This window comes from Lupinus angustifolius, chromosome LG05 (genome assembly GCF_001865875.1).
Source record: "Lupinus angustifolius cultivar Tanjil chromosome LG05, LupAngTanjil_v1.0, whole genome shotgun sequence".
Lineage (NCBI taxonomy): Eukaryota > Viridiplantae > Streptophyta > Magnoliopsida > Fabales > Fabaceae > Lupinus > Lupinus angustifolius.
The window spans coordinates 12,463,022-12,535,110 of NC_032013.1; the positions used below are offsets into that span (position 1 = coordinate 12,463,022).

Genomic DNA, 72,089 nt, shown 5'->3' on the forward strand with positions numbered 1-72,089 from the left:
CGAATGCTGGAATGTCACATTGTCGAAACCGGTCTTTAACTTCTCCACCACTCCGGCCTACCCCTCACCTATTGGCCTCACACCATGACCACCGCAGCTTACCTCATAAATTGTCTCCCCACTCCAATTCTAGGGTACCAGTCACCCTATTACAAATTAATCAACATTAGCCCGGATTATCATAAGTTAAAGTATTTTGGATGTTTGTGTTTTTCCTAGATTAAACCATATGCTAACCATAAACTTGCACCAAATCTGCTATGTGTATTTTTGTAGGTTACTCGGCTGATCAACATGCATATTTGTGTCTCGGTCCCATAACAGGAAAGATCTACACCTCTCGTCATGTGAAGTTCGTTGAATCTGAATTCCCGTTTAGTTCCCTAGTAACTCATACTAGTCCACCTGCAGAGCAACAAACAGGTCCCTTTCAAATTTCCATATTACCACCCATAAACCAACCCACGGTGAGTATCACTCTGACCCCACTGAAAGACTTATCTGCTGCCCATACATCGTCCACTCCTCAAATCACCCATTCCCCAAATCAGGCCCAATCATCCAACGACCCCTTAAGCACAACTCCATCGACTCCTCCCCCTCATCCCAACCACCTGTTCACCCAGACCGAACACAACAACCTAATGGTGGTGGGATCATCACCCAGTCCAAAAACAACATTGTCAATCCACTCAAAAAGCTTAACCTCCATCTCCAACCCTCCTCTCCCATTGCACCCAGCACCATCACCAAAGCTCTTCGCGACCTTGATTGGCGCTCCGCATTGCAAGCCAAGTTTGATGCCTTACACTGAAACAACACTTGGGATCTTGTTACTCATTCCTCTCATCAAAATTTAGTTGGCTGCAAATGGGTTTTTTGGATCAAAAGGCATCCGGATGGATCGATTGATCATTACAAGGCTCGGTTAGTCTCCAAAGGGTTTCATCAACGGCCTGGTTGGGACTACACAGAAACATTCTGCCTCGTTGTTAAACCAATGACCATTCGCATTGTCCTAACACTTGTAGTTCGTCAAGGATGGTCTATACATCAGCTTGATGTCAACAATGTGTTTCTTCAAGGGACACTCAATGAAGAAGTCTTTATGGTACAACCACCTGGTTTTGTCAACAAATTTTTCCTGATTATGTTTGTCGCCTCAGAAAAGCACTCTATAGACTCAAACAGACACCACACGTATGGTATACGGAGCTTCAAATTTTTCTACTCTCCCTGGGCTTTGTCAATTCAATTGCCGGTGCATCTCTCTTCATCTATCAACAACCAGGTATTACTCTTTACCTCTTAGTGTATGATGATGATATCATTGTCACTGGGAGTTCCTCTGCAAAGCTCTCAACACTCATTGCCACTCTTGCTGCCCGGTTTTCATTGAAAGACCTTGGATGTCTCAGTTATTTCTTGGGTGTCGAAGTAATTCCTTCCGTTGTAGGCCTGTTTCTTTCACAAAGGAAATACATCATTGATTTGCTACATAAATCCGGCATGATTGATACAAGACCTGCATCCACTCCCTTGTCAGTCAGCGTTCCATTACTCAAAGATTCTGGTAACCTCCTTCCTTCTCCCACTGAGTACCGCACACTTGTTGGCAGTCTTCAATACTTAAGTCTTACACTCTCGGACATCGCCTTCAGCACCAACAAACTTGCTCAGTTCATGCAAAACCCAAGAACGGTGCATTGGTCTGTACTCAAGTGAGTGCTTCGATATCTAGTAGGCTCCTGTGACAAAGGAATCTTCATCTCTATGATTGCTTCGTTGACTTTTCATGCCTACTTCGATGCAGATTGGGAAGGTGACAAAGATGATTACCTCTCCACCACTGGCTACTTGTTGTACCTTAGCAGCACACCAATATCTTGGAGCTCTCGCAAACAACATTATATTGCTTGCTCATCAACCAAAGTAAAGTACAAAGCTTTGGCTGACACGGCTAGTGAGCTCCTATGGGTCCTTTCCCTGTTCACAAAACTTGGTCACATGCCAACAGCCAATCCGGTAATCTATTGTGATAATTTGGGTGCCACAAGTCTTAGTGCCAATCTTGTTTTCCACTCTCGGATGAAACACATAGTCTTAGCATATCATTTTTTCCGACAACATGTTCAACATGGCAACTTTCGAGTGTCTTTTGTGTCTACTGATGACCAGCTTGTTGATATTCTCACAAAGCCTCTGCTTCACTCGCGGTTCGAGTCACTACTGTCCAAGTTGCATCTCCTTCTAGATTATACAACTTGTGGGAGGATATCAATAACATTAATTAGTATTTAAACTCTTTGTTTATTTCACTGTGCAAATATGTTGTTTACCTACTCTCCAGCCTTAAGTCTTGCACTTGATTAGAGAAGAATCAATTTATGATTCAATCCCAAAATAGGTTGTTAGTTTGTATTTATATATATATATATATATATATTGCTGTAAACTATTGATAAATACAATTACATATTCAAAACCTTCTTCTACACTTTTATAGACAAAACAATATGTAGAAAAAATCTAAATATATTGATTTGTGTATGTTAAATGCCAATTTGATCTATATTTTACACTTATTTCATGGCACTTTTACAACTTAATCAACTTAAATAATTGAAAATATACTAATATATGATTAAGACCTCATTTGATTGGCTATATATTACCCTTAACTGGTTTTGTAGGCTTAATCCGGACAAAAGAGTAGAAAATTCTAAGTTTTTGGGTAAAACTCAGCCAAGCTCAGCACAAAGATCACGCTCGGCGAAATTGACAGTATCTAATAGTTGCGTGCAGCGCCAGTTCCACACTCAGCGGAAGAAAAGCCACGCTCAACAAACATCTTGTGTTGTGCATCTATATTAAAATAATTGAAGTCAAACTCAGTGTCCAAATTACGCTCAGTGTGCCTCATCACTCTGAGCATAGTGGATGGTACACTCAGCACCGGAAGTCACGCTCAACGCAACTTAGTGCATCCAAGAGTTGCACCTAGTCAGTTGGATCTCATGCTCAGCGCGTAGGCAGTACGCTAAGCATAGAAACCAACACCAGAAGAGTATTTAAAGGCATCAAGACCTCACCAAAACACACACTCTTACTTGTTTCGATTTGTAATTTACTTTTGCTAAGTTTTAGAGAACTTAGCTCACTTAGTTTATTGAAACTAAGTGTAAGCATCATAGATGATAATCGATACTTCATTTTGTGGTTCTACCGCCCCATGAGTATATTATCCATATTATGCTTACATTGTGTGAATATGAGTACCTAAATACTCCATATTTGAGGTTGAATGTAGCATGATCTTAATGCGTACAGTTTAATTCAAAACTAATTCATGAAGTTCGATTCCATTTTAGTTTTGTATTTACTTATTGATTGCTTTTAGTTTGATCAACTTTTAGCACGATACTTGAATAATTGCTTAAGTTACTTTCTGCATTATTCTGAACCTGCATAACTCAGCAAGTAGTATAATTGCTAGACATAGACTTGTATTATTTGTCATTTTATGCACTTCACTTTTTGATATCTGGACATAGAACTAATATTGTGATTTTATAACTCTCAAACTAGATAGCATATGTTATTAGACATAGAGATATATTGAAGGTTCATAAAACTGAATTTTATCATTGTAGTTACTAGACATGGAACTATTTTTGGTAAAGTGTTAGTATAGGTCAAGACATTGGCGACTAGCACATTTAAGGTGTTGCATTTTTCTCAACCTGCATGCATGAATCACTAGACATATGGGCATGATTTTGCAAGTCATATTTCTTATTCTTATGTATCAAAGTTGCTAGACATAGGGCTTTTTTGCATAAGTTGTTAATTGACTAATACATTAGCAGTTACCAATATTGAGGTGTATATATGGATTAATCATTCTAAATGGTATGAAATAAAGAATCAAGTGTATGCTAAGAGTGAGTGTAAAGTTTAACCTTGACTTCATTTATCGTTATAATCGAAGTGTTTGTGTCAAACAAACAAACAACCCAATTCAAATAGTTGAGCTTAAAATAGTAAATAATATTTGAAAGGCTATAATTTTGGCAATTCCCTATAGAGATGATAGAAACTTATTTTTATACTTGTTTGTGACATCAAATGCAGTATTTTTACTCCTATTTTCTGGTTAGTAGTGTATCACAAGAATAATAAAAAATTAAAGAAAAACATTTTTAAAAAAGAATAATACAAATATATTTCTCAAAAAATCATAAGTTCTCTAGAAAATAATTAAAACTGAAAATAAAATAAAAACAAATGTATTTTGTTATTGTGCAAAACATTTGCACCCTACGATAAAAAAGGAAAGACTTTGAGGGAATAAATCAAAAATAATAAAAAAGATAAAAAAAAATTAAATGTAGTTGCATAAGTTAGAACTAGTGGGAAAAGAGATACCTTCTTTAATTGGAATTAGAAAAGAAAAAAACTGAAATAGAATGTTAATGTTATATTTATCTTTGATGTTGGAATGACAAACTCATTTGAGGAGAAAAGAGGAGAAAGTGAGCTTGAAGAGAGAATAGGAGAAAAGTAAGGGTTATGTGGTTTTTTTTTAAAAATGATTATTTTCTATGTATTTTCCCTCTTATTTGAGAAGAAAATACTTTAGTATGGGACCCGCATTTTTTTCTTCTCCTCTTCTTTTCCCTTGTCAAACTAAACAAGGGAAAGTCATTTTTTCCCATCCCTATCATTCCTCCCATTTTCACTAGAAATGAACACAACCTTGAAATTGATTATGAATGATTCCAAAGGTTTCTATACGAGGGACTTATATATGCCATGACTTTACCAGGGTTGCTAAAGAAAAGAACAAATCCTAGAGAAGTATAGTTAAATTGTTGAAATATATTTTAGTATTTTGGGGTAATAGTGTATTGGGTTAGTAATTAGTTTAAATTTACTTACATTTTGTATAACAAATAATCATTGTAAATTCAAATTTCATGATTAAAACATATGTAAAATAGATTAGTTAATTAGGTAAAGTTAAGTCTTTTTTATTTTCTTTATAATAGGTTGATTACTTTCATTTTAATCTAATTTCTTTCAGTATCATGCAATTCACTCAAATCATTCATTCAAACAATAATACATAATTATTTTTTTGCTCTTTCATTTTTAATACAAATGGAAGTATATCTCATTTGTAAATATGATATTTAAACGAAGTTGGGACTCTCATTTATGAAATGAGACGGAATGTAATTCCTATATACTTATGAGATAATGAGTGCTAAGTTTAAATGCATAATCTACTGAAAAGATTGTTGTTGTCCACCTATATAGAATAAATGAAAAATATTCAGAGAAAATTTATTTATTGATATAAAAAAAACAATACTTCTTAATATATTTGATTGATATTGTATATCGGAAATCTACACTCTGATATAACAAATATTATATTAAAAAGAAAACTATTTTTTTTTTTATATGGGAAGTTTTTATGAGAAAATGAAATGAAGGACAAACTAAACTTTATTCCGAGTTTGAACTTATGTGCTTATACATGTAGCTCTTTCCTGAAAACAAAGTAATGTGTGATATCAGAGTTTTTTATATTATCATTGTATTATCTACTATTCATTTTTAATCATTGTTAATTTTTAAATAAAATTAATATAAATAAATATTGGATGATATATTGATCGTGTAAAATTTGTATAGATATTACACTCAAAAAAATTATATATATACTTCACTCAAGAGGCATAAAAGAAGAGCCCAGACAGATTGAGCCCACGGGCCATGGGCTTGTATGGTTCTAATGACATTTAGTCTTTTTGCCATGGGTTGTCATACCAGTATAACAAGTCCCACAAGGCCCAGTCAGAAAAATAAGTTCTCATTCATAGGAAAAAAATTTCAACAAAAAACAAAATTCACCATCTATATTTCCAAACTCACCGAAAAGAAAAATGTTGACTCATGTAATTATCGAATTTTGAATCTTTTCGATTGTATTATCACAAGTTTCATGGGTTTAGAAGTTTACACTTAGATGAAGGGACTTATTAGACTATTTTTCCTTTTATAAAACTTTGGAAAGAAAATTGAGTTGATTAATTATCTCTATATATAATAAATAATTACGTAGTATATCTAATTTTTAAACATTATTTATTGATGTTGTAAATTACATAACTAAATATTTTATTTTTAATAATAATGATTAATATTTTTTAAGTGACATATAAAAGTTTAATAAAATAATTTTTGTTTATAAAATTCAATGAAATCACTAACATTCTAGATGTTATTGTCACTAATGTATCTAAAGAAAGCAAAACTATTTTTGACAATCATTTTTATATTTCTAATCATCTCACTTCTACACATTTGCATGTTTTCTTTCTAATTTTATTATTACTCACTTTGATCTATCATCTTTTTCATGGGTATCAGTTTAGTCCCTAAAAAAATTTAAGTGACATTTTTGTTCCCAACAAATTCAAGGTCGAGTCACGTTAGTCCTTCCATCATCTCAGTTTCGTTAACTATAACAGATATGTCTGCATGGCATTTAAGTATTGACATAACATCTGTTGGATAGTCCTGTACAAGTTGTCATGTCATCAAGTGGAATTTTTTTAATATTTTTCCCCCTAACAAAACGACGTCGTTTAAAAATAAAATCCTAAAATAATATGTTCAAATAAAACATGCAAATCCTCCGGCCTTGAATTTTTAATAAAATATTTTCTTTATAATATTTTTAGATTTTTTAAAAATAAAATCCTCCATACAAATCCTCATCTCCTCTATAATCTCATCCAAATCCTAAAATAATATGTTCAAATAAAAAAAGTAATAATTTTTTGTTTTTAAAAAAAAAAGTGTTATAAAATTTTTAATAAAATATTTTTTTAAATATTTTTAGATTTTTTAAAAGTAAAATCTTCTCCTCATCTACTCCATAATCTCATCTAAATCCTCCACCTTATCAACATTTTTACCTCATTCATTCCCGCATTATATTTATTTATTCTCCTTTTTGCAAACTGAAATGGAATAATTACAAGCAGTAAATAAATAAGTGTTGCTTTGATTTTAATATCTTCCAATTAGCAGTTGCTTGGGTTTTGAATGTTTAACAAATAAATCAATAAGTGTTGGTGGAGTTCTCACATGAGAATGAGATCATGAAGCTACAAAATTAATCGACATGGAATGATTTGAATTTTAAAACCAACCACGTCAACAGTTGCAGACACCAGACAGATTAAGATTTTGTATAAATCATGGCAACTTTATTACTTTTTTTATTTTTTATTTTAAAAAACGACGTCGTTTTGTAAGAGAAAAATAAAAACAACTTATACTTAATGACATGGCAATTTCTACACGTAGATATCACACATCAACACTTAACGTGTCACGCAAACAAATCTGTTATAGTTAACGGAGTCGAGATGACAGAAGGACTAACGTGACTCGACATTGAATTTGTTGGGACAATTTTTCAGAAACTAAATTAGTACCCACAAAAAAGATGATGAACCAAATGGGTAATTACTCTATTTATTATTTGTCACTTTGTTGGTAACATTTAGTAATTATATTTATTTTTTCCTTTTCACTCCATTTTTATTGAGAATACATAATTACTATATATCTGTGAGTTCAGAAGCAACGAACATAATGTTAATTAAGTTAACTAATTTCACATAAAAATAAATATAAACAAAGAAGTTCACTATATTATATTTATTTACAGCTAGACTATTATTCTTTTAATTCATTCATGATGGAATGACAAATTTAAAATTTTATATGGTTTTCTTTCTTTTCTTGATTTTCTTTAGAAGCTAGGGTGAAAATGTTTTTTTTTGTAGGACCCGTGAATTTTTTTCAAAGCAACATGATGAATTATTATATTTTAAAGATAATCTATCCAAATAAAGAAAATACAACACATCAAATTACATTCTTCTACCATTTTATCCCTTTCATGAATTAATATAAAATAATACTACTTTTTCTAAGGGAAACAAACTACTAAAATATTATTTATAAAGATTATGGGAGAATAAGAAAATATTTAGGGTTCATAAGCTTCTCATAATTATTATATAATTCTATGGGTGCTCATTATAACCATAAGACACTTTAATTGTAGCTTATTTTTCTTCCAAAAGAGGGAAATCATATTCCTATTGACAATTAATTTTAAAATTTTAGTACATGAATTTTGAGTTTTGTCCATATTTACATGGAAATAAAACCATTTTAAGAATTGAGCACTTAATTCATCATTTTTCTTAGAATTGTATAAAAATGACAATCATTTTTTTCCAATTTAAGGCTATATCTATACTACTTAATAAAGGGAAAATACAAAATAATTATTCAATATGATGTAATTTGTGATTCCCTATTTTACTCTCATATCTTCTTTTTTCTACAAAAAAAATATAACATTATTTTCTATAACATTATCTTCTTATAACATTATCATCTTATAACATTATCTTCTTATAAATTATTTTCTTATAATATTATCTACAAAAAAATCATATAACATCATCTTCTCCAATTCTATATTTAATTAATTTTCTTACATCTTTGGTCTCTAATAAGTTTATATATAACATTTCTTATATTAAATTATTTTTTAAAGAATAAAACACAAAAATAATACATATCAAAAAATAAGAATGTGGGTCGATAGGCACGAAGTGTCGATGGACACGCTAGTAATGTTAAAAATATAATAATTATTAAATATATAAATTGGTCATTTAATTAGAATGAGATCTACTTATTTAGAGAGTAAGTTTTTTAAACTTACTCCACATCCTAGCCATCAATTCTATGGACATCTAATGATTTAGATCTACTCACTAGTTGAAAACAAAACATTGGATTTCCCTAGAATTGATGGTTATGATGAATAGTAAGTTTATAAAACTTACTCTTGGAATAAAATCCATCATCTTTAATTATTAACTAGCAGTGTACCCGTGCACTTGCACGGGTCGCTTCTTTGTTTATGAATAATGCAAATATAATATACATATATTTTATAATATCAATAAATCATGTATTGAAACATTATATTTCTCATTCATATAGATGCAATATTAACATTGATTTTTGAGTGTATATGTAGAATATTAACAATTATAAATGCGTTTGTATAAGCATTTATTTGTTGAAAGTGTGATTATAGAAAATATTTGATTCTTAAATAACTCAATAAATAAAATTCAAATTGTATTGGATAATATCTCACCTCTATATTCTCTATATAAAATTATAAATATAAGAAATTATTTTTGCATCATATTTTTTGTGATTACGTTTATAAGTATCATATAAAGTCATAAATATTTTTAAGCATATCTCTTAAATGCTTATGTTTTATTTTAGATTAATGTTCATTGTGTATAAATATTTGAATATATTTTTAGCATTCAAATATTGTATAATTAAATGTTATTTATTTGATTAAAATCTTAAATATGTGTTTTAATTAAAATCTTTTTTGTTTGTTTTTGACAAGTGCTTTTAAATCTAGGAAGTTTTTTTTGCTAACAACTAGCAGTGTACCCGCACTTGCACGGGTCGCTTCTTTGTTTATGCATAATGCAAATATAATATACATATATTTTATAATATCAATAAATCATGTATTGAAACATTATATTTCTCATTCATATAGGTGCAATATTAACATTGATTTTTGAGTGTATATGTAGAATATTAACAATTATAAATGCCGTGTGACATGAAGGAAAAATGTAAGGAGAAATTGACATGTGGTGTATAAGGGAGTTTTTCTCTATTATGTTGTTAATAGAGAAAAATTAAAATTCAAAGAATCCGAACTGTAATATTAAAATTCAGTGCGAAAAATGTCAAAAAAACTTTGATGAGGTGAAAAAGTACAATTATTCTTAGATTAATGGTAAACATTAAATTATATAGATAGATTAATGTAAAGAAATAATTTGAATGTGAAAAATGAGTTCAATTTCATCTAATGTTCAATGACTATTACTTTTTAACATAACAAAACATAGATGTTGTAAACACTCAATTTTAGTGAGGTAGCGACATGAACCAATCACTAATTAATATTAAATTATTATTAACATATATAATATATAAAAATATGAAGAAAAATATGTGAGGAGGATGTGACATGTGGCATGGAGGAAAAAATGTAAGGAGAAAGTGACATGTGGCATGAGGGAAGGAGAAAGTGACATATGACATGAGAGAGTTTTTTTTATTATATTGTTAATAGATTATAAACATTTTCATTTTTCAATCCAATAATAATTATCTAAAGTTAAACATATTCATAATTGTTAAATATAAATTACTCAAATAATTATAAATTTCTTATTCTCAAAGATTATATAGTCATTAAGTCTCTTTAAGAAATTGGGCATCAATTAAATCCCTCAAAGAAATTGCCATCAACTATACCCAAAGATGAAATGATCACCATATAGTACCATGTTGAAAGAAAGTTTAACGAAAGAAATAATATGATGGTCATTTTTGTTGGAAACAAATGAACAATTGAATATTATAGAGAATTGAGAAAAACATAAGAAATTTGTTGATGAGATTCGACAAATTCATACTTATATCTCTATGAGCATTCACACTTAAGCGGCTACCACTATATATTAAAGAATCTAGATTTGTCTTTATGATTGTTGTTGTACCTTATTAAATTTACATTACAACATATAAACTTCTACCTCAATGTCCTTTAAATCATTTCAAGTCCATAATTTATGTTGTTGCTCTCTAGCTGAAATGTCTGTTACACTACAATATGAATATGAGTAATTTGAACAACAATTTATCTTTAAAAGAATTAATAAGTTTTCAATTTTTTTTTGAATAATTAACCTGATGATCCAATCTTTTGAAGAGCCAAATTAAAGTTTTACTCTGATTTTTTTTTCTCATAAAAGGTTTTAGGAGCATGTCAAAGTGGAGAATGGTGAAACATGTGAGGCCACACCAACCAAAAAAATATACTATTGACAATATAAAAATTTATACATAATCAATATAATATTTAATATTAATTTGTATTACTTATATTCAATAACCAATAATAATAATATATATGGTAGATGATAGGATATCCGTGTAAAAAAATGTATATAGTATCAATACATTCATATTTTTTTTTCTGAAAAAGAAAATGGATGATGATAGGACTTGATATGTATTCGAGAGGGTACCTAGGAAAAACAAGTGATCATCTACAATAAAAAACAACACATTCACACGGTTACATCTTTTATCTTTTCTTCTTGGGATTTGTTGGCCTCAAGAAGAACCCTTGTAGATAGTTCAACTTTGGAAAAGAAAAAGAGGAAAATGTTATATTAGCCGATTATTCCTTCTATCCACAAGAAAGTGTTATATGTCTTACGATGATACTTTATTTATTAATAATTAATTTATAAATATTATATATCACTTTTTTATAGGTAGAATAATTAGTAGGAGAATATAACATTACTACAAAAAAAAAAAAAAAAAAGGAATGAAACTTGATTCCTAATTTCAACCACACACTTAAAGGGTAAATAAAATAGGGGCAATGCTTGTGAACTTCATATGATTGCTTTATTCCATGAAACTTATCAATGTTGCCAGGTTTGGCGCCGTACAATGTTTTGCCAGCTGTTCCACATTTCACAAAACAATGGGAAAGCCATGACTTTAGTTAGTGTTATAGTCATGTCAAACTAAGTTTCGGAATACAACATATCTTTAATGCTATATAGTATAATTTTTCAAGTTATCAATTAAAATTAGATGTTCCATTCTTCAGACATTTTCTTGATGTGTGGTTGTCACTCTCAACAAATGTTGCTTCCATAAATTGAATTCTTAACTTTTTGATCATCCTAGGAATCTAGCAAAACTTTACAACGCTAGATCAACGTTTTATTAGTATATGATCTTTATGTTATTAATGTTTCTAAAACCTAAATAATCAAAATCAGCCAACAAGATGTTGGTCTAATAGTGTAAGCCCCCGCTAAATCCATGGGATGACCAAGAGATTAAAAGTTCGATTTCTAGGAGTGACGCTTATTAAGATTGACAATCATGCACCCCGAAAGAGATTAGTTACTTATGCAAAAAAAGTAAGGGGACATCATTGATAATACAAAAAAAATAAACAAAATCACGTAAAAAATAAATTTTTATTACTTTTCAATAAAAACCCAATAGCTAATATGTATAATATACTCTTAAAACTGTGTCCTTTTACCTAGCATTTAAATTTTGAACATTTTTAACCAATTTTTTTTTTTTGAACATTTGACCATTGAATACAATAGTATAATTATATGGTCTTTATTTTACTTATGAAAAACAAAAAGAATAACAAAAATTGTGGTGGCTAGGCATGATTTCTTAAAGAAAAAAATAGGAAGCAAAATGCAAGTGGAGAACCACAATTTAACATTAAAAAATGGGAAAGAGAATAGGGTGGAAATCGTGCTTCTTAGCCGTGTCAAAATATATTCGGTAAGAATTTTTACATTATTAATATATTATCTATCATTTATTTTTAATTATCATCGATTCTTTATAAAAAATCTAAATAAATAATGGATGATACACTAACTGTATATATATCTTTACATTGTCAATGCATAAATATCACACTCATAAAACAAAGTTATATTACATATAAAATGTGGCTACCAGTTAGAAGTTTGTTTTAAAAATAGAAATAGAAATATTGGGCTAAAGAAATCGTGCATAACAATGCAGAAAATTAAAATAAAAATAGGAATCATCGTTCTCATATATGTGTTACACCAAGAACATAAATAACTCCTTTCACTATACATGTGTTCTTTTAGTGAATAAGTTTGGTCGGACTGGAAATCTGAGTGGTGCTTCTTTAGTATCCAGGTTGGAGCTCTTCAGGAGTCTGGATCGAGTTGACTTGAATTTGCCGGTGGAGATACTTGAAAAGGTTCTCCGACGATCAAGTTAGTAAGACTGCAGAGGTAATGTTCGGGAGCAATAAATGAGATAGAGAAATAGAGATAGCAAATATAAATGATAATGATAATCAATGTGTGTTACTTCCTGATGGGGGAGACCCATATTTATTAGAGATGGCAAAATGGGTCGCCCGGCCCGTTTAGCCCGCGCCCACAAATACCTGCAAAAATTTAAGCGGGCATGGGCATGCTCGTATTGGTTAACGGACAAAATTCAATGTCTTGCCCTTTTAAAACGGGCTAGCGGGCGGCCCGCAGACATTGTTGAATAATTAAAAAAAATAAAAAATTAATATAATAAATGAAATGAAATTAAATAAAGTAGTTGAAGATAAAAAAAATTAACAATTTTTTATTATATTTTATATGAAGTTTAACAAATCACATTATATTACAATTTTTTAGGGATTAAAAATCACATTACATCATAACTTATTTAAAATTTTCTTATTTTTTCCTTAAATTATGTTTATGGACCGCCCACGGGCCGCCCGCATGCCCAACAGAAATACCCGCAAACTTGGCAAGCAAAATGACAAATTTTGTATGCCCTGCCCGTAAAAAAATTCGGGCTATGCGAGTGCGCCCGCTGGCAATGCATGTTTTGTCATCTCTAATATTTATAGTGGTTGAGATGGATGACGTGGCTCTGGAGAGTACCGTTAGCATGGCCCACCATTCTGACCCATCGGAGGTTGCCTTTCTCATGTCAGGCGGCTTTGGCAGGGTCATACCCTGTGCATAGTTATAAAGCTCATTTTATCGAAAAACTATAATTTACTACGCTATATTCACAACTATAAGCTTTCAACTACCTTCACAATTATAAGCTAGTTTTCCCGAACAAGTCATGATAAAAAATTTATTTGATGATTAACTTGGTGACAAATCTAACATTTAAGTTATTAACATGATGACAAATTTAATATTTGAGGGATTAATATGGTGACAATTATTTAGATAGGACTAAGTTGATGACAATTTAATCTTTGAATGATTAACATGGTGAAAATTTTCTATATATAACTAAGTTGACAGCAATTTTAATCTTTGATTGACTAACATGGTGAGAAATATTTATGGAAGACTAAGTTAGTGACAAATTGAATGACTAATATGATCACGAATTTCTATGAAGAAATAACTTGGTGAAACATGTAATATTCAAGGGACTAGTTTAATATCAATTTTTTTTTGAAAGAAGAGTGAAATATCTATATCATTAATGTAAAGATTTATATAATTAATATATATTCACTATTCATTTATATTACTTTTTTAAAAAGTCAATATCGATAAAACATGAATAATATAATTTTAATGTATAATATATTGTCAAAACATACATTTTTTCTTAATAATAAACAAAGTTAATAACTTCAATTTTTAGGTACCAAATTAACTATTCTCTCTTTACAAATTCAAACTTTAGTGCATGTCTGAAAATTTTATTGGTTTTTTTGTTTAATAAACCCATGAATTAGGTATGAAAAAATTGTTCATAATCCAACCAAATTCAAGAAAATTAAATCTGTGTAAATCTATCTATTAAGGCTAATGAAGTTAAATAGGTAGAATCCAACGGATAGCTTTAATAATGAATAGATTTGAATTCATTCATTATATCTAATGGATATACATGAATACATCCATTTGGAAAGATGTCGTCCCATTCATCCAATAAACAAACATTAAAAATTTTATATTATTTGTTTTTCAATTTCGTTTAATATTTAGGAAAATTAATTTCATCCAAATCCATCCATGATTCTCACTCTAAACTTTGAATATTTTATTAAATTGAGATCAATTATAGGATATATGTGTATAATTAACATTAAAAGTTTATTGTTAAGTACATAATATATATATATATATATAACATAGAACCTTAAACGTCACATGCTCATAGAATATTGAAAAAAATTAATTTTTTAAAAGTTAAAAAAAACACTTCAAAAAAAATTAAAAACACTTTTTAAAACATGATTTTTAAAAGTATTTTTTTAAAATGATTTTAAAAGTGATTTTTTAAAAATGTGAATATTTTTTTGAGATAATAGTTTTTAAAAGAATAATTTTCTTCAATTGTATTTTTAGTTACAATAAAAAAATAATATGGACTCAATATACATTCGTTCATAAAAATGTAATTATGAATGGATTAGAGTACATCCATTAATTTAGATATAGATGAATTAGATACCTTAAAATATTGTCTTAAATGAATTAATGGATTACTTTTCATCTATTCATTAGGATTCAAATTTAGGAGCACATATTCTATCCAAAAATGTGTATTACTTTATTTATTCTATATTTTACATTCGTAATCAAATATAAAATTAATATATTTAATTCATAATTTACTTTTCTAATCGATAAGAAACAATGATATATCCATTTGGTAACCATGTGATTACTTAAAAAAAAAAGAAACAAAATATGGATGAAGCTCAACTCCAATTTGACCTTTTCTGCTGCTAGCCTTTGAATTTTGACCTCTCAATTAAAGCAACATATAATGAGGACATAATACGAAGTAGATTTCAATTTGAGCTCGAGTTTTCATCAACCAGAAATTTAACATCCACACAAAAATAAAAATACTAAATAAACTAATAAAGCATCATGTAATCATTTTGGCAACAATTTAATGTACCAAACCTAAATAATTTTTCAATAATGTTTATTTAGTAATATCTTATTGAACTTCTGAATATACCAAAATATCAATGACTTAATTTTTTAGAGCTTAACAAAGAGTAATTACATATAAAATATGATTAATTCGTTACCAATGGGAGGGAATACCTTTTGGTATACCAAAAATCTAAATTAATTAAAATAATTTATTAATAATTGAATTTTAAAAAAAAAGTAATCCAAAGGAATAGTATATAATATAATGACCATGTATAAATATTTGCACTGACACTGCATAAATATTTTATACAAAATTATGCATATTTTTTAAGGATTTAATACGTATACATTGTCAGCAAATCCTTACTTATTCATATGTTAGTTATCATTGACTACTTCCAAACAAAATATTACAAATAAATAGTGGATGATGTACTGATAGTGTAAAAAACTTTACACTGTCAGTGCATAAATTTTAAACTCATTTTTAATTCAAATATAAAATTTCAAATTAATTATTGTAGAAAAAATTCTAAATTTAGAAAAAGACTATACTCAGAATATTCTTATATGCCGCATGTGGTGGAAGGTGAAGTGGATTTCAGAGTCATAGGAAGTTGCCACCAAAATCCAAATACATTTAATTTCCCTTCGAATATTCCTTCTTTATTCCAGCTTCTAGTTTTCATGGCCTAAACCTTCTCTACCCCCTCATCTTTTTTACCATTATAAGTTCATCACATCTAATGGTTGATTTTAACTTAGATTGTAATATTCCTTTCGATTACATTTTTTAAAAGATAGTCAATGATGATTGAATATTAATGATGAATGATTCAATTATAGTGTATAAAACTCATACATTATCAACTTCTTAATTTTTTTATTTTATGGCATCCTTTTCCATTACCACATATGCTATGTAATATTCCTTTGGAATCAAAGATTCCTTTTTTTATTTTTCAAACAAACATTTTCTTATGTTATTGGCTTCATCCTATAAATACCAATTTTCTATGTGGCTAATCGATCCAAACCAAGAAGTGATTTTGAGAGTATTAAGAGAACACCCATTTTAGATTTCACCCCATTTCACTTTTTGTATCAATCTAACAGAAATGTCAGGAATAGTAGTGGTTTTTGATTTTGACAAGACTATTGTAGAATGTGACAGTGATAACTGGGTCATTGATGAATTGGGTTTCACTGATTTGTTCAATCAGCTTCTTCCAACCATGCCTTGGAATTCTCTCATGGTAACTTTTCTATGCTAATTTTATTTTCATCATTCTTAAAAAAAATATGTTTTTTGTTGCTATATGCATTGTTTTGATGGTGGAAATTAATAAATGTTTCTTTTTTTATTTTGGGTTTTGGTGTTATAGGATAGGATGATGATGGAACTTCATTCACATGGTATCACCATTGAAGAAATTGAAAAGGTTCTACATAGGATTCCTATTCATCCAAGAATAATACCTGCACTAAAATCAGCTCATGCTCTAGGGTATGTCTATATTTTTTACTTTTCCATAAAAAAAAAACCATTCTATGGAAATCTAATAAATTATGTAAAAAAACCATTATATTTTTATAGAATGAATAATTAATATGTGTCCTCGAGTAAAATCCTATATATATAAATTGAGTATGAAATTTATGGTAATATTTATAATTCTCAGGTGTGATATGAGGATTGTAAGTGATGCAAATATGTTCTTCATTGAGACAATTTTGAAGCACTTAGGAATAAAGGAATACTTTTCAGAGATTAACACTAACCCAGGTTATGTTAATGAAGAAGGAAGGTTAAGAATTTTGCCTTACCATGACTTTAACAAATCTCCACATGGCTGCACTTTGTGCCCTCCAAACATGTGCAAGGTATATATATCTATATTTTCATCTATTCCTCTAGCTTTCTTTATTAAAAATAAAAAAATTTCACTTGAAATAAAAACTTTGCTTTTGATTTTTCAAAATATAGAGAAAAAATTGCCTGAATTAATTTTAAATATTGCTTTTAAGTTTATCTTAAATGGCTCTAGCGTATGAAGAAGTATTAATGTTATAGTATATGAAATTTTAATGAAGGATAATTATGACCTAGGCCCACAATTAGATCAAATTAACAATAGACTAAAGTTATGGAATACAATTATCCTTTTGGAATCGGGAAGGGTCCACTTACTCCAATCTGAACCATCATATTTTTATGAAATGAATGATTAAGATATGAAATAAGTTTTTAAACTTACTCCCTAAAATGTTTAATGGTTAATTATAATTGGAATTTTTCACAACAGGGTCTAATAATGGATAGAATCCAAGATTCAATGTCCAATGAAGATGAGAAGAGGTTGATATATCTTGGTGATGGTGCTGGTGACTATTGCCCAAGTTTAAGGCTTAAAGAGAGAGACTTTATGATGCCAAGGAAGAATTTTCCAGTTTGGGATTTGATATGTAAAAACCCTTTGCTGCTTAAGGCTGAAATTCATGGATGGAGTGATGGTGAAGAACAGGAACAAGTTTTATTGCATTTGATCAACAAAATTGAAATGGATAAAAATTCTCAGTTCATTTCATCAGATTGCAAGTTACAGATTCTATCTGTTTCTGATGCTTTGCCTAAAGTTCTCTCAGTTAGGCCATAACTTCTGAGTTTGTAGTAACTTCTCAAATGTATCATAATAACTCAGGACTTTTTTTCTTTTTTGATTATTGACCTTAAGCAATCTTTCTTAAAGATTCTGATGTAATTGGTCTAAGATGAATATATATACTTCAATCAAATACAATTATATATCAGTTTGCTTAGTAAAATGTACATTCTCTATAAATAAATGAAATTACTATATACAAATTGAAGTCTCATATTGAGCAAAGATGGATGAGTTAAAAAACATACAAGTGCATGAACCCATAAATCTAATGCCTTAAGATTTTGGGTCAAGATGTGGTGTCAAGCTCACTTATATGCTTCTTTCACTTGGTCCATGCAGAAATGTTGTAACCCGTGGATGAAGATCTCCCAACACAAATATCAAATTAATTTTTTATACCAATGTGTTAGTCTATTGATGTAAGATCTCAAAAAGTTGAGGATTCGATTCTTGGGAGCCAAAATTGTTAGAGGAACAATCACACATTCCTAAAAGATTATTACCTATCCATAGGGTGAATGGATACCTGATAGAATTTTTTTAATCTTTTATGATATCATTTTTATTATTACATTATTTAACCAAAGAGATAGATGTCTTTATTCCACACGGAATGGACAGAAATGACTCATTATTTGATTCATAAAGAACATGAGTGAGTGGCTATTAGACAATGAATGAAACATGATTACATTAGAGTTAAAAGTTTATATACAATCTATGTATTATTTATTTATTTATATGTCATGGATGGACTTTAAGAAACTTTGCATACATACTTTTCACATGAAATATCATGTGATTGCTATCCTCATACCAAACACATGATCACGGAAAGTAGAAGCAATATAAGGCATACATCAATCCCTATCCCGTGATGCTGCCAATTCTTGTTTTATCTTACAAGTCACAAGGGATTTTAAAAGTGAATTAAATATTTTTGGTTCTCAAAATTTCAGTGAGACTTGATTTTGGTCCACAATTATATTTCCATGGTTTTGGTTCATATATGTTCAAAAGCATTTTGGTTTTAGAGTTTTGTGTTAGACCCAACCATGATGAGAGCATCTCCAACTGTAAGATATTACCATTATGATTGGGGCATGAGAATAGTGGAAAGTCATAAGTGAAACACCACATCTTAAACCAAAACTTTTAGTTAATGATTTCATTGTTGGAATTTTTGACAATTTATGGGTCACAAATATAATTCTATAATTGTGTTATGGCCATTATGTAATTAGCCAAAATATAAAATGATCTTAAGTAATTAATTTGGTGGCTAAGGGCATATGTGTCATGAAATAATAATAAGTGTAGATACCTTCAGGCAATTTCTGATTTGATGAAGGGACTGAATCAGAATTATTGCAACTAAAGTAGTAACCACTACGGGGTTACTTTTATGGGTTATGGTCCCCATTTGTAGAGCAACAGGTTTTCAAGTGTAAAGGTGGAGGAGAATAAGGTAGGATGAGAATAGTGTTATCCAGGATAGGATAACACTATCCACTCATCCATAAGGGCTTATAAGGCATAAGGATAAGCCTCCTCCAACTAACCTCAAAGCAACACTTTTCAGAAACTAAGGTATTCTCTCATTCCCCTCTAGAGAGAACTAAAGGAAAACCATCCGGCGCTCTATCATCTGGAAGATCATCGCACCCTCATACCTTCAAGATCCCGGAAATGGCTCAACAAGGTATGTTCTTCTTCTTCACCATGAACTCATTTGGGGTTTCTTCGGTCTGGACCATGGATGTTCCATTTGGGTGTATGTATGGGCATACACATTCGGTTGTGGGAACAAAGCCATGGTCATAAGGACTTCCGCATTCACTCTATGGATTTCGGATGGAGAAGGAATTTCTCCAACAAGTGGTATCAGAGCCACCCCAAATTGATTCATGGGTGAAATTAGGTTTTCATGTTCTTCCCCAAATCTGGTTTGATTTAGGGTTTTGGTGTTTTGTTTCTGTTATGAATCGATTATGAAAATACTTAGGCTTTTTCAATATGAAACAAAATGATTTAAAATGATTGATTGTTGTTTTCTGCTGTTTGTTGTTGAAAAATTTGGCTGATTCGCTCGAGCGAGATTCGGCTCGCCTGAGCGAAAAAAAAAAAAGAAAAAAAAAATTTTTTTTTTAAAATTAATTTTGGGACTTCAGTATCTTTGTGCATTGGTTTAATTGTTGTTTGGTTGTCCATTAAGGTTGTCTGTTATTTCAAGTGAGCCAAATGAAGTGAAATGTCGCCAAAGTGACCTCTTTCATGGATATAACTCATGAGGAATAATGGATGGAAGTGTGTATGGTCATTCATGCGGGTATTAGCTGGCCCAAAGGAAAGTTAATATTTGGCCGAAGATCATACACACCTGTGATGATAAACATGTCATAATTCTAAAGTTTTATACGTGTGACTGATGAATCAATCCAAAGAGGGATTCGTCAGTTGACATGTCTTATTATGAATGTTTGATCATTACAACAAGAGTATCACTTGCAGTTGATATCACTGTCCAAAGACTTGATATTGATGGTGCACTAGGTATCTTGATTTGGACATACCATTGTTTTGAGCACAATGATAATTTTGGGTTGTGAGCATATTTTAATATTTTGTCTTTTGTTTCAATCAGCTACATCAATTGCTTCTATATCTGCAAATTTGAATTCGGTTCCGGTCCTTAATGGTGAAAATTTTAAGGATTGGAAAGAGAACATGGAAATTGTTCTTGGCTGCATGGATCTGGACTATGCATTAAGGGTAGAGCAACCCCCTTCTCCTTTGGAATCCAGTGCCTCTGAAGAGAGGAAGGATTATGAGAAGTGGGATCGCTCTAATCGCATGAGTCTGATGATCATTAAGCGTGGCATTCCAGAAGTCTTTAGGGGTACTATCTCGGATGAGATAAATAGTGCCAAAGATTTCCTTGCTGAGATTGAAAAGCGCTTTGCAAAGAGCGATAAGGCGGAAACAAGTACTCTGTTACAGAACTTGATTTCCATGAGGTATCAAGGCAAGGGAAACATAAGGGAATACATTATGGGAATGTCCAACATCGTTTCAAAACTTAAGGCCCTTAAGCTTGACATGTCGGAAGACTTGCTCATTCATTTGGTCTTACTGTCTCTTCCTGCACAATTCAGTCAGTTTAAGATTTCTTATAACTGTCAAAGGGAGAAATGGACTCTTAATGAGCTCATTTCATTTTGTGTGCAAGAAGAGGAAAGATTGAAGCGAGAGAGGACTGAAAGTGCCCATTATGTTACTACCTCTAAAGACAAGGGCAAAAGGAAAATCACTTCAGAGCCCAAGAATGAAGCTGCTAAGGGTTCAGTGCAAAAGAAACAGAAGCAGGATGATGTCTGTTTCTTTTGCAAAGCAACTGGACATCAAAAGAAGAAATGTGTAAAGTATCACGCCTGGCGTGCTAAGAAAGGTACATTTCTTGCTTTGGTTTGTTCTGAGGTCAATTTAACTTCAGTACCTGGAAACACCTGGTGGTTAGACTCCGGTTCAACTTCTAACATCAGTGTTTCAATGCAGGGTTGCCTGAGCTACCGAAAGCCTAATCATGTTGAAAGATACATATATGTTGGCGATGGGAAATCGGTAGAAGTGGAAGCTATAGGGCATTTTAGGTTGTTATTATGTACTGGTTTCTATTTGGATTTGAAAGACACTTTTGTTGTACCGTCTTTTAGACGGAATTTGATTTCTGTTTCATATTTGGACAAATTTGGTTATTGTTGTTCATTTGGAAACAATTCGGTTCAATTGTCTTTAAATTCAAATGTTATTGGAACTGGTTCACTTATGTTGAATGACAACCTTTATATGCTGAATATCATAACTGATTATAGCGAAACCCTGAATGTGGAATCACGTGGTACTAAGCGTAAGATTGAAAATAATAATTCAGGTGCATTATGGCACAAGCGCCTAGGTCACATTTCTCAAAAGAGAATTGAGCGTCTTGTGTCAGATGGGATTTTGGATTCCATTGACTTCACAAACCTTAATGTTTGTGTTAAATGCATAAAAGGAAAACAAACCAAACAATCGAAATATGGTGCATATAGAGCTTCGGACGTCTTAGAATTGATACATACGGATATCTGTGGGCCATTCCCTACGGCTTCCTGGAATGGTCAACGATATTTCATATCATTCATAGACGATTATTCTCGTTATGCATACATTTTTCTAATTCATGAAAAGTCCCAATCGGTGGACGTGTTCAAAACTTTTAAGGCTGAGGTTGAAAATCAACTCGGCAAAAGGATTAAGTGCGTCAGATCTGACCGTGGTGGTGAATACTACGGTAGATATGACGGTTCAGGTGAACAACGTCCAGGGCCTTTTGCCAAATACCTAGAGGAATGTGGTATAGTCCCACAGTACACCATGCCAGGATCGCCTAGCATGAATGGTGTGTCTGAAAGACGAAACCGGACTCTTAAGGACATGGTAAGGAGTATGATTTGTCACTCTACCTTACCAGAGTCACTCTGGGGAGAGGCACTTAAGACAGCAGCTTATATTCTTAATAGGGTACCAACTAAGGCAACTGCTAAAACACCTTATGAGCATTGGACTGGGCGAAAGCCAAGTCTGAAGCATTTTCATGTGTGGGGATGTCCAACTGAGGCAAGGCCTTATAGGCCTTATGACACTCTACCTTACCAGAGTCACTCTGGGGAGAGGCACTTAAGACAGCAGCTTATATTCTTAATAGGGTACCAACTAAGGCAACTGCTAAAACACCTTATGAGCATTGGACTGGGCGAAAGCCAAGTCTGAAGCATTTTCATGTGTGGGGATGTCCAGCTGAGGCAAGGCCTTATAGGCCTCATGAAAAGAAATTGGACTCCCGTACAGTGAGTAGTTACTTTATTGGTTACTCTGAAAAATCAAGGGGCTATAAATTTTATGATCCAAGTATGAAATCCATATTTGAGACGGGTACAGCCACGTTCTTTGAGGATGTTGAGTTTGAGGGGGAAGATAAGGTTAGAAACTTTGTCTTAGAGGAAGAATCTGTATCTATTCCAGATGCGATTCATATGGTTGCTTTTGAAGAAGCAAATTTGGAACCTCCTCAGGACATAGTTGATGAAACCTTCCCTGCTCAAGGTGAGTTAGTAATTCATGAAGGACAAACTCAAAACCCTCAGGAACATGGACAAGAGGTGCAAGAGCCTATAGCTTTGCGTAGATCCACTAGAGAAAGGAGAAATGCAATTTCGGATGATTACATTTGCTTTCTTTTGGAACATGAGGGTGATGGCTTAATGGACAATGATCCATTAAACGTTCGTGAAGCCATCCAAAGTTCCAATTCGGAAAAGTGGATTGAAGCAATGAAAGAGGAGTATAAATCCATGCAAGACAATAAAGTTTGGGAACTTGTCCCATTACCAGAAGGTAAGAAACCCATTGGTTGCAAATGGATTTTTAAGACCAAGCGGGATTCTAATGGTAATGTGGAGAGGTATAAGGCACGTCTTGTAGCTAAGGGTTTTACTCAGAAGGAAGGGATTGACTATAAAGAGACTTTCTCTCCGGTTTCATCGAAAGACTCTCTTAGGACAATCATGGCTCTTGTAGCACATTATGATTTGGAGCTTCATCAGATGGATGTCAAAACAGCTTTTCTAAATGGAAACATTAATGAAAAGATTTATATGGTGCAACCAGAACACTTTGTAACGGGAGACCGAAAGAATATGGTTTGCAAATTGACAAAATCCATCTATGGGCTAAAACAGGCGTCTCGTCAATGGTACCACAAATTTCATGAGGTGATTCTCTCTTTTGGTTTTGAGATGAATTCAGTTGAAGATTGTGTGTATCACAAGTTCAGTGGGAGCAAGTATATTTTCTTGCTCTTGTATGTGGATGACATACTGCTTGCCACTAATGATGTGGGTACCTTGTTAGAAACCAAGACATTTCTATCCAGTAATTTTGAAATGAAGGATCTTGGTGAAGCTTCATTTGTATTAGGAATCCAGATACACCGAGACAGATCTCGGGGTATTCTTGGATTATCACAAAAGAGCTATATAGAAAAGGTGCTCAAAAGGTATGGCATGCAGGACTGTAAAGTAATGGATACTCCAGTTGCTAAGGGAGACAAATTTAGTCTCAATCAGTGCCCTAAAGGAAATCTGGAAATTCAGGAAATGCAAAAGATCCCTTATGCATCAGCTGTAGGGAGTCTTATGTATGCTCAAGTATGTACGCGTCCGGATATAGCGTTCATAGTTGGGGTTTTAGGCAGATATATGAGTAATCCAGGAATGGACCATTGGAAAGCAGCCAAAAGGGTCATGAGGTACTTAAAGAGAACAAAAGACTATATGCTCACATATAGGAGATCAGACCAATTAGAGATCATTGGGTATTCTGACTCCGATTTTGCGGGATGCCAAGATAGTAGACGATCTACTTCAGGCTATGTTTTTCTGTTAGCTGGTGGTGCGGTTTCTTGGCGTTCTGCCAAGCAAAACCTTGTAGCTTCATCCACCATGGCAGCAGAGTATATAGCATGTTATGAGGCATCACTTCAGTCATCATGGTTGAGAAATTTTGTCACTGGGCTGCGGATTGTGGAAAGGATTGAAAGACCACTAAAGTTATACTGTGACAATAAATCAGCCGTGTTGTTCTCCAACAACAATAGGAGTTCGGCAAAGTCGAAACACATCGACATTAAGTTCCTAGTTGTTAAGGAGAAGGTACAAAGTGGACAGCTTTCCATAGAACACTTAGGCACTAACTCCATGATTGCGGATCCTCTCACAAAAGCTATCACACCCAAGGTCTTTCATGAGCATGCTGCTCACATGGGTGTTCTACAGTGTGAGGATATTTTGGTTTAGTGGGAGTTAGAAAGTGCACACATTTTGTTATGTTCTATGTAATTTCAGTATTTTGTATGAATACTTTGTATTCAAACTTCAGTTGATTAATCATTCAGTTTGGTATTCTGTCATTATACTTTGTACAATAAGGTTTTATGTTATTATTAAGGATCTCACTAAAGTTAAGTAGGACCAGTTGAAAATTGACATGTACAGATCATATTCATGTAATTTTCATGCTACACATTTCATGATGTATCTGTGTCATTTGGTTGTGTCAATGTTGGTGATCATTGTTGAATTAGCCATGATTGATATGGCGAAGTTCACTGTGGTTCGATATGGAGACAGGACTAATGGACGGGATAATTTGGATATGCCTAAGTCATAATGGCAATTAAGCGCGCAATAAGGATAACACGTACGGAGAATCATATGTGTGACCAGTGGGAGATTGTTGGAATTTCTGACAATTTATGGGTCACAGATATAATTCTATAATTGTGTTATGGCCATTATGTAATTAGCCAAAATATAAAATGATCTTAAGTAATTAATTTGGTGGCTAAGGGCATATGTGTCATGAAATAATAATAAGTGTAGATACCTTCAGGCAATTTCTGATTTGATGAAGGGACTGAATCAGAATTATTGCAACTAAAGTAGTAACCACTACGGGGTTACTTTTATGGGTTATGGTCCCCATTTGTAGAGCAACAGGTTTTCAAGTGTAAAGGTGGAGGAGAATAAGGTAGGATGAGAATAGTGTTATCCAGGATAGGATAACACTATCCACTCATCCATAAGGGCTTATAAGGCATAAGGATAAGCCTCCTCCAACTAACCTCAACACAACACTTTTCAGAAACTAAGGTATTCTCTCATTCCCCTCTAGAGAGAACTAAAGGAAAACCATTCGGCGCTCTATCATCTGGAAGATCATCTCACCCTCATACCTTCGAGATTCCGGAAATGGCTCAACAAGGTATGTTCTTCTTCTTCACCATGAACTCATTTGGGGTTTCTTCGGTCTGGACCATGGATGTTCCATTTGGGTGTATGTATGGGCATACACATTCGGTTGTGGGAACAAAGCCATGGTCATAAGGACTTCCGCATTCACTCTATGGATTTCGGATGGAGAAGGAATTTCTCCAACATTCATAGGTCTTTAAACTCTTTCACTCACCCCCTCATATTCAATGTGAGACTTCACCTGTCAATAAATCCAACAATATCCTCCTGAAGTGTAGGTACCACACACTTTTCGGTCCTCTCATCTTTAAGTCCACCATGTCTAGTCGAATCGTCGACTCTGATACCACTTGTTTGTTAGAGACTTAGACATAAATTGTTTCTCTAATGTCTCTCATATCTCTGTTGGTGACGTCAAATCTATAATGTGTTACATTACCTTATCTCATAGACAGAGTCATATGGTTCCTATAGCCTTCTCTTTTAACTCTTCCAAATCCAATTCATCTAGTTTATTCTCCTGCAATGCCTTTAATATATTATGTTTAGCTAACACATCCTTAACTCACATTTGCAAGAATTCAAAAGTGCAAGTTCCATCGAACTTTCTTACCTCGAATTTGACACCTAGATTAAGAGTTATCTAATACCAACTATTAGATTTGACTGTGATCGAGGAGCCTTTGGGATGAGATGTTTCTAGTTGGTGCTAATAATTGGTAAATATTATAGCAATAACAATGGACTTGAACCCAATATATAACTTTTGTTACTCTACTCAATTATAATATTATGCAATGTGAGACTAATACAATAACATATTTCAAACATCTCAACAATTTCTACCTTGATTAAAATAAACGAATATTTTACTCTTTATGAAATCTACACAAGAATCTTCAACTTAACAAATATCTTGGTCCACGTTGCTTATTTTGTAACTCTCTTTAAGAACTTCTCAACATATTTTAAAATAAACATTGGGTTCAATGTGGATATTAATATCTAGTTATTTTTTATTTTGGGTTTTGGTGTTATAGTATAGGATGATGTTGCTTTAGGGTATGTCTCTCTTTCCTCATTTTTTCTCTATTTTCCTATACACAAAGTTCTGTTAGTTTTTGTGTATATAAAAAAATGTGGATTGTTATTCACATGTGTGATATGTGGATTGTAATGATGCAAACTTGTTCTTCATTAAGGCAATTTTAAGCACTTAGGAATAAAGTAATACTTTTGAGTGATTAACATTAATCCCGGACATGTTAACGGAGAAGGGAGTGTAATGATCCATTTGCGAGCTGTGTTTTCAAGAGAAATAAAAAAAATTCAGAATATCTCACAAATGTATTTCATGATTTTGAAGTATTTTATTTCCATTTTCCTCTTCCAAAACTCAAATCATAAAGAGACCATAAATTTTTTGCCTTTGTCCATATGTCTAGTTTTTTTATATTAAAAAATGTAGTCTTTAAAAAGAATAAAATCTTGCTTCTGGTTTGTCAAAATTATATAGGAAAAATGCCCGAATTATTATAGAAATTGCTTTTAAGTTGATCTTAACTTGCTATAGCTTCTGAAAAAAGTTGCTATATAAATATGTATTTTTGATATAGGTGCTTACGTGACTCAATATGTTTTATGAGTCATGACTTGATCCTATAGCAAAGGAATGTTGTCTGCTGATTTTGGCTTTTTTTTTAAATTTAAATTAAAGATGTCTGCTTAAGCAACCAAACACGAAGCCACCATTGAATTTGATGGAAATAGAAAATAAACAATAACTTTATCTAGGCCCACTAAGCTACCTAATAAGGTGCAGTCTTATCCTTGCACTAAAAAAAGAAGCTTAAGTTTTTATAAACTGATTAAAATGTTTCATCATTAAGGAATTTGGGATTGCAATAACACGAAACATCAACTATAAGGACACCTATAGCAAGAAAAAGTTGCACTACACATAATATAAGCACTTTTGTTTAATATGTTTAAGAAGAAGAATAATTCTATCCAATACGAGATAGAAATTATTACTTTTGCTTTAATCATCAACTCATTGTATTTGAGGATTCGTGGAGAGGATCCTCACCCATTTAAGAAAAGTTACAAGTTTGATATATTATAAAATTTGAATTATATATATATATATATATAAATATAAATATAATGAGTTAAAGTGATGTTGGGTTAAGGTAGTTTATTTATTTAGTTAGCTCAATTTCCTATTTATTTTGTTTATAATGACTTGAGTTTCAAATGAATGTTTGAGTTGGTTTGGTTTATTGTCACTTTATTTATAATATTGCCTTTCGGCATATCGTAGTAATGGTTGTGGTTATTAGGACATGAAATTTTTGTGATTAAAAAAGATGTGCAATTCTGTGTTACACGGCATTTGTATACCAAAACCTGGCTACAATTTAAAACAATGTTGTCATTGTTTTGAAATTGTGATCTACCTAGGGAAAAAGTGGATTTAGATAGTATTTCCTTCTCTGAATCAACTATCTTCCATTAGAATTACACTTAATGGAATTACACTGAATGGAATTAAGATTTAATTTTTTTGTAATCTGCTACTTTCTCTCTCTAAATTTCTCTAAAAGAGCAACAACTTCATGGTAGTGGTTTTCACTGCAAAGGTTAAATAACACTATTTAGGCTTTGTTTGAGATTTAGGAGGGAAAGAGAAGGAAAGATATTAAAGGGTTAGGAAGAGGGAAGGGAAGGAAAAATGAATGACTTCTCCCTTATTTGGGAGTATGAAATTTAGATGAAGGAAAATAAACTAAGGATAATATAAGAATACTTTTTTTATTTTCCCTTAAAAATATAATTAACAATGAGAAATAGACAATAATATGTCATTATATATTATTACTAAACATATTTAGCTATTTTAACATTTTATTTCCAAAAACTCAAAATTGTGGGAACTTTAAAAAAATAGACACATAGAAGGTAGAAACCCTCCAAAACATTCATCTCTCATTAATTCAACTCCCAAACAAGGGGAAGACTTTCTAAAGTCATCCATTTCATTCCCCTCCAAAACCTCACTCTCAAACAAGGCCTTCGAGGTCTATAAGGGTTTATATAAGAGTGAAATTTTGGAGGGAAATAAATGAAAAAATAAGTTTGAGAGTCATAAAATACAACTGTGACTCTCATCTTTCCTTTCCTCTCCTTCAAAATCCAACTCCCAAATAACACAAATATAGGACATGTTTGAATTGTGCAAAATAACATTTAAACGAAAACTATCAAGGCAAGTTTCTACACAAACGTGATTTTCTACGATCAAACGTGGTTTCCCACCGATTTTGAAAACACGAACATCAATTATGTGCATTTTGGAATCACAAATTCTATGCATAGTTCAATGGCTCAAAATGTAATTGCAAATTCTCATTAAGCCATGAAATTAATCTTACATGGATTCTTACCTTTTGTCACCTATCATCTCATTCAAATAACTTATTTCATCTTAATCTTTTTGTCAAGATCGATCATGACAAATCACTAGATAAGTAAGATCCGACTATTACAAATTGAAAATATATCTACAATGACTTGAATGTCAGAATTCATTTTCAAGTACCTATTCAAGGATGTCTAACTATCCAACACAAACTCTTGCTGAAATCCAAATTCTACCAATCACCTTGATATCAAAAATAGAGAACTCAATTTCCCCTTAAATTTTCACATATTGTTCTTGAAACATGTTTAAACTATATATTTTGGTATTGGGTTTAAAATATATTTAACAAGGTCTAAGTTTACATTAAATTTATGTGGGATCGTATTAATTTGAATGTATTTTATTATGATTTGTAATGTTATTAACACTTTAAAAATATGATAGGAAGGTATGTGCCTATTTTCTTATGGTAAACAAATATTGTAAGTTTTTATTCCTTTAAAATGAAAACAACTGGGAGCAGCAAAATAAAAGTGCACGCATACATCAATTATTTTTTAGAATTAAACTTATTTATGCCCTCTTTTGTTGATCATCATGCTCCATAGTGTTATTATTCATGGTTGCTTTCTGCTATGAATTTGTCTCCATAAGCTTTGAAGGCTCATCATATTCCACTAGATTCCCTTCAATAACCAACAAAAAAAACACGACATAAGACATGAGGAGTCATAGGAGTTAGGACCGTGACCATACGACATTTCATTGTCTCCAATTACAAACAACATTTTCATTATTTCTTATTTCGTTCCTACACATTATTTTATAATTTATTACAACTTTTTATAAAATAAGAACAATATCCACATTTCCCTTATAATGACAAACATAATTTTTATTCTTATTGTTATTTAGGTTCCATAACTTACCTCATTCTTAATCAAATATCTACATTTTTTCATTCTCTTTCGTTGTTATTATTTTCTCTCATTATTATTATTTAAGAACTTAATTCATAAATAACATAGTGGAGAATAATTAAGAACGTTCTTATTTTCATAAGAATGAGTTAAAAACAACTATTGAAAATACTACTAGTTTATCAAAAAAACAATAGAGTAAAATGTCATTTTAGTCTTTAAAAGATTAAATAGCCACAAGCTTCATCCTTACAAAAAAAAATTTGTAACCATTGAAAACATTAAATAGGCATCACATTCGCCCCTCATACTAATATGACATACATTTGGAATATCACATAAAATGCATCTCAAATGTCACGTTAGTCTTAAAGACGAGCATGATGCCCATTTGATCCAATCTTTCAATGACGAAAATGACATTTTTTCGGAGAATAAAAAAGAGGAATAAAGAAAAAGTAATTAAAACATACCATAAGACATGACCATGTCACTATCAATTACAGTTGGAACTCTGTGAGCAACTGTTATAACTGTGCATCCTTCAAATTCTTGTCTAATAACTCCTTGTAGAATGGCATCTGTGGCAGAGTCAATGGATGCAGTAGCTTCATCTAGAACAAGAATTCTGTTCCTTTTAAGTAATACTCTTCCAAGACAAAAGAGTTGGCGCTGTCCCAAGCTCTAATTTCCACCTTCATCACTCACTGTAAAGCTACCCACATTTAGACTTAAATAGCAGATATATTCTTAGGCACCTTTGGTTTTGGAGCAAAAAAATTCTTGCTCTGTCATTTAGTTTTTGTCTCGGGCTCTCGGCACAACGCTAAGTTGCCTATCTAGTGACCTGAACGTCATATTTTCAAATCCTAAAAACAATATATTCAATTATAAGAATAAAGCTACGTATATCTACTCTTATCTACTAGGCACGAGACTCATGATGCACTTTTTTGTCACTTAATGCATGTCAGTTCAACTTTATGCAGGATTATTATCTTCTACTTCTTGTACAATTTCAATGTGATGGCTTACAAGAGCACCAAAAGTATTTTCTCAAAAGCATAATGGTTCCAAAAATTTAATTTGGACAGAGAATTTAGTACAGCAACTGTCGAGCCTTTATTCTACTAGGTAAGATTTGTTAAATGGACCTAGAATGATCTATCATAAATTATGTTCATTAAGAAAAGATTTATATCTAAGTCTTTCTTAATCATTTTGACCATGATTTTTCCTCGTCTCTATATTTCTCTAGGAATTGGACTAACCTCCATTCGATCTATTCTTTTTACAGGGCTTCTATCAATCTCCTCCAACCATATCTAAACCACCTAAGGCACGATTCTATTATCTTTTCTACAATAGGAGTAGCTTCTCCAACTTTATCCCTAACACAGTCATTTCGAATTATATTTGTTTTGTGCGTCCACTCATCCAACACAACATTCTCATCTCTACTATGTAAAATCTATTCTCTTGTTGATATTTTATGGCTCAACATTCAGTCTCATATAGTATTGCAGGTCTTACGACATTTATCATTTGGACAAAGAATTTAAAAGGAAAAAAAGATAAATTCAATGATTATTTTACTTAATGTTAAAAGATCAAAGATGCAATAGATTGTAACCAATGACCACCTAGAGAATTGCATACAAGTTACTTCTTAATTAGATTGTTAATTTCAAGTACCAGAAGATAACCTACCATAAGAGTCCAAGAGACTTGGTAGATTGTTGATTGTTTCCTTAAGCTGGCATTTCTCTAAAGCCTAAATACAAATTAATCTAATTAAACTTTGCTTATTGAAAGACTTAGTCATAAGATAATGATAGATAACAGTAACACATTTCTCAACTATGAAGCAAGTTATATTTCACCTTCCATATTTCTTCATCTGAGTAGACACCTAGAGGGTCCAAGTTGGTTCTAATGCTACCTTTGAAAAGTGTTGGTTCTTGAGGAATAATGCTTAGCTTCATTCTCAAATCCTTCAACCCAATTGAGCATATGTTAATCCCATCAATAAGGATATTACCACTTGCAGGCTCAACTAATCGAAACAAAGCACTTATAAGTGTAGTTTTTCCACTTCCTGTCCTTCCTACAACTCCAACTCTACTCCCTTCTTTAAAACTACAAGTGATACCCTTAAGGAATAATGGAGCATTCGGCCGATATCGAATCTGAAACAAGTTTACAAAACGATGAAAATCGACTTTGTCTGTTAAAATTTCAACTGTAAGAAATCGAACGAAAAGTTTGAGGCCGGTTACCGACTACGATAGCAGATGGCTCTTCCGGTATGTGAATGAATTGCTTGATCCTTTCAACAGAGATGATATAGTTTGATAAATTGCAAAACCATCTAGTCCAAAAGACTTGGCTTACTGTCAATGAGAGAGCATAAGAAAAAGACAGTCCCACAAGACCTGCACAAACAAGGACAATTGCATAGAATAATTAGCTTCTTTACAACATGTTCAAAACCTTATTATGGTAACTATTTTCTAGGTAATGTGTTACCTGGTGATATGTATCTTCTAGGAAGTAGAATAACCAATAAAGCTGCTGTGAAAACTGTCAAATTTTGCAGCACTTCAATCCTTAAAAGTAACCATTCCATGGTAACATTAGAATGAAAGAAAAGTGTAGCATCTGTGTCCACAAGCCTTAGGTAGTTCTTGAAAAATCTGTCCACCATGTTGAATACTCTTATAGTAACCACTCTGAGTGATGTCTCAGCTGCATAATTCATGACTGGAGCTTTCGTGGTTCCGTTGATTCGTATTAGTTCCCTTGCAGAAGATTGATAATATCCCTTTCAGGCGAAAAAGAAAATAGATCGAAAGTTCTTAGCACCGTGATTTACGCGGATAGAAAAAATCAATAAAAATTAGAAAGTGGATTAACCTGAATATATTTGGATATGAACATAGCAGTAACTGCAACAATGAGAACTTGCCATGTGACCGACTATCACAAGAATTTCAATACCTGTAGCTGCTACAAAACTGATGGAATAAGGAATATCAAAGTCCAAAATACTCAAATCAGATGAAGCCTGCAAGTGAGACAAAATCAACTTAAATTTAGTTGAGAAAAATTATATTAGATCATATTCCAATACAATGAGGAATGAAGATATCTTACCCGGGTTAAAATCCTTCCCACCAGAGTTGAGTCGAAAAACAACATAGGAGCATTGAAAATAGCCTTAGTGAAACTAGAAAAGAAGGCTGCAGAAGCTTTAAGTCCAAGTTGTGCAGCAAAGTGAGACCTTAGATATACAAATGCAGTACTAACAAATGAAATTACTGAGTAAACTCCAACCAAGGGCCATTAGTTATTTTCGGCATTTCAATAGCTAGACCAATCCAAAAGGTTGATGCAGTCTGCAAAGCAACAAAACCAGATTGTGCTAATATAACCATACATAGCAAGATCGACCCGCCGGAAAATGAGAGATAAACCCAGAATGGCTTCCACCCAACACCACCAATCTCTTTTTCTTCTTCTTGTGTAAGCTGTACACCAAGTTGACCCTTGGTAGAACTCTCCCCTTCATTTTGATCCTTATTGAGATAAAAACTATGAGACTTTTCTGGATGAATCATAGCCTCATTTTCAGTACCTCCTTTGTTTTGATCCAACTCTTTTATTGCATCTTTATGTGCACTAACAAGTTGTTCAAAGGTTGTTCCAGCTGTTAGGAGATCCTCAGTTACCTGATTGAGTAACCTTTCCTCCCTCCATTACCTATAATTTGAGTTGTAATATTTCATAAGAATCATGCTTCAATATAATATAATAGAACTCTTGGACCTGATCGCGACTGTGGAACCTCCAACCAACGGGGAGTTCCATTATTACCATTGCATTGGAAGAGTGGAGAGCCACAAGTGAGACACCACGTCTTGAACCAAAACCTTAAGGCAATGGTTTCATGGGCCTTTTCCACTTATAAAATTTTCACTCCTCCCTCTAGTCTAGTATGAGACTTCACACTTGAATAAACCCAACAATCTCTCCCTCAAGTATGGATATCACACACTTACTAGTCCACCGTGTCCCAGCCTAACCATTGGCTCAACTTGTTGGACCGACCTCGACCGGGGAGCCTCCAACCATTGGAGTATGGGAAGAGTGGAGAACCATAAGTGAGACACCACGTCTTGAGCCAAAACCTTTCATGGGCCTTTTTCCACTTATTAACTTTTGCACTCCTCCCCTCATATCCGATATTTCACACTTGAATAAATCCAACAGAAACTAAGCCATGAGATTCTTTACCAGGATTTTATCCACTTCTGAGAGAAACTCTACTTGATGAGTCACTAAAATGACTGTTTTCTCTCTGAGAGCATTCATAATACATTCCTGTAGTTAAGCAAAATGCAATAAGTTTCATTCACAGAAATAATGGCAACTGCTTTTTTATAACTAAGAATTCTGAAAGTAACTATCTTCTTATTACATTGAACAGAACAGAACCAGTGTGAGCATCAACTGCACTGAAAGGGTCATCAAGGAGATAAATGTCAGCATCATTGTACACGGCTCGAGCGAGCTGAATCCGTTGCTTTTGTCCTCCACTCATGTTAATCCCTCGCTGGCTGATTTCGGTAAGATCTTCATGGCTAAAATCATCAATATCCTTGTCTAAGGCACAAACTCTAATGGCATTCTCATATCTTCTTTTGTCCATTGGCTTGCCGAAGAGTATATTATCTCGAATCGTTCCACTTTGTATCCAAGAAGTTTGAGAGACATAGGCTAGGCTGCCATTTATTTTAACCTGCATTACAACAAATTTTCGAAGAAAGTTTTGTATGATCATAAGTTATAGATAAGAATTTCGCATGACATAAAAACTAAAGCTGCTTGAATAATAACTCACTGTTGCTAAAGTTTTCGGAATTTCTCCCACTATTGCATACAAAAGTGACGATTTGCCTGAACCAATAGGCCCACAAACTGCTATTTTCTGTTCAATTTTGATTTCTATAGTCACATCTGTTAAAGTTTGGTTCAATGATTCTTGATCCCAAGTGAAGTTTCCACCTTCAATTTCCACAGCATTGTCATTATCTGAACATTGCTTTATATCTTTTCCCCCATCATCATTGTTTAGTTCATCATCAAGCAAAAATGTATTGAGACGATTAAAGGAGACCGTAACTTGGATCAAAACAGATAGAGCCTCAGGGATCATATGAACGGGTTCGGACATAATCCTCAAGGTTGCAAGAACTGTGAAATTGTTACAGCATTTAATGGTGCACTATGGAAAAGTGCACATCCAAGGAACACAACTGCGGAAATGATGGTCGGAGACATCCAATAAAGAAATGATCCATAGGCTTTCATGAATTGCGCCTTAGACAACCATATGAACTCTTTAGCGCGTAGGGATTCAACTAAGTCCTTGAATTTATCCTCCCAGGATTGTAACTTAATAATCTTCATACTATTTAGAATTTCCGAAGTTGATCTTAGACGCTCGTCTTGTGTAATCATAAATTGTGTCTGAAAATTCTGTATGATCTTTGCGAATGGTACATTAAGAAGTCCAAAGATGATGAAAGGGACTAAACCAAGAAGAGCACCACAACCGACATCTCCGAAAAGGACACTAATAGATAGAAAAGGATGCAATGCACAAGTCCATGTTACGTGAAACCACCACGGAAATTCTCCCATTCGATATGCATCAACTGCAATGTAATTCACAATTTCACCAGCCGAGTGCTTTCTCCTGGCTGAGCTTGAAAGATTTAGCTGTTTTCGATAGACTGCCACCATCAGAGCTGATCTCATTTTCATTCCTGACCTCCTTGAGTCAAAAAACCAATGTCTCTGTGACAAGGATTCGACAACTTTGCTAAGAATCAGGAAACACGGTATGTAAACACCTTCCTTGAGATCTGCCCGAGTTCTATTTGAGTAGTTTACTAAAGCATAAAGTATTAGAGGCGAAAGTACAACCGAAATGGTTCTCATCAATGCATAAAATGCTATTAATATGTTCTCCTTCAGGTGAGTTCCAACTACAGACCAAAGAACCAAGTTTCTCGGATTGTTCACGCTCCCCTCCCTTGAAATGGATTCCCATGTTTGCTCAAATTTTTGGTTGGCCGAGTCTGCCTCTTCGTCTGAAACAAGAGAAGGAATGTCTTCTAGAGATAGTGGCTTTGAGTATCCCAAATTGAGTAAGGAATTAACCCAAGAGAAAGTCAACTTGCTGAAAAGGGAAGCATGGCCTAGTCCTGTTTGTTTATTCTCAACTTTCTCATATAATAGAGGCTCAGATAAACTAGTACTATCTGAGATATTTTGAATAACAAAATAACCTAAGTTTTGGAAGCCGCATAAGAGAAGTAAGAAGTGTACAAGCCATTGTACAATATCGAAAATTTCAATTGCTTCATTTTTTAGCAGAATTTCGATGTTCAAAGCCGAAACCAATGCACATGAGCATGCCCACCAGATAAAGTTAACAACTTTGATCCATTTATATTGAACAAGCAAAGAAACTGTTAAAGAAATCCAAATGAATCCTCTTACAATGCAATCTAACCAATTTTGCTGCTTAGATTTACCATTTTTGGCAATGAGATTCCACAAGCCAATACTAAAGAATGCAGTGCTTATAAGAGCACAACAGATTGAGACAATTAAGAAAACCAAGTTCTTTCTTTGGTTAACACTTGTACAATGTCTTCTGATTAAACTGATAAGAAAAGAAATATAGAAGACACAGACAAAAAGTAGATTTATAGTTTCTATTGTGATCCTTTGAGAACACAAAGAAGTGAAGTCAAAATCTTTCAGACAGATCCATGAGATATCCCCTGCATAAGAAATAGTCAAAGTTCATCACTTATACACACAACTTTTATAAGTTTTGAAAAGTTAAGAAACTTTACATGAAATTCATGAACCAAAGCTAAGTATGCAATTTCCACTTAGTGGAGTCTGGAGTATGTAGCCTTACTCTACAAGCAGAGAGGCTAGTTCTAGGATTTGAACCATGATCTCATCATGATCATTAAGCAACAACTTTATCATAGAAGATGTGAAGTTTCTACCATGATATGTGAGATAAATTTAATGGTGCAGAAAAACATGAACACGTAACATATTATAACATAAGCATATTGTACTCTCACATATCGAAACATATTATAACATAAGCATATAATACTCACATATTGTATTCCTAAGGCAAGACATTTTTGAAGGTTGAAGGGTTTGTGCTCCTTTTGCAGCAGAGTGATCTCACTTTCTGCACAGTTTTTCTTCTATTTTTTTATGAAGACTCATCACAAAACTTGTCTTTTACATTTAAGAACTTCACTCCCAAGTGTAAGTTTATGGCGGAGCACTGTCCCACGAATTATAATGTACCATGTATTGATGGTCGGAAAAATGTTTATAAGTTAAAAAATTAATCATTAATAACTTAATCATTAATTATTTTTTCTGATCAACCATAGTTGATGTCTTGATAGAACATGCAGTGACACAAATTATGAGACAATAGATGTGTACCCATTTATAGTTGGTCCAAGAAACAATGATGCATCGTGCCATTTTTTTGGTAATACTAATGGTATCCTCACATAAATGGAACCCTTAACATTTTGATCATAAGAATCTAGTAAGGTCTTATACTACTCTACCAAATTTTACATAAATAATAGATAGATGTTTATTAAGTTATCATTTGCTAATGTTAGTTTGAGTTATTGGTTTGTACTAGAATATCATTATTCATAAATTATGTTGTTATAGTGGGAAAAGTTCTCGACAAGTAATTGAAAAAAAGAACAAAGAATAAATTTTAGAGAAGGGATGGGACATCAAAATTTGTTAATGAGGTTATGCTCATTATGCTAAGTTTCTGAACCATTCAACAAATACTAATATACTATGAGAGATTTTGATTATAATTATATTGCACCTTGTCTGGAGCACGCTTCCCTATAGCACATGTTTATACAGTTCTAGATTGAAATCACTTGTCTCAAACGGTGTTTTATTTTATATCCCAAACTAATCAAAATATGACATTTTATTATTTTTTATTTTTAAATTTTTTATTTTATTCATGTGGCAAAATGTGATAAGCTTATGATATGAAATGAGACGCAGTTGGAACACATAATCCTTGCAATAAACCATTGCATAGATATGTTAGTGATGTCCCCAACCACAGACGGGGTGCCTGGCATGGCTCAATCGTGGTTCATTGCCTACTAAAGTGTCTTATTAGTTATTATTTGAATTATTATTATCTTAAAAAATTTAAAAACTTTTACCTATATAATAAATTCTTTGGACTTTTGCCTATATAATAAATTATATGGACTAACTCAGAATAATTTCATCCCCTTGACCTCTTCAGTCACTACTCTGTCACTGATAAGCTGAAAATTTGGAATTTTGATTATTCATCTCTCTTTACCTTGCCATTCTCTTATTAGTATTAATTCATTTTTATTTCAACCTTAAAATTCCATATTGCATGCACAATTCATTTTCTTCCTTTATTTATATATATAGTAATCTTTATATCGACAATCATTTGAGTAATGCATTTTTTATCTCATTATTGAATTATGTTAGTGGTGATTTCTTTTCCTATCAATGTCATTCTAATGATAATTATACCATTGTGTTCTATTTCCATCGATATTCATTTGAGATAAAAATATATATATATATACTGATAGTGTCAGAGTTCTTTGTGAAAAAGATCTTTGCACTAAAACTGTATATACATCTTTACATTGTCAGTGCGTAGATTTAATACTCTATTCATTATAGTGGTGCATTCTTTCTCATTGAAGAATTTTGTTACTAATGATTTTTTTCCATCAACGACCAAACCGAAGATGATTATATCAATGACTTCTCTTCTGACCAATAATTCTAGTGGTGCATTTTTGTCAAAGGGATGAATTATATTAGTTGTAACTGCCTTTCACATTGACAATCATTCAAATGTTGATTATATATGAATATTTTTCAGTTCACAACATCTTTCAAAGATTTTTATGGAGCCCATATAATTATTTGATTATTTTTATTTTGAAATGAATTATTTGTAATAAGATTAAAACTTATTAAACTTTAACTTGAGAATGCGTGTTATATATATTTGGATTGACATAGCATTATCTTATCTATGATTTAGTTAGTTTTGTTTAAATTGTTAGTTATTATTTGGATTGCTATTATCTTATCCTTTGTAATGGTGTTTGTCTATTTAATAAATTACTTTAACTAACTCATATTTGAGTTTGACCAATTTTTATCATCATAAACTTTCTATAGTTAGTATCACACCTTGGCCATGGATCCGATTGAGGTTCCTACCACGATTTGGTTATGTTTCCGTCAAACGTTGGGGATCCGGAGTGGAGTAATACTCAAAAAATTGTTTAGCCTTCAATATCCATTGTAACGCATTAGAACCAACAAAACGGGGAAAATCCAATTTGATGTTTCTTACCTAAATCGGTTTTGAGTTCCCCACCGCCGAGTTTAAGTTCGACCTAACCATGGTTAAATTCTCAAGAGCTTCTTCGATCTGTGTAAACCAATCTGAATAAGACAGGTTCCATTTTTCCATGAGTTCCAAAATCTTTTTCATATTGGAATCCAGCTCTTTCATGCGAGTATTCTCAACCATGGTGGAGAATGAAAGCACCAATTGTAAGAGGGATCACACCAGATAGAGTTTATATGCACAAAAAATGAGGCAATCAATACTGAGAACCATATCTATACTATTTAGCAGACTGTCTTTTTATTTACAAAACAGAGTAACTAACTTTTAGGAAAAGATAAGGAGTAAATAACATTTATCTAACAAAAGTAGGAATATAATAAAGGAAATTGGAGCAGAGAGAGAAGGTTACATATCACAGAAATTCACGCCTCCTTTGTTTTTTTCTTCCTCCTTTTATCCTCACTTCATTTCCCAAATGTAATCTTTCAATACGGTACTAGTGACTCTTTTTCTCTCACTTGTACGGTTCTAGTTGATTTTCTCTCCACCATACACGTATCCCACTTGTATAACGGTATTCTCATACACATCATTTTCCACTCGCGTAATACGTGTGATGCATTTATAGGTTTTGGGAGGAATTTATTATTGTGTAGAATCATGTGGGTGTAGTATTCATGATTAACATAGGTTCCCAAGTATGGGAATTTGTTTATACTCATCTGACCGTCCATGTAAAGTTATTAGTTAGATAGGGCATGAAAATTTTGTTCAGTCAAGTCCACTCCACCCACAGATTTTTTATGTTTCACTCATGGTTACTTGGTTTACTCATTAGTCTGAATTCGGCATACCAAGAGTCTATGTTTCACCCAGTGTTTCAAATCACAACCGTATCACAATGTAATTATGGTGTGACATCGAATTACAATGATGCAACCGCAACCGCATCAGACTGCAATTGGGTGGCATTAGGCCACAACCGCATTGGACTGCATTTGGGTGGCATTAGGCCGCAACTGCATCAGACCGCATTTGGGTGGCATTAGGCCGCAACGCATCGGGCCGCATCAATACCAAAAATATATTTTTACTCACAAAATAATTTACACCGCATCGCAACGACCCAATGACTGCAATCACCATAAACGCAACTAAGACCGCAATGACAATTTAAAACATTGCTACATAACTAAGTCTGAAATTCTGATCTACATGTTTAAAAGGTCTAATGTAGTTTTGTAGTACAATCTGTAACTGCTACCATTTGTGTGAATTTCAGTGATTATCAGTTCCAATAAGTTTACTTAATCGACACCCCCTAGCAAGCTTTTTGAAAATATCACAACTTTACAGCCATGTAAAAATCTCTATCGTTTGAATAATTTGTTATGTGTTGATTATGCATTTAATTATTTGGATTTCATGCTTGGTATCTAATCATCATTGTCATAAAATAAATGGGTTTTCCCTACATATCACCATCCTCTATGGTAGGCCACTTGCAATTTACAAACAATTCATTGTGTGAATAATCAAAACAACCCAGTCAAGAAACAACAAACTTTTCAATCTCAGGAACTACATCTTAGTGCACATGGAATTCAGAATCAGATTCACATATCATTTGCCTATGTAAACCAAGTTGAATTCAAGTGATCTTAGTATCGATACACGTCGCTGAATGACCTTAAATCGATTTTTGGCCTGACTAAATTTTCATTGTTACCTGACTTTTTCTCAAAGAAACTCAGTATTTTAAAAGATAATACATGTAAAAGTATGATCATACATCTATAATTTCATGGAACTCAATTTATTTGTGCTCCTTTTGAGGATGTTACTATTCCATAATGTTCTTATTCAATGTAACTGTCTTCTTTTATTTCTTGCTGCAGCTAGACCAATATTCAGCTACCAGCTTAGAGAATGAAGAGTTGGTTCCCAATAGCTTAGAAGGCTCATCATATTCTACTACTTTCCCTTCAGTAACAAGCAAGAGATGAAGATCAAAATAAGAAACAAGGACATCAAGAAGACTACACAAGTAGTATACTACAGTGTCATTAATACAGTGCCGGTCATCAGACTAGTCAGGATATAAATACAATGATATAGCGATTCAATCGGTTGTACCGCATACCGGTGAAGTTATATATATATATATATTAATGTTGAAAAATTAAATTAATATAAAATGATAGATACTTTTATTTACGGTCGTTATTAAAACAAAATGTGTGAATTGGTGGTGGTAGACTATCTTTTAGAACTATCAACAAAATGTGTTTGATCCTCCACAACAACATTTTGGGAAAAATTAAATCAAATTTATAAAAAAGTGTAATTTTAAATGAAGAACGACTGATATAATTGGTACGACTTAAATGAATATTGGTCGGTATAATCGGTTTTAACTGGTGTTGGTTGGCTTTAACCAATATAATTGTATGATCGATATGATTGTTGTAGCGTACTTGTATAGGAACCGGTTCACCAATTGAACCGACCATTACCATCTGGTTTTCACAACCAACACTGATATATCATAAAGGAAAATAGAAAAATAGAAAAGAAGAAGTAGTAAACATACCATAAGAAAGAACCATGACCATGTCACTATCTATTACAGTTGGAACTCTGTGAGCAACTGTTATAACTGTGCTATCTGCAAATTCTTGCCTTATAACTCTTTGTAGAGTTGCATCTGTAGCAGAGTCAATGGATGCAGTAGCTTCATCAAGAACAAGAATTTTGCTTCTTTTAAGTATTACTCTTCCTAGACAAAACAGTTGCCTTTGTCCCAAACTCCAATTTCCACCTTCATCACTCACTATAAATTTGGAAATAGAGAACTTTCTAAGGACAATGCATAGATTCATTTACTGTGTACTTTTCTTAATGTTAAGCTTATAAAAGTGATGTTGCAAGCCTTCAACAGATTGTTAAGAAAGAAAGCTTGCAGAATTTTCCTTCAACTTTGTCACATATAGATTTAGATATCTTGGACTAATCATACAAGACGATGGAGAAATTGACGAAGATGTGAACCATAGGATTCAAGCGGGTTGGATGAAATGATGGAGTGCTACTAGTGTCATTTGTGGTAAAAATGGGACTGCAATGTTATATGAAACTGAATGTTGGACGATAAAATGTCAACAAGATAATAGACTTTATGTAACAGAGATGAAAATATTGTGTTGGATGAGTAGACACACTAGATAAGATAGGATAAGAAATGGATGCATCAGGGAGAAAATTGGAATAGCTCATGTTGTAGAAAAGATACTAGAATTGTACCTTAGATGGTTTGGAATATGTGAAGAAGATCAGCCCCCGTAAGGAGAGTAGATCAAACAGAAACTAATCTAATTCCTAGAGGAAGTGGGAGACCAAGAATACATAGGGGAAATGATAAAGAAAGACTAAGAGTTCAATGCTCTATTAACAAACATGATTTATTATAAAATCTTTCGACCCATGCAACCAACCTCACCCGATGAAATAAAGGCTTGGTTGTTGTTGTTATTCACATGCGTAAGACTATGAAAGTGTTAGTTTCAAATTCTTGAAGTTAACTCACCTGAAGAGTCTAGGAGACTTGGTAGACTACTGATTGTTTCCTTAAGCTGGCATTTCTCTAAAGCCTGAATACAAATTGAATCTAATCAAACCTTTCTTATTGAAACACTCATGCAAAAGATAACATTTAGTTATAATATATATTCTTTGCTAAAGTTAGTTCATTCACCTTCCATATTTCATCATCTGAGTAAAGGCCTAGGGGATCCAAGTTGGTTCTAATGCTTCCTTTGAAAAGTGTTGGTTCTTGAGGGATAATGCTTAGCTTCATTCTCAGATCCTTCAACCCAATTGAGCATATGTTAATCCCATCAATAAGGATATTACCACTTGCAGGCTCAACTAACCGAAACAAAGCACTTATGAGTGTAGTTTTTCCACTTCCGGTCCTTCCTACAACTCCAACTCTATCCCCTTCGTTAAACGTACAAGTGATACCCTTCAGAACTAACGGAGCGTTCGGACGGTATCTAATCTGAAATCAATGCAGAGACAATAGCTGAAGAAAACTTTGAAAGAAGGGGTGACAAAAGAATGACAAGCGCACAATTTTACCTATATCGAATCCATAAAAATAGGCTTTAGAAAAGTTTACTTACCTCTACGGATTGAAGATCAATCCTACCCTTGGAAGGCCATGATGATGGAGGCCTGTTATCCACGACAATGGCAGATGGCTCGGCTGGTATATGAATGAATTGTTTGATCCTTTCAACAGAGATAATAAAGTTTGACAGATTGCAGAACATTCTAGTCCAATAGACTTGAGATCCGGTCAATGAGAAAGCATAAGAAAGAGACAGTCCAACAAGACCTGCACAAATCAAGAGAAATATCAATCATCTTAACATGAACAAAATCTGACCATAGTATTGGTAACTTCATTTGTATGCAATGTTGTTACCTGTTGGTATGTATCCCTTAGGAAGTAGAATAAGTAATAAAGCTGCAGTGAAGACTGTCAAATTTTGAAGTATCTCAATCCTTAAAACTAACCATTCCATGGTAACATTAGAATGAAAGAATAGTGTTGCATCTGTGTCCACAAGCTTTAGGTACTTCTTGAAAAATCTGTCCACCATGTTGAATGCTCTTACATTCACCACTCCAAGTGATGTCTCAGCTGTAAAATCCATGACCGGAGCTTTCGTGGTTCCGTTGATTCGTATTAGTTCCCTTGCAGAGGCTTGATAGTATCCCTTTCATGCAAAAATAGAGAGAAAAGTAAATTTGTAAGTTACTAGCTCCATGATTTAAGTAGGGAAGTAGAATGGAAAATGAATGAAAATAGAGTCGATTCATAAACCTGAACATATTTCGATGCGATCATAGCTGGAATTGCGACAATGAGAACTTGCCATGTGACTGAAGCCATTATACCAATTGTCACCAGAATATCAATACTTACAGATGCTACAAAAAGAACGGAATAAGGTATATCAAAGTCCAAAATACTCAAATCTGATGAGGCCTGCAAGAGACAGAAAAGTTGATATAATTTTAGAGTAGCATTAATAATAAAGAATAAACAGAAAGAAGCTATATAGATATTTTCAATGTAGTTGGGAATGCAGAAATCTTACGCGGATTAAAATCCTTCCGACTGGGGTTGAGTCAAAGAACAACATAGGAGCAGCGAAAATTGCCTTAGTGAAACTAGAGAAGAAGGCTGTAGAAGCTTTTAGTCCAAGATGTGCACCAGAGAAAGTCCTTAGAAATACAAACACAGAACTTATAAACGAAATTATTGAGTAAACTCCAACCAAAGTGCCACTTGTTACTTTCGGCATTTCAATTGCTAGCGCTAGCCAAAATGTCGATGCAGTCTGCAAAGCAACAAATACAGATTGTGCTAATATCACCAAACACAGCAAGGTTGAGACTCTTGAAAAAGTGATATAATCCCAGAATGGCTTCCATCCAGCATCACCGATCTCTTTTTCTTCCTCTTCTGTAAGCTGTATCCCGAGTTGCGCATTTCTAGAAATCCACTCATCTTGAGATTCTTCTGTATGAACTATAATTTCATTTTCAGAACTTTTATTGTTTTCATTATTTTGATCCAATTCTTTCATTGCATCTTTGTGAGCACTCACAAGTTGTTCAAAGGCTGTTCCAGCTGTCATGAGATCTTCATAATTACCCGATTGAGTAACTTTTCCTCCCTCCATTACCTAGAATTTGAGTTATAATATTCCATAAGATATGTATCTTCTCTAATATAATATAATAGTACTAGAAAAATGAGATACTTTACCAGGATTTTATCAACCTCGGACAAAAACTCTACTTGATGAGTGACTAAAATGACGGTTTTCTGTCTTAGAGCGGTCACGATACAGTCCTGTAATCGCATAAGAATAGTTAGTTTCATTCACTAAAACGACTCCTATTTTATGTAATTGCAAAACAGAAAATTGATAATCTTCTTACATTGAACAGAGTAGAAGCAGTGTGAGCATCAACTGCACTGAATGGATCATCAAGGAGATAGATGTCAGCATCGTTGTATACGGCTCGAGCTAGTTGAATCCTTTGCTTTTGTCCTCCACTCATGTTAATCCCTCTCTGGCCTATTTCTGTGAGATCTCCATGGCTAAAATCATTAAGATCCTTTTCTAAGGCACAAACTTTAATGGCATTCTCATATCTTGTTTTTTCCATTGGCTTTCCGAATAGTATATTATCTCGAATTGTCCCGCTTTGTATCCATGAAGTTTGCGAAACATAAGCCAGGGTGCCATCTATTTTAACCTGCTTTCACATATCAATAAATTTGAAGATAAAATTGTAAGACTATGAATGAGTCTAGCATTATACAACAACTAAACATGTTAGAGAATAACTCACTGTTCCTGAAAGTTTCGGAATCTCTCCAAGTATTGAATACAATAGAGATGATTTTCCAGCACCAACTGGTCCACAAACTGCTATTTTCTGTCCCCTTTTTATTTCTAAATTCACATTTGCTAAAGTCGGGGACAACGACTCCTGATGCCAAATGAAGTTGCCTCCTTGAATTTCCACAGCATTACCATTAACTGAAAGTTTCTTTATATCTCTTCCGCCATCATCATTGTTTAGCTCATCATCAAGCAAAAAGGTATTGAGGCGATCCAAAGAGACCTTAACTTGGATCAAAACCGATAATGCCTCCGGGATCATACGAACAGGTTCGGCCATAATTCTCAAGGTTGCAAGAACTGTGAAAATTGTTCCAGCATTCAATGGGGCACTATGTAAAAGTACACATCCAAGGAAAATAACTGCAGAAACAATGGTAGGAGACATCCAATAGAGAAATGATCCATAGACTTTAATGATTTGTGCCTTAGACAACCATATGAACTCATTAGAACGTAGTGTTTCGATTAAGTCCTTGAACTTGTCCTCCCATGATTGCAGCTTAATGATTTTCATGCTATTTAGAATTTCTGAAGTCGATCTTAGACGCTCATCTTGTGCAATCATAAATTGTGCTTGGCAATTTTGTATGATCCTTGCAAATGGTACATTTAGAATTCCACAAATGAGAAGAGGGACAAAACCCGGAAGAGCGCCAAGACCCACAACGCCGAAAAGGACACTAATAGACAGAAATATTTGCAACACATAAGACCATAATAAATGAAACCACCGTGGGAATTCTCCCATACGATATGCATCAACCACGATGTAATTCACGATTTCACCTGCCGAGTGCCTTCTCCTAGCAGAGCTAGAAAGCTTGAGCTGTTTTTGATATATTGCAACCATCAAAGCTGATCTCATTTTCATTCCGGACCTCCTTGAGTTAAAACACCAATGTCTTTGGGACAAAGATTCAACCACTTTGCTCAGAATCAGAAAACCAAGTAGAAAAATACCTTCTTTTAGTTCTGCCTCAGTTCTATTTGAGTAGTTTACAAAAGCGTAGAGTATTAGAGGAGAAACTACAACAGCAATAGTTCTCATTAATACATAAAATCCATTCAATATGTTCTCTTTTGAGTAAGTTCTAACTACAGACCAAAAAACCAAGTTTTTAGTATTGTTCTTGCCCCTCTCCCTTGAAAGGGATACCCATGCTTGCATGAATTTTCGGTAGGCCAAGTCAGCTTCATCTTCGAAGACAAGAGAAGGAATGTCTTCAAGCGCAAGCGGCTTAGAGTAACCCAAACTGAGTAAGGAATTAACCCAAGAGAAAGATAACTTGCTGAGCAAGGAAGCATGAGCTAGTCCAGGAAGGTTATTTTCAACTTTTCGAGCTAGTAATGGCTCGGATAAACTCGGTGTATCCGGAACAGTTTGACTGACAAAATATCCAAGATTTTGGAGGGAACAGAGGAGAAGTAAGAAGTGTATAACCCATTGTACCAAGTCAAAAATTTCAATTACATGCTCTTTGATCAGAATTTCGATGTTGAAAGCTGAAACTAATACACAAATTGAACCCCACCAAATAGAGTTTACAACTTCGATCCATTTGTTTCTCTGAAGAAGCAAAGAAAGTGTAAAAGAAATCCAAATGAACCCTTTTACAATGCAATCTAACAAACTCAAATGCTTGAAGTTAACACTTTTGGCTACTAAATTCCACAAGCCAATACTAACAAATGCAATGCTAACAAGAGCACAGAAGATTGAAGCAACTTGGGAAACCCATTTCTTTTTGTTGCTACTGCTTTCAGAACATCTTTTGATTATACTGATAAGCAAAGAAGTGAAGAAAACAGAGATGAAAACTAGATTTACAATGTCTATTATGCTTCTTTGATAGCATAAAGAAGTGATATCAAAATCTTTCAGACATGTCCATGAGAAATCTTCTGCATATCCTGTAACAGAAACAATCAAACTTCTTTACACTCAATATTTACAAGTTGGAACCAACAAGTTGTTTGTCTAGTGGTGTAAGGCCCCACTAGAGTCCCAGGATGACCAAAAGGTCAAGAGTTCGATACCTGAGAGCAACATTTGTTGGGAGAACCGTCATGCACCCCGAAATGGACTAGTTCCTTACCCATAGGGTGAGTGGATAAATATTTACAAGTTGGAAAAGTTGAAGAACAACCAAAGTGTAGTATATATACCTGTTACATTAACATTCATGAAGGAAGCCATTGGAGCTTGAATGGTTTTGCTTCTTTTGAAGGTTTTGTTTTGGTGCAACCTCTTAAATTTGGTTTAGATAACTATCTTCATAAAAATACACATTATTATTGATAATTTATACTTTATAAGTAGTATATAAATAAGTCTCCTAATAACATTAGAAGAATACAACTCGTATATATATTATGCCTATTAAAAATGGAATTTGAAAACAACAATAATAAAAGTAGAAGTAGGATATTGAAATAATTATTTGACTGTTGCTAGTTATACCTACTAAGAAAAATGTTAATTTAGATCATAAAATATGATTTAATATGTATACACTGATAGAGTAAGTGTTTTTTACACTGTCATCAAATCATCCACCATTCATATGTTAACCACTATTGACACACTCAAACAAAGTAATAGTACAAATTAACGGTGAATGAAATACTTAAAAATACACTGACGATAAGTAAATTTTAAACTTTATAGAATAATCATATAGAACCATAATTATATGGTTCACTCATTTACTCAACGAATCACATATCGAATTTAGTATACCACATATGAAAGAAGCCAAAGTAATAATGAATACTGGGACAAGTGATAAGGATGTCCCAGAACATAAACCCAACTTCAACTCACAAGTCTAGGACAAATAATCTGACAAAGCCTATGATAGAGATTGCATTTTGTTTTTTTCCTTTTTTATGTGGAAAGACTTGTTCCTAAGATGAACGAAGTCAATAAACTAGGTTTACCCAAATCTGGTGGCCACCATTAAATTAGAGAAGTTTCACCTACAATAGATAATGGACAAACTCTAATTTAGTAAGAAGTAAATACTTGATACCAATGATTTTGGGCTGAAATAAATTTAATTCTACTAAGAACTCAAACAAAAATTTAAAGAATAACAAAACTAACTGTTCTATTGACAAATTACAAATTTATTTGCTCAATTGGGTTTGAAGATATAAATTAGTATTGGCCTGTCACAACAAAGTGAAAGTCATGGTATTCATGAATAAGTAACTTTAGAAAACCATATAGAAGAAAAAGGTTTGCCAAGTTAGAGGTTGAGTTTTTTTGTACTATCAAATATATTTCTCACTCTGAAAGGAACTAAATTCTTTTCAACAACAAATGTCGCTTTTAATAATGAAATCATTGATCTTTTAATCATTTAAGAATAACAGCTTTAAACCAACATCTTGTTGGTAGTTAGAGATTGAGTTTAATTGAGCTTAATATTATTGTTGTTGTTCATTATTCCTTAATAATAAATATAGTTAAATAAATATAATACATAAATAAGATGTGATATATTAATTGTGTAAAAAATTTAAGTAATATATAATAAATAAGATGTGATATATTTACTTACATTTTGAGTTCATTTTGACCATATTATAAAGGTCGATCTCGTTTTATTAAGTTAATCATACCATTTCTTATGAAATGTTGATATCAAAGAATAATAAAAAGAATAAAGTTAGTAGTTAATCATACTACTTCTTTTAAAGGGTTGGTATAAATAATAAAAGAACAAAGTAATAAAAAATGTTAGTTGCGGAAAAGTAACTGACTCAAAATAAATGTTAGTTACAAAAAGTAAATGTTAGTTGTGGAAAGCAAAATTACAGAAAATAAATGTTAGCAATTAGATTATTATTCATCACTCTTTTATTGTCAAGTGACAATTCATTGATTGAATTGTAATTTTTGCATATTATAATCAAAGTATGACATTTTACCTAAAAAATGTTGAATTAAATTGGTTTTGCATGATTTGCATAGAATAAGTGTCATGAAAAGTGTATGAAAATAAAGTATTTTTGACATTTATCAATGTCCCTCTAAAATACTCAATTTGATCCCCTTTTAAAGAGTCTGAATAATAGTAATTTCGCCAAGCACATGAAACTCACATAGCGCAACGTTTCATCTAGCCAAGCCTCGATCTTTCACCTAGCCAAGACTAGACATTTTACCTCCTCAATAATGATGCATGTTTAGTCATACATTAATTATTATTTCAATCAATCCTACCCATTGTTTCACAAATCTTTAAAGTAGCTTTTTAAGTAGTTTGTAGCTTTTTGAGACTCAAAAAGTTATTAGAGGTATTCATCTAATATAAATTGAAGGTAATTTGTAGCTTTTAAAAAAGGAGTGTGTAACTTTTAAAAGCTATTTTTTAGAATGTTGTTTCAAGTAGCGTTTAGAAAGTGAAAGTAACTTTCAATAATTTTCTTTTCAAGTTTGCCCTTCAATATTTTAACAAATTACATTGCATCCTCTCAATTAAAAAAACTTTTTAACCTTATACGCCACTTCTATCTTTCCTTCATTTATGTTTCCTTCACAAAGAAAAAATTAGCAGCCCCCTCCATTTCTATAGCTTCCTAGTGATCATCAATTCATGTATGTTTCATAATTTATAGGATTTTATTCGGGACAAAAGACCATTTTAATTCTATGTTGTTTATTTAATTTTTCTGACATAGTTACATGTGACATAATTAGAGTCTCTCCTATTGTTTGATTCTATAGAATAAGGTCTAGAATTGGGTATTTTATAGGGACATTTTGATTTGGGTCTTCAAATTATATTGACAAAATAAAAACTTAAAAGCATAATAAGGAGTAAGAAGAAGGTTTATTCTATAGAACAAGATCTTGATGCTACCCAAGTGCCAAGTAATGGCATTAAGATAGGTAAAGAACCATAAAAGAATACTACAAAGATAGCTAAACCTTTGCCAATGAAACATAAAAAGAGTCAATGAGATCAATAATGTTGAGTCGTCATCTTGAAAGCATCGTAGAAATATGTAGTGGTGCAACACAAGCACTTAAGTCAGATTGTAATACTCTTAGCAATGCTAATAATACTCAAACACATGTAACTAATGCGGCAAGTTGGATGAATGTTCTTAACCTTATGGATGGCTTGGAAATGTGTACTAATTTATGGTGTTTTGCAGTTCATTTACTTGAGGATTCAAAAATAAGATACTATCAATGACAATTTAAAAAGGAGACATCTAATAATATTGAAGAAGCTTTTAATCGTATACATTCATCACCATGTAGCTGTACTGAGAGATCATTTGAAGTCCTGAAGAAAATATGGAAAATTCTTTGTCAAATGCCAATATAGTTTGAAGACCCAAATCAATATTATTATGGTTGCATTTATATTGCATAATTATATTTGCATGAACTCAACTAATGATCTTCTATTTCATAAGTTAGAGGAACATCAAAATTATATACCACAAGATGAACATGAAGATGGTGATATCAATTGTGAAACTTCGAATACGACAAATTTTGGAATGAGGGAAGAACGTAACAAAGTTTCTCCCTTATTATGAGAGTCGATGAGATAAATTATTTTCTTTTCAGAATCTTTTGTGATGTATAAATTATATTTCACTGTATTTTTTATGATGTATATACTATTCTTGCATTTGATTATTAGATGAATGTATGAAATATTTTCGTATTATATTTTTTAATGATATATAAATAAATAATTATTTTAAATTATCTATATATTTAATTACTTCAATTAGTAAATAACAAAATAAATAATATATGTCTTTTTTATCATTTTTTAAATCTCAACTAGCTACAAAACTCGTTATACCGAACAATTCTAGTTTAGTAAGGTACATTCACACCTATAAAGTTCTAGTTAACTTCGGGACTACAAAATTTCAGCTAACTTCACAAATACAAGTTATAAGCTCGCGACTATAAGTTATAAGTTCACAGCTACAAGTTACAAGCTCATAGTTATGAACTAGTTTTTCAAATTAGAACCCTAATGTTTCACTCGAAGAGCCTTCTTTCACACTATTCCCAAGGCATTCCTCCGGTCCACAAGTTATCTCAAATGACCCTCTCTATCTAATGTCTCCCCTTAAAACCAATTTAATTGACAACAATTAACTTAACATCTCCGTCACAAGATTTATACAATAATTATATCAATAACATGACTCAACTTAGATCTTAGGATCTGTATGTGAGTTAGATTTTGAAGGGAAATAAAAAAAAAAAAACTTAAAAACTATGAAAAATATTGATGAGATGACTCTGAAACATAACTTACAACTGAATCATTTAAGTTCTTGTATAAACAATACATCTATTTATATACTAATCAATGGTTCTATGACTTAGAATCATTCTAAACAATTCCGATCGAATAGATTGTTGAAAACAACCCAATTTGAGAAGAAGTATAGGTAATAGTGGATTAAAATAGTGGTAATCAATTATTACATTTTTTTCACCGAAATTTTTTTTACTACATTCTAATCGATTAGTGCATTATTTCCTGGCCGCAACTATATCATATAACAAAACATGTGGTAATGGGTTATGCCTGCTATATAATCGATTAGACATTGCAGAAACAATGATTTTCAAAACAAAGCTATAGAATTCAAAGTCCTATTCCATTCCCTTAATTCCTTTCACTATAATTCATTAAGCACTCATATTCATCTAGAAATAACATCGTTCATTAGTGGCACACATAATAAAATCATTAGAACATAACATTAAAGTTTAAATTGAATTAAGCCGGAGGCATTCCTGTTTGGATTTAATAGGTATATAAAGACACTGTAAGTGTTTTTTACATTGTCAGTAAATTATCTTTCATTTATATGTTAATTATCATTGACTCACAAACAAAAGTAACACAAATCAACAATAAATGATGTGCTGACAATATAAAAAACTTTACACTAACTATGCATAGATTTTAAACTCTGAAAATTCAGTTATCTCATTTATATTAAACTCAATTTATGAAGTTGAATTACAGGATTGTGTATTAAGAAGAGTACCTATGTTTCACTCAAAGTTACTTGGTTTACTCATTTATCCGAATTTGGCATACCAAGTGTCACATACAAACGGGTACCACAACCGGTATCGCATTTTAAAAGGTCCAATATAATTATGTAGTACAATCTGTAACATACAAAACTAGGGAGAGTAACAAAATAAAAGTATACTCATACATCTATAATTTCATGGAATTCAATTTATTTGTGATCCTTTTGGGGATGTTACTATTCCATAATGTTCTTATTCAATGTAACTGTCTTCTTTTATTTCTTGCTGCAGCTAGACCAATATTCAGCTACCAGCTTAGAGAATGAAGAGTTGGTTCCCAATAGCTTAGAAGGCTCATCATATTCTACTACTTTCCCTTCAGTAACAAGCAAGAGATGAAGATCAAAATAAGAAACAAGGACATCAAGAAGACTACACAAGTAGTATACTACAGTGTCATTAATACAGTGCCGGTCATCAGACTAGTCAGGATATAAATACAATGATATAGCGATTCAATCGGTTGTACCGCATACCGGTGAAGTTATATATATATATATATATATTAATGTTGAAAAATTAAATTAATATAAAATGATAGATACTTTTATTTACGGTCGTTATTAAAACAAAATGTGTGAATTGGTGGTGGTAGACTATCTTTTAGAACTATCAACAAAATGTGTTTGATCCTCCACAACAACATTTTGGGAAAAATTAAATCAAATTTATAAAAAAGTGTAATTTTAAATGAAGAACGACTGATATAATTGGTACGACTTAAATGAATATTGGTCGGTATAATCGGTTTTAACTGGTGTTGGTTGGCTTTAACCAATATAATTGTATGATCGATATGATTGTTGTACGTACTTGTATAGGAACTGGTTCACCAATTGAACCGACCATTACCGTCTGGTTTTCACAACCAACACTGATATATCATAAAGGAAAATAGAAAAATAGAAAAGAAGAAGTAGTAAACATACCATAAGAAAGAACCATGACCATGTCACTATCTATTACAGTTGGAACTCTGTGAGCAACTGTTATAACTGTGCTATCTGCAAATTCTTGCCTTATAACTCTTTGTAGAGTTGCATCTGTAGCAGAGTCAATGGATGCAGTAGCTTCATCAAGAACAAGAATTTTGCTTCTTTTAAGTATTACTCTTCCTAGACAAAACAGTTGCCTTTGTCCCAAACTCCAATTTCCACCTTCATCACTCACTATAAATTTGGAAATAGAGAACTTTCTAAGGACAATAAGTAGATTCATATATTATGTACTTTTCTTAATGTTAAGCTTATAAAAGTGATGTTGCAAGCCTTCAACAGATTGTTAATAAAGAAAACTTGGAGAATTTTCCTTCAACTTTGTCACATCTAGATTTAGATATATTGGGTTAGTCATATAAGACGATGGGGAAATTGATGGAGATGTGAACTGTAGGATTCAAGCGGGTTGGATGCAATGGTGGTTCAGGTGTCATTTGTGATAAAAATGAGACTGAATATTGAGCGATAAAATGTCAACAAAAGAATAGACTCCATGTAAGAGATGAGAATGTTGTGTTAAATGAGTGGACACACTAAACAAGATAGGATTAGGAATGAATGCATCAAGAAGAAAGTTGGAGTAGCTTCTATTGTAGAAATAGAGTCGTATCTTGGGTGGTTTAAACATATGTTAAGGAGGCTGGTAAAAGCCCCCGTAAGGTGAGTAGATCAAACGGAAGCTAATCCAATTCCTAGAGGAAGAGAGAGACCAAAACTACATAAGGAAAATGATAAAGAAAGACTAAGAGTTCAATGCTCTATAAACAAACATGATTTATTATAGAACATTATGGTGTCGTTCAACCCATGCAACCAACCTCACCTGATGAAATAAAGGCTTGGTTGTTGTTGTTATTCACATGTGAGACTATCAAAGTGTTAGTTTCAAATTCTTGAAGTTAACTCACCTGAAGAGTCTAGGAGACTTGGTAGACTTCTGATTGTTTCCTTAAGCTGGCATTTCTCTAAAGCCTGAATACAAATTGAATCTAATCAAACCTTTCTTATTGAAACACTCATGCAAAAGATAACAACATTTAGTTATAATATATATTCTTTGCTGAAGTTAGTTCATTCACCTTCCATATTTCATCATCTGAGTAAAGGCCTAGGGGGTCCAAGTTTGTTCTAATGCTGCCTTTGAAAAGTGTTGGCTCTTGAGGGATAATACTTAGCTTCATTCTCAAATCCTTCAACCCAATTGAGCATATGTTAATCCCATCAATAAGGATACTACCACTTGCAGGCTCAACTAAGCGAAACAAAGCACTTATTAGTGTAGTTTTTCCACTTCCAGTCCTTCCTACAACTCCAACTCTATCCCCTTCGTTAAACGTACAAGTGATACTCTTCAGGACTAATGGAGCGTTCGGACGATATCTAATCTGAAATCAATGTAGAGAGAATAACTAAAGACTCAAATTCGTTTGTCTGATTATCGGAAATAAAATGAAGAAAACTTCGAAAGAAGGGATGAAAAACAGTGATATGCATGCAGTTTTACCTATAAAAATAGGCTTTAGAAAAGTTTAGTTACCTCTACGGATTGAAGATCAATCCTACCCTTGGAAGGCCATGATGATGGAGGCCTGTTATCCACGACAATGGCAGATGGCTCGGCTGGTATATGAATGAATTGTTTGATCCTTTCAACAGAGATAATAAAGTTTGACAGATTGCAGAACATTCTAGTCCAAAAGACTTGAGATCCGGTCAATGAGAAAGCATAAGAAAGAGACAGTCCTACAAGACCTGCACAAATCAAGAGAAATGTCAATCATCTTAACATGAACAAAATCTGAACATAGTATTGGTAACTTCATTTTTATGCAATGTTGTTACCTGTTGGTATGTATCCCTTAGGAAGTAGAATAAGTAATAAAGCTGCAGTGAAGACTGTGAAATTTTGAAGTACCTCAATCCTTAAAACTAACCATTCCATGGTAACATTAGAATGAAAGAATAGTGTTGCATCTGTGTCTACAAGCTTTAGGTACTTCTTGAAAAATCTATCCACCATGTTGAATGCTCTTACATTCACCACTCCAAGTGATGTCTCAGCTGTAAAATCCATGACCGGCGCTTTTGTGGTTCCGTTGATTCGTATTAGTTCCCTTGCAGAGGCTTGATAGTATCCCTTTCATATAAAAAGAGAGAAAAGTAAAATTATGAGTTACTAGCTCCATGATTTAAGTAGGGAAGTAGAATGGAAAATGAATAAAAATAGAGTCGATTTATAAACCTGAACATATTTCGATGCGATCATAGCTGGAATAGCGACGATGAGAACTTGCCATGTGACTGAAGCCATTATACCAATTGTCACCAGAACTTCAATAGTTACAGATGCTACAAAAAGAACGGAATAAGGTATATCAAAGTCCAAAATACTCAAATCTGATGAGGCCTGCAAAAGAGACAAAAGTTGATATAATTTTAAACTATCATTTATCATAAAGAATAGACAGAAAGAAGCTATATAGATATTTTCGATGTAGTTGGGAATTCAGAAATCTTACGCGGATTAAAATCCTTCCAACAGGGGTTGAGTCAAAGAACAACATAGGAGCAGCAAAAATCGCCTTAGTGAAACTAGAGAAGAAGGCTATAGAAGCTTTTAGTCCAAGATGTGCACCAGAGAAAGACCTTAGAAATACAAACACAGAACTTATAAACGAAATTATTGAGTAAACTCCAACCAAGGTGCCACTTGTTACTTTCGGCATTTCAATAGCTAGGGCGAGCCAAAATGTCGATGCAGTCTGCAAAGCAACAAATACAGATTGTGCTAATATCACCAAACACAGCAAGGTTGAGACTCTTGAAAAAGTGATATAATCCCAGAATGGCTTCCATCCAGCATCACCGATCTCTTTTTCTTCCTCTTCTGTAAGCTGTATCCCGAGTTGCGCATTTCTAGAAATCCACTCATCTTGAGATTCTTCTGTATGAACTATAATTTCATTTTCAGAACTTTTATTGTTTTCATTATTTTGATCCAATTCTTTCATTGCATCTTTGTGAGCACTCACAAGTTGTTCAAAGGCTGTTCCAGCTGTCATGAGATCTTCATAATTACCCGATTGAGTAACTTTTCCTCCCTCCATTATCTAGAATTTGAGTTATAATATTCCATAAGATATGTATCTTCTCTAATATAACATAATAGTACTAGAAAAATGAGATACTTTACCAGGATTTTATCAACCTCGGACAAAAACTCTACTTGATGAGTGACTAAAATGACGGTTTTCTGTCTTAGAGCGGTCACGATACAGTCCTGTAATCGCATAAGAATAGTTAGTTTCATTCACCAAAACGACTCCTATTTCATGCAATTGCAAAACAGAAAATTGATAATCTTCTTACATTGAACAGAGTAGAAGCAGTGTGAGCATCAACTGCACTGAATGGATCATCGAGGAGATAGATGTCAGCATCGTTGTATACGGCTCGAGCTAGTTGAATCCTTTGTTTTTGTCCTCCACTCATGTTAATCCCTCTCTGGCCTATTTCTGTGAGATCTCCATAGCAAAAATCATTAAGATCCTTTTCTAAGGCACAAACTTTAATGGTATTCTCATATCTTGTTTTTTCCATTGGCTTTCCAAATAGTATATTAGCTCGAATCGTCCCGCTTTGTATCCATGAAGTTTGTGAAACATAGGCCAGGGTGCCATCTATTTTAACCTGCTTTCACATATCAAGAAATTTGAAGATAAAATTGTTAGATTATGAATATGAGCTTACCATTATGAAAAAGTTAAACATGTTAGAGAATAACTCACTGTTCCGGAGAGTTTTGGAATCTCTCCAAGTATTGAATACAATAGAGATGATTTTCCAGCACCAACTGGTCCACAAACTGCTATTTTCTGTCCCCTTTTCATTTCTAAATTCACATTTGTTAAAGTCGGGGACAACGATTCCTGATGCCAAATGAAGCTTCCACCTTGAATTTCCACAGCATTACCATTAACTGAAAGTTTCTTTATATCTCTTCCGACATCGTCGTTGTTTAGCTCATCATCAAGCATAAAGGTATTGAGGCGATCGAAAGAGACCTTAACTTGGATCAAAACAGACAATGCCTCCGGGATCATACGAACAGGTTCGGACATAATTCTCAAGGTTGCAAGAACTGTGAAAATTGTTCCAGCATTCAATGGGGCACTATGTAAAAGTACACATCCAAGGAAAATAACTGCAGAAACAATGGTAGGAGACATCCAATAAAGAAATGATCCATAGGCTTTAATGATTTGTGCCTTAGACAACCATATGAACTCATTAGAACGTAGCGTTTCGATTAAGTCCTTGAACTTGTCCTCCCATGATTGCAACTTAATGATTTTCATGCTATTTAGAATTTCTGAAGTCGATCTAAGACGCTCGTCTTGTGCAATCATAAATTGTGCTTGGCAATTTTGTATGATCCTTGCAAATGGTACATTTAGAATTCCACAAATGAGAAGAGGGACTAAACCCGGAAGAGCGCCAAGGCCCACAACGCCGAAAAGGACACTAATCGACAGAAATATTTGCAACACAGAAGACCATAATAAATGAAACCACCACGGGAATTCTCCCATACGATATGCATCAACCGCGATGTAATTTACGATTTCACCTGCCGAGTGCCTTCTCCTAGCAGAGCTAGAAAGCTTGAGCTGTTTTTGATATATTGCAACCATCAAAGCTGATCTCATTTTCATTCCGGACCTCCTTGAGTTAAAACACCAATGTCTTTGGGACAAAGATTCAACCACTTTGCTCAGAATCAGAAAACCAAGTATAACAATACCTTCTTTGAGTTCTGCCTCAGTTCTATTTGAGTAGTTTACAAAAGCATAGAGTATTAGAGGAGAAATTACAACAGCAATAGTTCTCATTAATACATAAAATCCATTCAATATGTTCTCTTTTGAGTAAGTTCTAACTACAGACCAAAAAATCAAGTTTTTAGTATTGTTCTTGCCCCTTTCCCTTGAAAGGGATACCCATGCTTGCATGAATTTTCGGTAGGCCGAGTCAGCTTCATCTTCAGAGACAAGAGAAGGAATGTCTTCAAGTGCAAGCGGTTTAGAGTAACCCAAACTGAGTAAGGAATTAACCCAAGAGAAAGATAACTTGGTGAGCAAGGAAGCATGAGCTAGTCCAGTAAGGTTATTTTCAACTTTTCGAGCTAGCAATGGCTCGGATAAACTCGGTGTATCCGAAAGAGTTTGACTGATAAAATATCCAAGATTTTGGAGGGAACAGAAAAGAAGTAAGAAGTGTATAACCCATTGTACCAAGTCAAAAATTTCAATTGCATGCTCTTTGATCAGAATTTCAATGTTGAGAGTTGAAACTAATACACAGATTGAACCCCACCAAATAGAGTTTACAACTTCGATCCATTTGTTTCTCTGAAGAAGCAAAGAAAGTGTAAAAGAAATCCAAATGAACCCTTTTACAATGCAATCTAACAAACTCAAATGCTTGAAGTTAACACTTTTGGCTACTAAATTCCACAAGCCAATACTAACAAATGCAATGCTAACAAGAGCACAGAAGATTGAAGCAACTTGGAAAACCCATTTCTTTTTGTTGCTACTGTTTTCAGAACATCTTTTGATTATACTGATAAGCAAAGAAGTGAAGAAAGCAGAGATGAAAACTAGATTTACAATGTCTATTATGCTTCTTTGATAGCATAAAGAAGTGATATCAAAATCTTTCAGACAAGTCCATGAGAAATCTTCTGCATATCCTGTAACAGAAACAATCAAACTTCTTTACACTCAATATTCACAAGTTGGAAAAGTTAACTACAAAACTGTCCATAGGAAAAGTTAACTACAAAACTGTCCATAGGAAAAGTTGAAAAACAACCAAAGTGTAGTATATATACCTGTTACATTAACATTCATGAAGGAAGCCATTAGAGCTTGAATGGTTTTGCTTCTTTTGAAGGTTTTGTTTTGGTGCAACCTCTTAAATTTGGTTTAGATAACTATCTTCATAAAAATACACATTATTATTGATAATTTATACTTTATAAGTAGTATATAAATAAGTCTCCTAAGAACATTAGAAGAATACAACTTGTATATATATTATGCCTATTAAAAAAGGAATTTGAAAACAACAATAATAGAAGTAGTAGTAGGATATTGAAATAATTATTTGATTGTTGCTAGTTATACCTACTAAGAAAAATGTTAATTTAGATTATAGAATAATCATATAGAACCATAGTTATATGGTTCACTCATTTACTCTACTGGTACAAGTGATAAGGATGTCCCAGAACATAAACCAAACTCCCACAAATCATAAGTCTAGGACAAATAATCTGACAAAGCCTATGATAGAGATTGCATTTTTTATTCCTTTTTTATGTGGAAAGACATGTGCCTAGGTGCTAAGTATTCAAAGATATAAAATTGGTCTAAGATGAACAAAGTCAACAAACTAGGTTTACCGTTTCATTCTCTTAGTAAGATAAATCTGGTGGCACCATTAAATTAGAGAAGTTTCACCTACAACAGAATCATTGTTAATGGACAAACTCTAATTCAGTAAAAAGTAAAAATATATCATCAAAGATTAAAACAAAATTCGAAGGTAATACAAGAACGCAGATCAATTGACGAGACGAGATAACTTACATTAAATACCGGATACCAATGATTTTGGGCTCAAATAAATTTAATTCTACTAAGGACTCGAACAAAAGTTTAAAGAATAACAAAACTAACTGTTCTATTAACAAATTACAAATTTATTTGTTCAATTGGGTTTGAAGATATAGAATTAGTATTGGCCTGTCATAACAAAGTGAAAGTCACGGTATTCATGAATACTTAAGAAAACCATAGAGAAGAAAAAGGCTTACGAAGTTAGAGGTTGAGTTTTTTTTGTACATCAAATGTATTTCCTACTCTGAGAGATACTAATTTTTTTTTTCTGATTGTACAGTTGTCTCTTCCAATAACAAATATTATTTATATTAATGGAATCATTTGATCATTTACTCATTTGAAGATAACGGGCCTTAAGCCAATGCCTTGTTGGAAGCTAGAGATTGAGTATAAAAAATTTAAGCAATATATAAATATTAAAATTCTTTTCAAAAATTTTAGTACATTTATTGATTTTGTTATCGAAATATCTTCATTGATTAGCATGTAATGAAAAAGAAAACGAATAATTCCTAATAATAATAAATGTGGTAAAAAATACATCTTAACACACATTAACCGATAGTAATATATGTACTGATGGTGTAAAGAATTATATATAGTCAGTGTATAATTCATCATTTATTTATATTGCCTTCTTTAAAAAGTTAATAATATTTGAAAATAAATGGTGAATAATACAGTAACAATATAAAAAACTCTTACACTATAAGTATATATTTTTTTTTCTCAATTTCTAATTCTCAACCAAAGATGATATTTCAGAAATGTACCAATCATATCAGATGGATTATTGACACTCCAGTGTATGTACGTAATCTCACTTTTTCATCTTTTGTTTAGTCTTCCAAAATTACCCTTATTAAAATTTCTTAAAATTAAACTTTATTGAATATAACATAATGTGCAATTAAATGTAGAGAGGATTAAGGTGATGATAAAATGGATCACAAAATATTTTTTCAAAATTGATTCTTTACATATTTAAACAAAGATTAAAACTTAGATAAAATAAGTCTCCAAATTTTTATAAATACAAGAAGTTAATATATTACTTAATCTTAATACTATTAAAGAATGTATCATCTGAGATATGTCACCTTCATAAATGTGTAAGAGGAGTGTAAAACTGATTTTGAGAGAAGATTTACCATTTTTATTAAAGTATCTATATATATATATATAAGTTTAATATCTATATATTGTAAAATTTATATGGTTAATATATTTTCATTATCGTTCATGTGTATTACTTATTATTTAAGATCAATCATAAGTAATACATAATTATGAATTAATGTTAAGGAAATAGTGTGTAATTATGTAAAAAAAAAATCTTATGCATAAGCTACTTTCTCATAATACGATTAACATTAATATCATTCCCATGAGAGGGAAGCCAAGGAATAATATTAATATTAATTATTGTCTGGTGTTTATTATACTATCTATTAATTAATAATAATATGAAGGAAATAGTGTGTTAATTAGCTTAAATTTGTACCGGATATTTAAGACACTAATCTATAACAATCATAGAGCAAAAAGTAAAGTAGATTACGTTTCTTTTAGCATCGAATTTGACTTGAAATAAAATGTTAAATATCAAATTTAATAAAAAAGAAAAACACACTTTAGAGTTTAGATAGACTCCTACATGACCCATCAGCAGATATGACAAGTGATAATTTTGGAAAAATTACCGGGATATCCCAGCTTTGGGGTACCTTTTCAAATAATTACGGGATTGGGGTACTTTTTTGAAAGTCGTGGATGGGGTCCACGACTTTGGCAAAGTCGTGGATGACAGGCACGACTCCAGGGGAAAGTCGTGGACCTGACCCACGATTTCCCTTTAATATTCTCTCTCCTCACTGAAATCGTGGATGGGGTACACGACTTCCAGTGTCGTGGACCCCATACACGAGTTTGCATGGGTTATTTCGTTTTACGTATTTTTTTTTTTGTTAAGTTATAAAATTAATGTATTTTGAATATGGTAATTTTAGTTAAATGATTATTTTTGTATTTTAGTATGGTAATTTAACATGTTATAATTTTAGTTAAATTAATGTATTTTTGTAATTTTTTAGTATGGTATTTTTGTATTTTTTTGGAATTGTCATAATTTGTAATTTAAAATTAAAAAAATAACAAAAATGGAATTGGAAATGGAAGAAAGTTTCATAAATTGTAATTTAAAATTCAAATACATTTAATTAGCGGGAAAAAAATATCCTAATGGCGTCTATGAGATGATGTTCCACATCCAGGTGCCTTTCTCCTTCGAGGTGGTTGAACTCTTAGTTGTTGTTGTTGTTGCGATTGATTTTGTCTTCCACCTCTAACCAGTTGTGGCTGCTCCTCGTCTTCGTCTTCACTATCGTCATCATCTTCATCGTCATCGTTTGTTTGGGAAGGCATTGTCGGCTGATAATATTGTTGAGAGTTGAATGCCGAGAATGGAGTATTTGAAGTAGTGCCAAACATTGATGGCATTCCTTGAAATTGTGAAGATGATGGTAATTGAGAGAAGGAGTAGTCACCCATTGCTCCGTAAGGTTCAAACCCAAACGGATGTTGTTGTTGTTGTTGAGGAGCAGGAGTCTGAGTGTATGCCTGCGGAAAAGTATCCGTCTGAGTTTGACTCTCATATTGTTGATATTCAGGTGCAAAAGGCATTTGGAAGTGTTGTGGAGGAGGAGCTTCAGAAGTAGTTGAGGAGAAGACGGTTGGAATTAGTTGAGCAAATGCTTCCATCATCTCATTGCAGTTGTGATAGACGTCATTCAATGACTGCAACGGATTTGGAAACACATTTGTAGGAGCACATCTATCCCGAATCATTTTGATAAAATTGTACTGAATAAATGGAAAAATTGAATTTGTTAGAATATGTGAAAAGAAAATAAAATAGAATAAAATAAAATAAAATAATATGTTATTACCGATCCGGCTGAATATGCTCCATCTGGAGATATGTATTTCCTCGTCCTTTGTAAGTACCATTGCATATACTGCGAGTAATGGTACAAAGGCTGGTTATCGGGAAAACCGTTGACCACATAGTTTTCCCGGTTATTCCAAACCTGAATCCACTGGTCATGCTTTTGAGGCCAGTTGTAGTCATTTTTCCCACGTAGATCCATCTTGTGTTGTTTCTCCAGATTAATTGGATCTTCTGGGATGGGTTGTTGTAGACCAAACTGTCTCATCACCCTATCAGCAGCATGCCACTCAACAGTTGAAAAGCATATGAGTGGTACACGTGCTCTGACTACATCAGGTATGGGGCCCACATAGGTAATGTTCCTATATGGGGTCCACACAAACTAATATATAAAAAAAGTTAGTAATTAATGAATACAAGAATAGTTAGAAATAATAGTAAATATATTAAAATTTTGAATTTGAAGAAATTACCTGATCAATGCGCAAGCGATCCAACATTGACCGTATTATGTTCGTTGCATGACCAGGGATGTTGGTGGCGATTAGATGTTGCGCTCACCTAAAATGTAATGTTATTGGTAGTTATTATTATATGAATAATTTCAAACAAAAACTATTGTAATTTGAAGAATTTTATTAATAAAATAATGGAAAAAAATATACCTTTGAACTAAAGGGAAAGTTTGGGAGTCGTTGTTGTGTACTCTTGGAGCTAGCATTGGTATGCGGTCATATGCCCATGACTGTAGTAAATGTAAGCAGCCACCGATTTCAATTTGGTGACTTATAAGTGCCGCACGACATACTCCACGATATAGACACGCCAATACCGCTGAACCCCAACTATATTGGAATGTTTGAGACAAGTCCTCCAACAATGGGAGATACATCAGGTGGACTCGTGATCCTGATGTATCTGGCATGAGGAAGCCTCCAATCATGCGTAATATAAACGCTCTTGCATGTTGCTCAATAACAACATCATCAGCATGTGGAGGTAGAACCGCAAATGTTGAGTCGAGCCAACTCATTTGGATTCTTTGACCCATAATTTGTTTGTCAGTTGGGATTGCACCCAACAAGTTGAGACAAATCATTTCCCAATTTGCACTTGTAACGCCAGTAACAGGAGCTCCATTTATTGGCAAACCAAGTTGGTATGCAACATCCTCGAGAGTTACTGTGCACTCGCCAACTGGTAGATGGAAGGTGTGAGTCTCCGGCCTCCATCTCTCAACTAACGCCGTAATGAGGTGGTTGTTGATTTCGATAGTTCCGATATCTAGTATGTGCCCAAATGCCGTGTTACGAATAACTTCTAACACGGGTGCAGAAGGTAAGTTATGCCAAAAATTGTACCTTGCTCGAAAAGTCACTTCTCCACCATTCCAAATGTTGGTGGATACATGATCTTTTTGTAGGGTGAGAAGGGAGGGGTTAATAGGACCTGGACCAATATGTTCCATTTTTTGAGAAGAATATTCGGGAAAAAACAGAGGAGGGGAATTTAGGAATTTCGGATGCTTGGTGTGAGGTGTGAAAATGAGTGTGGGGTGGGGATCAATTTATAGGGTTGGAAGTCGTGGATGGGGTCCACGACTTCCTGAAACTCGTGGATAGGGTCCACGAGTTCGTACCTGCCCCATGGTACTTGTGCCCTAGCCTGCCTCAGATTCCCACGTAGCCCTAGCCTGGGCCAAAGTCGTGGGTGCAGTCCACGACTTTCATTGAAGTCGTGGCTGACATCCACGATTTCCTTTAATTCACTTACACAGAACTCGTGGTTGGCATCCACGAGTTCCTGAAAACCCTAGTAATCTGCACCAAAGTCGTGGATACCATCCACGACTTTCAATTAATTTTCTGATTTTCCGTTTTTTTTTGAATTCGTATTTATTGGTGTATTTATGTGTTGTATTTTTTTTGAAATGTGAAATTTGAATCCGAATTCAAATTATTTTGAATTTTGAAATTTGAATTTTGAATTGTATTTAATTTTGAATCCGAATTTAAATTTGAATTGTTTGAAATTTGTTTCAATTTTGTGTAGTAAAATATTTAAATATTTAGAAAGTGTATATTAAAATTGATTTGTCAATGGTGTATTAAAATTGATGTGTTAATGGTTTATTTATGTGTTGTATATTAAAATTGATGTGTTAATGTACTAAAATTACACCACTTACAAATAATTACACAAAAGTGGGATATTAAAAAAATTACAAATAATTACAAAAATTTAAGTGTTAATGAATAATATTTAGAAAGTGTATATTAAATTGATGTGTTAATGGATTGTATTTAGAAAGTGTATATTAAATTGACGTGTTAATGGATTGTATTTAGAAAGTGTATTTTAAATTGATGTGTTAAGGAATAATATTTAGAAAGTGTATATTCCGAATTATGTATGTACACAATTGTATTACACATATTATAAAATTACAAAAAATTACACAACATTGCACAAAATTACAAAATTACAAAATCACACAAAAGTGGGATATTACATCACTTAGTTTTGCCTTGAACTTTGTCCAACTTCGGTACTTCTAAAAGGGCATTTCTTCCTATTGTGTCCTTCACTCCTACACCACCCACATTTTTTACTTTGTTGGGACTGAGAATCATCCATTTCATTGTGTATACGTGTAGTTTTTGGTCTTCCAGTACGGTTCCTACGCATAAGGGGATTAGGAATGAACGTTGGACCTAAGTAAGAAGGCCAATATTCTTCATTTGCAATGGGTTGAAACTCATGTCCATAAACCTTCTGTAAGTTCTCTAACCTATAAATCGGTGATATAAATTGGCCATAGTCTAAGTTCAATGATGCACAAGTAGCAATAACATGTGAACATGGCAATCTAAGTGATTGAAATTCCCCACAATCACACCAGTTGTCCATTAATCTAACTGTGTATACTCTTGCGTATCGACTACCACCGGTACTAGCAACTTCGACTTCCGACACTCCTGAATCCCTCGAAAAATTTCGTACAATATGGCTAGTAGCTTTTCGATTATTTTCATTAATCACCTTACTCAATTCTTCGCAATAAACATGACCCGCCCTGATCATGTTATTTGCTTCATTTCTATGGTGTAGAAACCAGGAGTTCAGTCTATGATATGTTGCTCTAACAAGTGCAGTAATGGGCAAGGCCCTTGCTCCTTTCAGAACCGCATTTACACATTCAGCCAAATTCGTCGTCATATGGCCATACCGTCTCCCCTCATCATATGATTGCGTCCATTTTTCTTTTGGGATTTTATCTAACCACGCTGCCGCCTTAGAGTTTTTTTGACGTAATACAGCAAGCATTCTCTCAAATCTTGGCCGCATCAATTCATAGCCTACAACAAGTACAAAAATATTCACAAAAATCCAACATACAAACAGTTTCACATAATTGACATTCATTTCAACACTTACTCATTTCAATGACTTTTTCTTTCAGATCATTATCTCTGAACTCCTTGTTGAAATTGCTAGCAACATGGCGGATGCAATATACAGAATGACCATCACACCATTGAGGGAGCTCAGTACGTAATGCACCTAATAAACCTGTACCCGTATCTGATATAATGCAAATATTTGGTTGTGGGGTAACATATGTCCGAAGATTGTAGAAAAACCATTCCCATGCCTCTTTGGTCTCTCCTTCTACAATCGCAAATGCTACTGGAAATATACGTCTGTTACCATCTTGGGAACTTGCTATTAACAAAGTTCCAGTATACTTTCCAGTCAAAAACGTCCCATCAACTTGAAGGATTGGTTTGCAAAAACCGAATCCTTCAATGCACGGCTTGAAAGCCCAAAACACCCTATCAATAACTAAAGTATTATGTTCATCAAGGTTAGATGCTGAATATCTTACAATTGTACCTGGTGCATAATATTGAACAGCATTCAACCAACGAGGTAACTCCTTGTACGATCCCTCCCAATCACCATAAATTTGGGCCATTGCCATTTGTTTAGCAGTCCAAGCCCTCCTATATGTGACCGTATAACCAAAACGAGTTACCACTTCCTTCACTAATGCTTTGATTGGTATACCAGGATCTTCTGATACTAGTTGCACAATGCAGTTTGCGATGAAAGATGAGTTCAACTTCGTGTGATCTTGTGAAATATTAGTGGATACACAAGTGTGACTTCCACTAATTTTTCTAATCTCCCAAATATCACGCTTCAAACTTTTTGATGCTCGAAGTCTCCATTCACACCCAACACCATAATATTTACATTTTACAACATATCTATCTGGCCTAGACTCATCGACAACGTAATCAACAGAATTTCTAATATGAAAATGTTTTACCGCATTATTGTTGCCTCCTTTGATTCAAATTGCATACCAACAAATAACTCATTATCTATTTCATTACTTATGTTACTACTTCTATATGGAAAATCTTGTCCAGATTGATGATCAATGTTAACGAAAAAAGATGAAGGATTATGATATGTTACGCTAACTGCTTCATGTGTGGTAATCTGAACATCATCATGCTCGTCATCATCAAGCTCGATGTCCTCCTCATCACTAAAATCACTAACAATATCTCTAATAATTGCCATCTACATATAACATAGAGTAAAAAAAACAAACATATTTACATTTAAACAAATGTAACACGTAAAATTATATATAAAATAAAAGATATAACAAAATTTTAACAATTGAAAATTACCTTATATATTCAGAGTTCTTCAATTCCAGTATGATGCAATTTTTTATACAGTTCAATCCTTCCTCCAATGTGGTTTTACACTCGGGGATGGAAATATATATAGAGCTTGGAAATCGTGCACGGAGTCCACGACATTGCATGGATCTCGTGGACCTTATCCACGACATTGCCATGAAAGTCGTGCATGTGGTCCACGACTTACAGGGACCTGACACATGGCAGGGAAATCGTGGATGGGATCCACGACTTTCCAAGGAAATCGTGGATGGGGTCCACGACTTTGCCAAAGTCGTGGATGGGGTCCACGAGATTCACTAAATTTCCAAAGCTGGGATTGTGTAGTCAAACTACACTATCCCAGTAATTTTTCCGATAATTTTTCAATAAGTGAGGGAGCCACAAGTTAGAGATGTGTACGACTATCTATCTAATTACATAAATATCCCAAATAGGGATGCCAACCAGACTGTAGCATATACACGTTATCCACGCTATTTACATGTACCTGTACAGATAGTTAGTATTTACAATTACTTAACGAGTTTTCAATTTTAATCACATTTTTATATATTTTATAATAACAATACATAAAAGTAATTATTATTACTTGACTTATTTAATATTTTTGAATTTTATAATTACAGTTCAACCACTAAAATTTATTATGAATAATAATAAAATAGAAAAATATAATATTAAAATAATAATAATAAAATATATAAAATGTTTAATTAAAATATATATACGGGTACTCACAAGGCGAATATTATAATATTTATTCTTACTTATAAGTTATTTTCATGGTATTTGTTGTATGTATTTTGATAGAACTCATGGACCGAGTATTTTTGTCATCCCCAATCCAAAAAATATAATAAAATTATATAAATTACTCATTTTTTATACCTATACAAATCATCAATAATTTATATAAATTATATATGTGAATTACGAAGTAATCATTTAAATAAAATATGTAATTAAGTAAACTACAGGGAATGAGTGTAGTTTACTATAATAAAAATAATAATAAAGTGTTTTGATTCTTATACACTATTTTGACTTGGCTATATAGTATACTATATTTATGAAAATATTGTATAGGATTGAATAAAATTATATTATTTCTTTTATTTGGTTATGTTATTAGCAAATATATCTGATTTATAAAATAAATGATGATTCATAAATACCCAAAACTCAAACTTAATATACTTTATTTCACTTATAAAGCCTAAGTTAGTTATTTGGATACAGGTAGAATCAAAAAAATGATTTAAACAAAATAAGTCATTCTATTATTTTAAGACTTATTAGAAATGATTAAAGGTATAGTAGACAACTCAAAATTAAATAAAACTTGATATTTTCTATGAAAACAATTAGTAATATTATAATATGAATGATGTATTTTTATATTATTTTAAAACATCATTATTAAGAAACAAAAGAATACGTGAAGTTATCTTATTATTCAAATGTTTAGATAAAAATTCATTTTTCCTTACTTTTTTGTGGGAAGCATGTAATCAAATGAGTTCATGGAAATAATAAAGGGAAACAAAATTTGTTAGTTGGTCAACTGAAAATTGTATCTCGTAATCATTTTGTATGTGGGTGATATATAAATGTCAAAAAACTCAATTAGTAGGGTGTACTCACAATGAGTAGTACAATAATAATTTAGGGTGAGAAGAGATTTTGTGATACTTATCTTGTACGTACCCACAAATTTATAAATTTGTTTTTTAATTAAACTTTTTATATATATTATAATTTTTTTATAATTATTTTAAGATTATTATCATATTTTATTATATAAATTACACTCATTTGACTATGATCAAAAGTTTATCATATAAATATTATATCATTCATATAATAATTATTTTTACACGTTTATTATTACAAAATATATAATTAAAATTAAAAACTCGTTAAATACTCATAAATATTCATGAGAACTCACAAAAAAGGGAATACATTGTAAAAATCTCATTTTGTTACGTTACACAAAAAAGAATAGTGAATTCATAATAAAATTCATTTCTACAAATGTTCAATTTATCATACACTCCATGGAATTTAACATAATCGTAACATAATTGCTCTCACCATCCCTTTCATTTCAAATATTTCACTCAACTCCCTACAAGCAATCATTTTAATGTATCTAGAAATGAAGGGTTTGTATAATTTCACTAAATCTTCAGTATATTATTGTTGTTAAAATATAGAGAAACAACTAAAATGAACTACATGATGATTTAAGTTATTTTTAGCTTATGCATCATATAATTTATATAAAGGCATTTCAATGAAGCTGAGAAACAATACTAGATACTAGGAGAAGCCAAAATTGGGATTGAACTGAACCAGTTAATATCTCAAATAATGATAATACCAATCTAGTACATACATAAAAAGAGGTCATACTTCAAATGCAATTCAATTGAAGAGACATCAAAACTGTAGCCATGACACATCCATTTGCCTCATACCAATTGATCATGCATGCAAATCCAGAAGTATAACATCAAGCCATAGACATGTTGACATTGGTATAACAATTCTTGGCTCATAAATGTTCGCTCGATTTTTAGCGGGTACCGTCTTACAAAAATGTTACTCGACTTGTTTGATAATTCTTCTTTTCCGTAGCGGCTGTGTTGTAATACTCCCTGGGGCACTGTGAGCTTTCCTCCTATCATCCTTTCTTTTCTTAGCGTCTGACATAACGCGCATCAATGCAGAAGCTTTGAATATTGGTTTTGGCAAGTGCCTGTGCCTGTTGAGACAAAATCCAGAAATGAAATAAGCACAGAGCAAGTTTTGTTATGCTAAATGCATAAATTGTTTGCCAGCGGTGGTGAGAATCGCTTGATCAAAATCTTACCTTGCAATACGTTTAACTTCGGGGAGGTGCCTGTAGCGTTTTTTAATGGCCTCGTGATACTCATGCTTCTTTCGTTCTCTTGGGAGAATCTGTAGCATGATCACAGTAAAGTAATCATCAGGGAATGAAGGATCTTGGGACAGAAATAAGAGAGAAAACCGATGGGCCAAACAAAATTA

General features: G+C 32.8%; 4 protein-coding genes and 1 pseudogene across 4 annotated transcripts in view; 1 reads left to right on the forward strand and 4 right to left on the reverse strand.

The window, feature by feature from the left end:
* Positions 16,699-18,413, forward strand: LOC109347845 (inorganic pyrophosphatase 2-like). The gene is made up of 4 exons (XM_019587936.1): positions 16,699-16,945; positions 17,075-17,196; positions 17,372-17,573; positions 17,996-18,413. Exons 1-4 carry the CDS (start codon positions 16,808-16,810, stop codon positions 18,344-18,346), a joined length of 813 nt encoding a protein of 270 aa, XP_019443481.1. The 5' UTR covers positions 16,699-16,807; the 3' UTR covers positions 18,347-18,413.
* LOC109347848 lies at positions 30,175-37,422 on the reverse strand (annotated as a pseudogene).
* Positions 41,865-48,912, reverse strand: LOC109347847 (ABC transporter C family member 8-like). The gene is made up of 12 exons (XM_019587938.1): positions 48,733-48,912; positions 46,511-48,477; positions 46,094-46,414; positions 45,918-46,004; positions 45,244-45,834; positions 44,967-45,131; positions 44,565-44,859; positions 44,260-44,474; positions 43,830-44,135; positions 43,662-43,725; positions 42,669-42,908; positions 41,865-42,058 (listed from the first exon to the last, which is right to left on the reverse strand). The coding sequence occupies exons 1-12, from the start codon at positions 48,761-48,763 to the stop codon at positions 41,958-41,960; spliced, it is 4,383 nt and encodes a 1,460-aa protein (XP_019443483.1). The 5' UTR covers positions 48,764-48,912; the 3' UTR covers positions 41,865-41,957.
* LOC109347846 (ABC transporter C family member 8-like) lies at positions 53,791-60,766 on the reverse strand. Its single transcript, XM_019587937.1, has 12 exons — positions 60,563-60,766; positions 58,455-60,421; positions 58,036-58,356; positions 57,860-57,946; positions 57,186-57,776; positions 56,909-57,073; positions 56,509-56,803; positions 56,204-56,418; positions 55,746-56,051; positions 55,575-55,638; positions 54,598-54,837; positions 53,791-53,984 (listed from the first exon to the last, which is right to left on the reverse strand). The coding sequence occupies exons 1-12, from the start codon at positions 60,591-60,593 to the stop codon at positions 53,884-53,886; spliced, it is 4,383 nt and encodes a 1,460-aa protein (XP_019443482.1). The 5' UTR covers positions 60,594-60,766; the 3' UTR covers positions 53,791-53,883.
* Positions 71,333-72,089, reverse strand: part of LOC109347849 (DDB1- and CUL4-associated factor 13) — a 5,171-nt gene continuing 4,414 nt past the window's right edge. Inside the window, exons 16-17 of the mRNA XM_019587939.1 lie at positions 71,911-71,999; positions 71,333-71,802 (exon numbers count right to left, since the gene is read on the reverse strand). Of these exons, the coding sequence (XP_019443484.1) occupies positions 71,640-71,802; positions 71,911-71,999 (252 nt within the window). The 3' untranslated portion in view covers positions 71,333-71,639. The remainder of the gene's footprint in view (positions 71,803-71,910; positions 72,000-72,089) is intronic.

Coding starts and splice junctions, on each gene's coding strand:
- LOC109347845 (XM_019587936.1), top strand. CDS start 16,808: ATGTCAGGAATAGTAGTGGTTTTTGATTTTGACAAGACTATTGTAGAA. Junction 17,197..17,371: donor AAATCAGCTCATGCTCTAGG/GTATGTCTATAT, acceptor TATAATTCTCAG/GTGTGATATGAGGATTGTAA. Junction 17,574..17,995: donor GCCCTCCAAACATGTGCAAG/GTATATATATCT, acceptor TTTTCACAACAG/GGTCTAATAATGGATAGAAT.
- LOC109347847 (XM_019587938.1), bottom strand. CDS start 48,763: ATGGCTTCCTTCATGAATGTTAATGTAACAG. Junction 44,860..44,966: donor TCGCATCGAAATATGTTCAG/GTTTATGAATCG, acceptor TTTGCATGAAAG/GGATACTATCAAGCCTCTGC. Junction 43,726..43,829: donor CAGATGATGAAATATGGAAG/GTGAATGAACTA, acceptor ATTTGTATTCAG/GCTTTAGAGAAATGCCAGCT.
- LOC109347846 (XM_019587937.1), bottom strand. CDS start 60,593: ATGGCTTCCTTCATGAATGTTAATGTAACAG. Junction 57,777..57,859: donor CCGAGGTTGATAAAATCCTG/GTAAAGTATCTC, acceptor CTCAAATTCTAG/ATAATGGAGGGAGGAAAAGT. Junction 54,838..55,574: donor AAGTCTCCTAGACTCTTCAG/GTGAGTTAACTT, acceptor CCAAATTTATAG/TGAGTGATGAAGGTGGAAAT.